Genomic DNA, 72,089 nt, shown 5'->3' on the forward strand with positions numbered 1-72,089 from the left:
ATATGAAAATGTAAAGCCCACTATTAACTAATTCCACTCCTCTGTACAGTAAAACCATTGTGCAGAACTTTGTACAAATACTTCTGATTGGTTTAAAATTTGTACCCTTTGAACAACTCATAGCAAAAGCAAAATTGGCAATATCTAAATGTTTATCCATTCCACTCCTTTTGGCACAGAAAAGAAAGGGTAAGCCTTTTCACAGGATGATTTTAGGAGCTAGAAGAAAAGGCAACTCTTCCTACAAAAGTTCAACCCTCTGACTCTCAGTTGTCAATTTTCTTGGTTGCATGTGTAGAACTCAGAAGAATTTCCTCCTTCCTTTCAATTTCTGCTTTGTAATTTTGTTATATTGGTTCAGAAATTCATACAATTAATTAGGAACTTCCCTGATAAACCAATCTTATGTAATTCACATAATTCATAGAGTCTTTAGGAGGAGGGAATAATTGGGAAAATAATAGACACAGAATCTATGATTATATTGTTACAGAAAACTCCCCTTGCCAATTTGGGTTGGCATCTTTTCTGCAACCTAAAGGTCTTAGACAGTTGCCTAGAGAACTAAGAGATTAAATGACCCACTTGGGGTGTACATAGGCACAGTATCATAGGGAGGACTTGAACCAAAATCAAAGTAGTTGCTTTCATGTTGTAGCCCCCATTAGATTATGAATTCCTTGAAAGCTGGGAATGGCTTTGACTTTTCTTTGCATCTTCAGTGTTTAGTGCAGGGCCTAGCATATAGAAGGCACTTGGTAAATGCTTAATGATTGAATGACTACTCTTGGCTTTGAGGCTAACTCTTTTATCTACTGTGCCCTTGTATTGTATCTCTACAGAATTATATTAATGTAAGATATTACTATTGTTGGTCACATAGAGATTAGAACAAAACTAGATGATTGAAAAATCCACTACTAACTTTTTTCACTTAAAATTTTTTCTATTTGAGTTTCCTTCCTCAAAAGTATTAATATGGAAAAATACTTTACATGATTATACATGTAAAAATACATGATTAGGATTTAGGATTAGAGGAAGGACAATACATGATTAGGTTTGTTTTGTCATACGTTTGCTAGGCTAATATTTCCCTTTTTAAAAACATTTGGTAGGAGGGTAAAGGCAGCATTTCTAGTTCCATAGCATGTGGTTGCTTTTAATCTTATTAGTGATGGTAAAGACAAAGAGAACACTTATTGTTAGGAGGGAAGTTACCATTACCAAAAGGGAAAAACTTGTACATAGTAGAAACTCAATTAATATTTATTGATGATTTCCAATTAGTGGTTTCCCTTTGTTTTCTTACTTAGTAGAATTTATTAGATTTGTGCTATTTATCAATACTGAAAGTAAACCTTTCACTACACAAATATTTTTGTTATAATGGATTAGATGCCCACATTCTAATCACCAAAACCACAAGTGAGCATATGTTTTGTACTTGGGGTTGACTCACTGCCCCTTCCTTCATTAGTTGGACAACTGACCAATTCTCTTGATGTTTATGCTATAGTTTCTTGATTTTTCTCTTTCCTCATCAAAAGCATTTGTAATTATATGTGAAAAAGACAACTAGAGGATAATTTTGCCTCTGGAATAATCTATACTTTTCCTAGGGCAGTAAGGTGGAGTAGTGGTCTGCCTCACTTGGAAACTCTGCTTAGTAACATAGCATCGTGGAAATTTATTGAGTCTGTTTTATGGGGGCTGTGTAATTTGTTCAGAGATCGTTAACTTCTCCTAGCCCCGACTTCTCAGTTTCATAAAATGTTCCATTATATATCTACATAATGAGTATATTTCACAGATGAAGAAATGGAAGTCATGGAATTAAAAAGACATAGCTGCAAATCAAAAGGAAATCCTAGGTACTTTTTTTTGGTCTGTCAACCAAAGGAAGGCTAAACCAAAGGTCTTTGGTGCCCTGGGGCCTTCTAGGTTCAGTGGATAAGTTACTTTGTGCTTGAGATGGCTAGATGAAAGAAATTATTTAGATTCAAGATAAATAGTCTCAAGTTTAATTTATAAAAAAAAGACCTTATTATTTTTTTTGTAGAGGTCCAGCTTAAATCTCACACAGAGAATAGGCTAATGGGATTAGTCAAGATATTGGCAATCTATTTGCCACACCAAAAAAATGTTTCTTTTTAATAAAGAAAAAATAAGGATGATAGTGATAATAATGATGATGATAAATATTTACCTTTAAATTTAAAAGTTTGAAAGGCACATTTCATATGTAATCTTATTCAAGCCTCACAATAGTCCTAAGAGGTAAATACTACAGATATGATTCCATTTTATAGGTGAGAAAATGGAGACTCAGAGAGATGAGAGGATACCATATCTCTTATGAGCATGCAAGATATTTTCTTCTAGTTTGGAAAAATCAGGCCTTGAAAATCGCCAGACTAGTTAAGATGAGAATTGTCAGCATAGTCTCCAACTATAAGGCCATTTAAATGTATAACTTAAAGAATGACTTCTATTTGCTACATCATTTTCAGGTAAATAACTTTGTTTTATTTTTTGGAAAATAGGGACCTCTTGTGGTCATTCACAAGAGTACACTGTAGACCTCTGAAAAAAATGCAATTTTAAAAGATGGTTTTCAGGGCAGATTCTCTTTAGGAATATGCCTCTGTGTCATGGCACAGAAATAGTGTCTAGTTGTTTTTTTTTTAAAGATTTTTAATAAAAATTTATTTGTCTTAAAAATAATATCACTTTAAAGAAATAATGTTAAGATGATTGAAGTTACTTTGTTTTTCTTCATCTGTAAGACATATTACCATATTACCATTCCTGATGACCTTTCTCCCTTTCTACTAGACATTAAGAAATAAACTTCATCTAAAAGCAAAACGTGTTTTTGTAAGCAACAGTCATTCAAACCAACACCTGACCTCTTTCCATTCAGTAGTCTGGGTTGCATAGCTTGTTTCAGTCAAGAGGACACACCCTGCCATTTTTATATGAGCTTCACTACAATAAATAGCTATTGAATGAATTCACTACATGGAAGTAGCAGATGAACTTCATTATCTGAGAATAAATCCCAGGGAGTCAGTAGTTCCTTTGTTGACCTTAAATGAAAAATCCTCAAATCCCATTTTCCTACAGATCTTTCCAGGTGTGAGTGTCCACCCTGGTACCAATTCCTTCCCTTCGGCATTATCTTCCATCCGCTCAGTCTGTATGTCGTATGCACATAGTTTTTTTATGTATTTTGAGAATGTGAGCTCTAAGAAGAGAGCATTTCCAATGGAAGAGGCTGGTATCTGTTTTTGAATTTTTTTTGAGAACATAAGCATTTTTATATTGGGTTGAACCAGTCATTCTTTAAATTTAATAGTCTGTTTCTGTAGCAGTCCACCCCTAGCTATGGGCAAGGGGAACAGTTGGTATGCACAGATTGTCTTAGAAGAGAGCATTTTCAGTCTTGAGCATGCTCAGTATTGCACATGGCTGGGAAAGCCTCTGACCCTTGACCCCAGCTTCCCCCAGGTTAGGCTGGAACACAGGTTTCTTTGTGGTCACCTGGTTAAGAGAAACCACACCTATACCTTGTCATTAACCAATGAGAATCATCCCTATGTACTGTGTATATTTGCATATCAAAGATTATATATAGCCCAGCAAGCTCCGCCTCTCTCTCTCTCTCTCTCTCTCTCTCTCTCTCTCTCTCTCTCTCTCTCTCTCTCTCTCTCTCTCTCTTTCAGGCTAGCTGATGGCTATCCTGGCAGGAGCTTGGTCTCTGGCCAAGCTCCATCTTTAAACCTTCTCTATCTCTCTTTCATCTCTCTGACCTGTGTGGTATTAAATGTGGATCTCTGGACTGGTAAAAGCCTTTGGAAGGGTCCTTTGATCAGAGCTTAGCTGTGGCTCATGGAAAATTAATAAAGACTCATACAAGTCTTTCTATATTTTATTTATTTATTTATTTATTATTTCATACAAGTCTTTCTATATTTTTCTAATATCAACCTGCTCATTTTATTATAGCATATTAGTATTCCATCACAGTCATGCCACAAATTATTTAGCTATTTCCCAATTGATGGATATTCCTTTAATTTCCAGTTCTTTGTCATTAGACAGAGAACTTCTATCCATATTTTAGAATGTATAGTTCATCCCACTCCCACCTGTTTTCCCTGATCACCTTGGGAAATAGGTCTAATAGTGATATTCCTGGTTCCTTGGGCATAATCCCAGATTGCCCTCCAAAACAGTTGGATCAGGTCACAGTTTCAACAATAGTATATTAGTACCCCATTTTTTCCACATCCCTTCCATCATTTGTGATTTCTCCTTCTATCAATTAAACCAGTCTTATGAGTATGAGATGATATTTTAGAGTTGTTTAAGTTTTCACTTCTCCAATCAACAGTGATTTAGAGCATTTCTTCATCAATTGGGGAATGACTCATATTCTTATAAATTTGATGAAGTTCTCTACATATTTTAGAAATCAGTCCTTTATCTGAGAAATTGTCTATGAAATTCCCCTCCCGTTATTTTTCTCCTTTCCTTCTAATCTTGGCTAAATTGGTTTTTTTTTAAACATTATTTTATTTGGTCATTTCTAAACATTATTCATTGGAAACAAAGATCATTTTCTTTTCTTCCCTCCCCCCCTTCCCACCACCTCTCCCATAGCTGGTGTGTGATTCCACTGGGTATCACACGTGTTCTTGATTCGAACCCATTTCCATGTTGTTGGTATTTGCAGTAGAGTGTTCATTTAGAGTCTCTCCTCAGTCATATCCCCTCCACCCCTGCAGTCAAGCAGTTGCTTTTCATCAGTGTTTTTTACTCCCACAGTTTATCCTCTGCTTGTGGATAGTGTTTTTTAGATCCCTGCAGATTGTTAAGGGACATTGCATTGACACCAATGGAGAAGTCCATTACCTTCGATTGTACCACAGTGTATCAGTCTCTGTGTACAATGCTTTCCTGGTTCTGCTCCTTTCACTCTGCATCACTTCCTGGAGATTGTTCCAGTCTCCATGGAATTCCTCCACTTTATTCTTCCTTTTAGCACAATAGTATTCCATCACCAACATATACCGCAATTTGTTCAGTCATTCCCCAATTGAAGGGCATCCCCCCATTTTCCAATTTTTGTCCACCACAAAGAGCGCAGCTATGAATATTCTTGTACAAGTCTTTTTCCTTATTATCTCTTTGGGGTACAAACCCAGCAGTGCTATGGCTGGATCAAAGGGCAGACAGTCTTTTATCGCCCTTTGGGCATAGTTCCAAATTGCCCTCCAGAATGGTTGGATCAATTCACAACTCCACCAGCAATGAATTAGTGTCCCTACTTTGCCACATCCCCTCCAGCATTCATTACTTTCCATAGTTGTCATGTTAGCCAATCTGCTAGGTGTGAGGTGATATCTCAGAGTTGTTTTGATTTGCATCTCTCTGATTATAAGAGATGTAGAACATTTTTTCATGTGCTTATTAATAGTTTTAATTTCTTTGGCTGAGAACTACCTGTTCATGACCCTTGCCCATTTATCAATTGGAGAATGGCTTGGTTTTTTGTACAATTGATTTAGCTCTTTGTAAATTTGAGTAATTAAACCTTTGTCAGAGGTTTTTATGAAGATTGTTTCCCAGTTTGTTGCTTCCCTTCTGATTTTAGTTACATTGGTTTTGTTTGTACTAAAACTTTTTAGGTTGATGTAGTCAAAATTATTTATTTTACATTTTGTGACTCTTTCTAAGTCTTGCTTGGTTTTAAAATATTTCCCTTCCCAAAGGTCTGACATGTATAACTATTCTGTGTTCACCTAATTTACTTATAGTTTCCTTCTTTATGTTCAAATCATTCACCCATTCTGAATTTATCTTGGTGTAGAGTGTGAGGTGTTGATCAAACCTACTCTCTCCCACACTGTCTTCCAATTTTCCCAGCAGTTTTTTTTATCAAATAATGGATTTTTGTCCCAAAAGCTGGGGTCTTTGGGTTTCTCATAAACTGTCTTGCTGAGATCATTTATGCCAAGTCTATTCCACCGATCTTCCTTTCTGTCTCTTAGCCAGTACCAAATTGTTTTCATAACCACTGCTTTATAGTATAGTTTGAGATCTGGGACTGCAAGTCCTCCTTCCTTTGCATTTTTTTCATGATTTCTCTAAATATCCTTGATCTTTTGTTCTTCCAAATGAACTTAGTTATGTTTTTTTCTAATTCAGTAAAGAAGTGTTTTGGTAGTTCAATGGGTATGGCACTAAATAAGTAAATTAATTTGGGTAGGATTGTCATTTTTATTATGGTAGCTCGTCCCACCCATGAGCAATCAATGTTTTTCCAATTGTTTAGATCTAGTTTTAACTGTGTAGAAAGTGTTTTGTAGTTGTGTTCATATAGTTCCTGTGTTTGTCTCAGCAGATAGATTCCTAAGTATTTTATATTATCTAGGGTGACTAAATTGGTTTTATTTTGTACAAACTTTAAAATGATTTTAATGCAATTGAAATGACTCATTTTATATCTCACAATGCTCTCCCTTATTTATAAATGAATTTTTCATTTTTCCATAAATCTGATGGGTAATATGTTTCATGTTCTTCTAATTTGATTGATATTTCTCTTTATGTCTAGAACAAGTATCCATTTTGACCCTATCTTGGTAAATAATATAACATATTGGTTTATACCTAGTTTCTGCCAGACTACTTTCCAGTTTTCCCAATTATTTTCACCTAGTAGTGAATTATTATTGCCAAAGCTTGAATCTTTACATTTATCAAAGATTACTATATATATGCTAAAATATATACTAAATTTACATTGATCAAGGTTACTATAAGCACTTACTACTGTGTATTATATATCCACTCTGTTCCACTGATCCACCTTTCTATTTCTTAGCCAGTATCAATTAATTTTGATAATTATCACCTTTATAATACAGTTCAAAATCTGGCACTTTTAGACCTCTTTCTTTTACCTTTTAAAAAATTAATTCCTTTGTTATTCTTGACCCTATTTCTTCCAAATGAATTTTGCTATTATTTTTTTTAGCCCCATAAAATAGTTTTTTTTTTTTTGGGAAAATTTAATTGGGATGACATAGAATAAGTATATCCATTTAGGTAGAATTGTCAATTTTTTAATCATGTTTTTGCCCACATGAACAATGAATATTTGTCTATTTAAAATTTTTTGAATTTATTTCCTTTAAAAGTTTTATAAATATGTTCATTTTATTCCTTGGTTTTTCTGGGTAGGTATACTCCCTGGTATTTTGTGTTGCCAATGGTTATTTTAAACAGGGCATATCTTACTATCTCTTCTTATTGGGCTTTTGTTGGTGATACATAGAAATGTTGATGATTTATGTTGATTCTCTTTCTTGATTCTTTTCAAAAATGATTGTTTTTACTGACTTTTTAGTTGAATATTATTTTTCAAGTATACTATCATATTGTTCACAAAAGAGATAGTTTTATTACCTCATTTCCCATTTTGATTCCTTCAATTTTTTTGTCTTTTCTTATTGCTACTGCTAACATTTCTAATACAATAATGAACAATGTTGGTGGTAATGGGCATTCTTGTTTCACTTCTTACAAATAATGCTTGCTGATAGTTTGGGGTAGATACTTCTTATTTTAAGGAAAAATCCACTTAAGCCTATACTTTCAAATGTTTTAAAGAGGAATGATTGTTGTATTTTGTCAAACTTATTTCTGAATCTGTTGATATGTGTTTTTATTGTTTTGGTTATTGATAAAATTAATTATGCTAATCATTTCCCTTATATTAAACCTTTACTGCATTGCTGATATAAATCTCATTTGGTCGCAATGTACAGTTTTTGTGATATATTGTTGTAGTTTCCTAGCTGCTATTTAATTTAGGATTTTTAAATCCATATTTATTAGTGAAATTGGTCTATAATTTTCTTTCTCTGTTTTTGTTCTTCCTGGTTTAGGTATCAATACCATATTTGTTTTATAAAAATAGTTTATTATTTCATTATTACATGTAACTTATTTAACATTAGAATTAGTTATCTTTAAATGTTTGTTAGCATTCACTTGTAAATCCATTTAGTCCTGATGCTTTTTTCTTAGGAAGCTTATTTTTTCCAATTTCATTTTCTAAAATAGATGCATTTAAATATTTGTTTTCTCTTCTCTTAATCTAGGTAGTTTATGCTTTTATAAGTATTCTTCCATTCCACTTAAACTGTTAAATTTGTTGTCATATAATTGGGCAAAATAATCCCTAATACTTGCTTTGAATTCATTTTTGATACTAATAGTTTGATTTTATTCTCTTTTTCAAAAATCACATTAACCAATGGTTTATCTTTTTTCACCACAAAACCAATTCCTAGTTTTATTGATTAATCCATTTTCTTATACTCAATTTTATTAGTCTCACCTTTAATTTTTAGGATTTCCAATTTGGTGTTTGAGGATTTAAAATTTGTTATTTTCCTAGTTTTTAAAAAACTGAATTCCCAGTTCAGTGATCTGTTCTTTCTCTTAATTGATAAAAGCATTGAGAGAAATAAATTTTCCTCTAACTACTGCTTCAGTATTTAATATGTTCTTAGAAACATAGAATTGTAAGTGATCTGATAAAAATATATCCAAACTCATGACACCTTGTATTATTTAATAAATATTTGTTGAATGAATGAGTAAACTATTAAACAATTCTAAAAAGGAAACTAATGGTAAAATATAAGATACTGGCAATAGCAAATGAAATGGTATGAAGCCATTAAGCAACATGCTAAAAATGATTTTTCTTTTTGCATCAGATTTGTTGTTTCAAAGCAAAGATCGCATAATGGTTAGAGCATTGGACTTGGAGTCAGGAAGATTGGAGTTCAAATTTTGTCTTTATCACTTGTAACTTTGAATGAGTCACTCAGCCTCATTTTTCTTATTTTTAATGGGAATAATAGCATCTATCTCACAGTTTTGAGAATCAATTGAAATAATGTGTAAAATGCTTTTCAAACCATAAAATGATATATAAGTACTAGTTATCATTATTCACTGGTGTAGGGAATTTCCAGTGAGGAAACTCCTTGTCTAACACAAAAGGAGAGGTGCTTTGCAACTTGTTGTCTTAGAGAAATTATTTTGGGACAGTAAAAAGTCATTATGTGAATTTGCCCAGAGTAACAAAGTCAATGAGTCTCAGAGTCAGGACTTGAACTCATGTTTTCCTGACCTGAAGCTAATTCTTTGTTGATTAGGCTATGTTCTCTTTAATGCCTTTCATTTCATAAGAAAAGCATAATAACACTAAAATTTATTACACTATTGGAGGACATTCTAAAAAGAGTTTGATAAGGAAACATTTAGAGAGTAGAAATTAAAGTTTAATAGCAATTTATTATCATGGAGCTATTAATGTCTATGAGTTTTAATAGTCATATTATGGATGGAGAAATGAAGAGTAGGTGAAAAAGAAATATTACAATTATAAATATTACAAAGTCAATTTTATTTTTGGATACATATATAACAGATTATGGGTTGTTGTATATATAAACCAGATACCAAATACTGTTTGTATTTCTCTTAAGTAAAATACCAATACTGTAAAATGTTTCTATAAAAATGTTATGTTCATTTGTAAGGTCTAAAGAAACATAATCTATAACACGGTTTTGAAAACTATGAAACATCAGTTGTAAAAAAATTCCAAAACAACAAAGTGATATTTCAGGCAAAATGGTACTTTCCTATTGCTTCAATAACATATTTTTCTTAATTAAAATTTATTTATTTGTTTGTTGCATTAAAATACCCAGGTAGCTCCCTCCCTATGTCCCCTCTTCCCATTAGAGAAGACATTATTTGGCAAAAAAGCATATATATATATTTTCATATATATATATATAACACAATGTCTTGCTTATTTCTATTTATCAGTTCTTTCTCTGGAGGTACAAGTCATTCTTCAAATCATATTTCTGTTGCCCTATATAATGTTCTCTTGACTCTGCTGATTTCATCAGTAATAATTTCAAGTTGGTCTTTCCATGTTGTAAAAAAAAATATCTGGTTATAATTTCTTATAGTTCAGTAATATTCCATCACAGTCAAAAGCCACAATTTGTTTAGCCATCCCCAATTGATGGACACCCCTCCAATTTCCAGTTCTTTGCCACTACAATGAGAAGTTGTAAATATTTTAGAATATAAATGTTCTTTTCCTTTTTTCCTGATCACCTTAGGAAATAAACCTAATAATGGTATTGCTGAGTGAAAGAGTATACAGTTTTATAACTCTTTGGGAGTAATTCAAGATTTCTTTCTAAAATAAGTACTAAGCTAAGAGCTTTTCCATAAGCAATATTTTCTCAAATGAGGGAGAAATTTACAATTAGTGTTATTAATTATTATGTTATTAATTCTGCCTTTTAATCTTCACACATATTTGGAAAACTACAAATTCACCTAAACTAGGCAAAACATTTGGTAGCAGTATTGTCAGCTCCTAAGCCATCTAGGTAGTAAGTACCAGGCTTCTCTAGGTTTACAGGAACAGGTAGCCTTTGCATATCCACAGGCAAAAACTACAGCTCCCAGTAGTCTGTTCGAAAGCAAGAACTCAGTTTTCTGTGCCCTGAGAGGAATCAATAAAAAAAAAAAAGGACAAACCGCGGAGCAGTGTGGGTGGAAGAGGAGAGATATACACACTCAGAAATGGCTCTGAAGAAGGATGAGCAAGAAGGGGATGTGTTGCTGACTAAAGGGGAGTCCGACTCAGAGGTTAAGCTCATTCTCTACCACTGGACTCATTCCTTTAGTTCCCAAAAGGTAAATGTTCCGGGGAGGCGCGACACGGAATATTGGGTTTCAGCACCGGGACAGCTCCCTAGGGTTATTCTTTTATGCTAGTCTGCCTTGTTTGGAAGAGGCGGCCATTATTCGCCTCTGCCACTCCAACTTGGCATTTTATTGGTCCCTGATGGAAGAGGAGACAAATCTGCCTAAGGAGTGAAGTAGATGTGCCCCATTTAGCTATACTCTGGACGCGACAGAGGCAGTACAGTTTTGTAGGCCCTGAAAGCCTAGACTTTGCAGAAGCAGCAACCATAAGATAGAGAGTTGGGAGAAGAGGGTCAAAGCAGCGTCTCACTTCTCTAATTAAGCTAATCATAGTCTTGCTCGCACACCACTAAAAGTCACCTCCCCCACTCTGCTGCTGCTTCTTATTGTCTTCCTCCTTACCCTCATACAACATTACAGTCTTAGGTTTTTGGCAATATATTAGGCCTATCTAATTGGAATCAGATGGTTTGTGGTGGGGGTTGGGGATGGTGAGGATTGTATAAGGTCTCTAAGGCTAGCAACTGGTTTTCATTTTTGTTTTGAATTCTGAGAGCCTAGACCAATGATTTGTACGTAAAAAGTATTTGATAAAAGATTCTTACATTGATTTATAGTATAAAATGGGACTTTAGAATAAGAAGACAAATTATATAAAAACCAGCCTTAGTAGGATATACCAACAATAAATGTAAACTTTGTTAGTGCTTCCCCATAGTCCTTGGAAGTATAGGCAACATTTAAAAGGACATGACTCACCAAGGGATTCAGAAGTTTTTAATAGAATCAAGAGAAATAATTTAATTTAGAATAAGTATGCTTTTTGACCTCTTTCAGGTACGCTTAGTAATTGCTGAAAAGAAACTGAAGTGTGAGGAACATGATGTAAGTCTCCCCCTGAGTGAACACAACGAACCATGGTTTATGCGTTTGAACTCTTCTGGAGAAGTACCTGTCCTCATCCATGGGGAAAACATTCTGTGTGAGGCAACTCAGATAATTGATTATCTTGAACAGACTTTCGTGGATGGTAATGTTAAGGCTATTTATAATTTCTTTAGTATTGATTTTAAGAGAAGTGGCATATTTTCCATTTCCATAAGCATACCTCAGTAGATTCAGCAACAAATACCATAAGCTTTATTTCAATCAGTATCATTCTATTTTGTTTTATTCATGTAAATTAAGCCCTTAAAAATCTTTGAACATCAATCATTCAACAAACATTTATTAAGCATCTGCTATATAATAATAGGGGGTTTTCATTTGATTTTGCTTTTTATTTACATTCATTTTGACAAAGATATCAAGTGTAAATACTTGTGAGGGAATTGAAGTTATTACATTTTCACTGTTTGATAAGATAGTATAATAAGTTAAAATTTACACTTTTACTGCTAATAAAATATATGCTGAGAGAAGAAGAATCGATCTTTTAATTTTCTGGTGAAGTGATGACTTTTCCCCCCAAATCAGTGTGTCCCAAGAAGATGTGTCATAGGAGAAGGGAAAGGCTAGACAGAGAGATCAAGTTTTAATGTAATGAGAAAGATATTAAAATTTTTAAATTTGAGGATACTGCTAATTTTGGAAAGAATGGATTTTTATCCCTTTCTTTTCAGATAACAGATTGCCATCTTTTTATGAAGTTAAGAATACTTTGAGGTGACAGACATCACCATATGTTGTCCCCACAATTTTGTAAGAGAATTGGCTAGAGGGCTTCAAGACTACTATTTTTTTCTATAAAAAAATCCCAATTACAATTTATCTTATTTTACTTGATGATTTTATATCTTTTCATTTCCAAATATAATTCCCTATACTTGCCCAGAAATCTATTCTTTTTTTATTTTTAAAAAACTCTTATCTCCCTACCATCTTAAAATCAATACTATATATTGATTCCAAGGCAGAAGAATGGTAAGGGCTAGACAGAGAGAGTTAAGTGACTTGTCCAGGGTCATGCTGCTAGGAAGTATGCCACTCCACATTTGAACCCAGGACCTCCCATCTCTAGGCCTGGCTCCCAATCCACTGAGTCATCTAACTGTCCCTGAAACCCATTCTTTGCTACAAAGATTAAAAAGAGAGAAAAAAATCAGCAAAACTAAACAACACATTGATTGTGTCTAATGGTATGTCATATTATATAGCCATATATTCCTCCCATTTTTTTAATGGAGAGAAATACGTTTTCTTTACTCTTTTCTGGGCCCAAGCCTGTAATTAGAAGGCTTGTTATGTGCAAGTTTGTGTAAATACATACATTCAATTTCATTTTGGCTCTTTTGTCCTTTCACATGGTTATGCATATATTTTCCCCTCGGTCTGCTTGCTTTATTAATGCATCATCTCATATATCTTCCTATGCTTTTATGAATCCTTCATTTATAAGTCAGTTCTTATGGTGCAATAATATTTCATTATATGCAAGTACCACAATTTTTTTGTTATTTCTTAATTGTTTTCTTTTTGCTACCACAGAAAACACTTTTTTTTTTTACTATTTTAGTGTATAAGAGACCTTTATTTCTGTGTTTTATTTGCTTTGGGTATATGTCTAACAATGGGTTCCGATGGTCAAAGGATATGAACATCTTAGTGACTTGTAAAAACATAATTCCAAACTGCTTCTCAGAATGGTTGGATTATTTCACATCTCTATCAACAGTATACTAATGCCCCTGTCTTAGCAATGGTATCTTCAATATTAATTATTTTCATATTTTGCTATCTTAGACAATTTTCTAATTTTGTTCTCCAAATGTATCATTCTTCTTTAGCTGTTTCCAAGGGTATATGCCACTGTAGTCAGAAAGAAGCCAGAGAAGTGACAAAATTATCAAAATCACCTAGAAAATTAAAAAAAAATTAGAACAGGTAAACATCTTAAACATGTAGAAAGAAGGTGCTTTTATGGGAGCTGAATGTGTATAAAGTCAAAGAGGTACATAAGAAATGGACCAGCATTCTACCTTTTCTCTAACTGCTTTAATATCATCAATTTCCATTGCTCTAATGGAAGGCTACTTTTAAAATGAACCTTCTTCCTAATGACTTAAAAAAGAGAACGTGATTATGATAGAGACACTATCCTAAACACATCACAAGGTACAGGATAAGATAAAATTCCCTTGTAAGGTGTCAAAACTATACTTGAGACTTGATTGACATAGGGGACTAAAATCTCAGAATGTTAAAATAATTTCCATGTCACCTGAGCATAAGGCATTTATGAGGAATTCCAGTAGTTCTCTGATACTTTGATGGTTGAAAACTCTGGTCAACTCAAACAAGGGAGCTTCTTTCAATTAATCAGAGGTGTTCTTGATACTTTCCTTGTAGACTATTTACCTGCCATGGGCAGGTATTTATTTATTTATTTTTTGTTAACTGTTGAACGGTTTCTAGTACCTTATTTTATTTCAATGTTAAACTTAAATTATTAGGGCACTGACTTGAGTCAAACCCAGTTTGAAACAGTGGTGAAATAAGGTATTTGAGTTAATTAATTGTTCATTAAAATATAAAGGTTGGGGATCTGAACTAGAAATGGTTTCTAGTATTCTTACTTATACAATATGATATGAAGAGAATTTCTTAATGTTTCTTTGATTCAGAAAAATTCCATTGAAGTATATTCACCTCTATGGTGCTTGTTGCTGAATAAAGCTAATCACATTGATCAATTTGAATGTTTTGAAGAGGTTACCTAGACAACAGTTATATGGATTCAGAATTTACTTAAAAAAATGATCCAAAGAGTAGTCATTAATGGGTTAACATAATTTAAATCTCTATTGAAGTGTCCCAGGTATCTGTTTTTGGTTCTGGACTATTTCAAATTTTTATCAATTATTTAAATAAAAGTATAGAGTATGCTTGTCACAATTTCAAATGATACAGAGCTAAGAGATGAAACTAACTTTTTGTATAACAGAGCAATACTGTTCCAAAAATGTCTTAAAAGGATTTTTGGACTAGATTATTGGACAAGATCTAATAAGATAAAATTTAATAGGACTAAAAGTCATTCATATGGATTTTCAAAAATAAACTTCAAATGTATAAGATAGGCAATGTATAGCTAGAGAGCAAATTTGTATTTAAAAAAAGATCTAGGGATTTTAGTGGATCACAAGCTTAATGGTTCAACAGAATGACATAGAAGCCAAGGAGACTAATTTTAAGCAATATAGTGCCACTGCATAGGTCAGACTACACCTCTAGCTTTGTGTTCCTGTCTAGGTACTACATTTTAGTGAGAACACTGATAAAAGAGAGAGTGCACAAAGGAGAGTAATGTGGATGGGAAAGGGTCTCTAATTAATACCATATGAGGATTAGCTGAATGAACTGGTGATAGTTATATTGAGGAAGAGAAAATTAAGGTAAGATATGATGGGCACCAGAGTGCTTAAAAGGTCACATGAAATAGAGATTATACTTTTTGCTTGGGCAAAGTAGTCAACTGTAGGAGTAATGATAATGTGTATAGTGCTTTTGATTTGTATAAGAAAGTTCTTCTGTCTTCTTTTTGTAGTTATTCTAGCTTCTGTTGTTATATCACTTCTTCTTTTCAATGTATCCTTCCAATATTTAATTTTCTGCCTTATTTTACATAGATGTCTGGGTGACAAACTGAGGGTGGCTTTCTCTAATGACAATAATAATTAGCATTTATATAGTATCTGCTACATGCCAGTCATTTTGCTAAGCACTTTACAAATATCTCACTTAATCTTTATAATAACCTTGTGAGGTAGATGCTGTTACTATATCCATTTTGCACATGAGGAAACTGAGACAGAGGGAGGTTAAGAGACTTGCCTAAGGTCACATAGCTAGTAAGTGTTTGGAGCTGAATTTAAAATTAGTTATAGCACTCTATTGTACCACACAGCCACCGCTGTCAAGTTTGTGGCCTTTGTGATAGTTACTTTCTTGAGAATGAAACTATATTTTCTCATTTATTTCTTAGTTCATAGTAAAGTTGTAGATTGTTGATATCGCTATACCTCTGAATTAAAATGTTACAATGCTTTGCTTCAATCCTTGTCTCTTTATCCATCTAAATTTTGAAGCTGGGTCCACTTACCTTCTACTGGAGGTTCAGCTTCACACCAAATTCTGGGAACAAGTATACATGAAAAGGATATAAAGAAGCCTATGTCAGCAGTTTTTTTGGCTAAGTATATTCATCTTTGTATACATAGATTGTTAGTTTTATGGTTGGACTGAATATTTAATTGGTCACCAGGGATTTAATTTCTAAATCTCAAAATGAATTACTAAAGTAAAATGGAATTTATTGTAGCTTATTTTACAATAGAGGGAAGATATTAAGGAAGAGAGAAAAAGGGAGAGAGATGAAGGGAGAGGTCTGGCTTCCTCTGATACCAGTTAGAAATTCTAAGGCCCCAGACAGGGGAAAGGAGTCTCAAGACAACAGGTCTTCCTAGAGGCCCATGCCTCTACAAAGGGCAAGGAAGTAAGTCAGCCTTTACACTCACTATGTTGTCGGTTCAATCAGCAGATTCTTTTATCAGCTTCAATTCCAGCAGGCTCCACTCCAAGTGTATCTTTTTCAAACTCCAAGTGTCCCTCGTCACTCCAAGTCTCTCTTCACTTCAAGTGTTTCTCTTCACTTCAAGTTTCTTCACTCCAAGTGACTCCCTTCAAGTGTGTATCTCTAATTCCACTTTTAAAGACCTTTTTCTCTCATGTCACTTCTCCTAAATATTTATATCTACCAATCACAGCCAACGCTCCACTCCAAGATTGCCCATTCATTCAAATGTGGGTCACAGACCTCCCACTCAATGTATAAAATGGGCGTTCACACCTTTTTGTGGTTAAAATCCAAAATGGGTAGATCTCCATACTCATCTTTAAGTACTATGCTTACATTTTTGGGGATTAAAATCTAAAAACAGACAGAGGATTACAATTTAATCTTTATAATCAAGGAAGAGCTAAGTACCTTCATTGTTACAATCTGGGGAGAGCCAAATCCAATCTTCACACTTCTAATAACTGATTGTGTCCCTTCATTTATTCCTTTCCTGATATCCTAATTACTATGATAATGGGGTTGCCTTGCACCTGTAGTTCTTTAATGGGCAAGAGTCATTCCTCTGAAGCTGTCTTTGTAACCATTATTTAATTCAGTAACTTCATTATGATTACTCCCCACTTTTGGTGATTCACATAGGCACAGTAAGACTGGAAAAAAGCTAGAAATCATTCATCATCAATCAAGATTATCTAGAAAGATTTTGAAACATTGGGCAAAAAACTAAAGACCCCAACTGTGCAAATAATCAGCTGTTTAAGAAGAGGACTAAGAATAGAATTTATAGTTCTGTATCATGACTTAAATACAAGAATGCCTGGTTCTTGACTTGGTATAATGTGGATCTAAGAAGGACTAGCAAAAATATTTTCCATGAGTTTTACTAATCTAATCAAGAGTTTTAAATTGAAATAAGAGATAAGGAAGAGAGCACTATATGCATATACCAAGCTAAATACCTTGGAGAAGAGTTATGATGTAGAAATAACAGTAATAATATATAAAGAATTTTATAGAAGAAAAAATACAAAAAAAGCAGACAACAATGAAAAATACATGGTCACCTATATACGAATTTATAAAGTATGTGTAACAAGCAAGTTGAACTAGATATCCTAATTTCAGGAGGCAAATTGAGCTCTTGTGTTGCTAGATATGGTCGAGTGGTTCTGAAAGCAAATATCACAAAAGAAATAATATAGGTAAAAAGAAGATTTGGCTACAGTGACATGGCATTATATAGTAAGAAGAGATACTTATATGAAGAAATTCAAAACCAGAGCTAGAAAGAATGTTGGAGAGCATTTGGGTGGAAATCAATGGAAACAAAAATAGTAGCAATATTATAATGATTTTATACTTTAGAATACATGTATAAAAATAGAAACTACATACAAAGTTTGCAAAACAGATGACCAGCTTGGCAGAGGTATGAGATAATAAAGATGAACCACTTCATTTATCTCAGGTAAGTCTAGAGTTACTTTCCTTTGAAAGGCTAATGAAAGCTGGACTTGTCTTAATGATAATTCATTTTTCAAATGGGGAAGGGAAGCAATTAAATAGGAAACAATTGATTTTGGATTTCATTTTACACTGAAGTATTGGTTGGTTATGTGAAAATTATTTGAACCTTTGAGAGAAATGACATCTGTTCTTGAATTTGGAATATATGACATGAAAGTCATGAATATCCTTACATAATATTTATGTTGTAGAAAAGACAATTTCAAAGAATTCAGAGAAATGTTAGATAGGATCTCATATACTGAAATTTTATGAGGGAAGTTTGTTCAGAAAGAAGCAGAAGATCTTAAGAATGAACTTCTTAAGAAACCAAGAAAACAAAATTAAGGAAAATTGTCTAATGATATTGATGTGAATGCACAGAGAAATCACAAGCCCCTATAGAATTATAAAGGAAAAAGATGTTCAAAATGTAGAAACAGGGGGCGGAGTCAAGATGGCAGCTTAGCAAGCAGCAAAAGTTCAGACCTCGTGGAAGACCCTTCCTTACCAATACAGACTGAATGCTCCTAGGGCACCAAAATTCAATCTGAACAACAGGACAGAAGCAGGGAACCCTCCTTCTGGACTCAAATCAAAAGGTATGCCCCCCAAAAGCCAGAATCCAGAATACTCAGGGTTAAGGGGAAGGCAGAGAGAAGGTCCCAGGACCCCTCCCCCACAACCCAGAGGGCTGAGCCCCTAGCAGCAGCGGGAACCTCTGAGTGGGCAAAGGTGCTGTTTTGCAGAGTCTACCTTGTGAGCAGCAGGGTGCTGGGCTTGGAGCATCCAGCTTGGACAGTGGGGAGGAAGCCAGGGAGAAACGGGTGGTAGCTGGGTCCCTTCATTGGGCTCCAGTCTCACCCTTGCCTCGGGCACATCCAGACCAATCCAGTTGAACTAATCCCATCAGAACTCCTCATAGTTTAGAGAGGTGGGCAAAGGCACTTCCGGACAGTGAAGAAGCAGCTGGAGAGAACTGGAGAGAGCCTGGGCGGCCCAGCCTTCCAGGAGTCTTCAGAGCCTCAGTGCTTCATACCACATACAGCCCAACCCAATTGAACTCAATCCAATCAAAAGCCTCCAGAGGACAGGGAAGCTAACATTCCTCCCCTAGAGACTGTACCAAGAGATCTGACAAAGCTCCAAGAGGGGAGACTGACAACCCCAAAACCAAAACAAAATGAGAGAAGCAAGAGCACAGCCAAATACGGGGAGCAAAGAAGGGATAAACTCGAGCAAACAACAGAAAAAGAAGAAAGAAATTACAATAGACAGCTTCTGCACAGGTAATGAGCAAAGAGCGAATGAAACAGAGGGGGAGGACCCAGCAAAGGAAAAATCAGAAATCCCAGCTAATTGGATACAGGCTTTGGAAGAACTCAAAATGCAATTCAAAACACAATTAAGAGAGGCTGAAGACAATTGGGAAAAGAATTTAAAAACTAAGATAAGTCATCTGGAAACAGAAAATAGTGTCTTGAAAGCCAAAATCAACCAGTTGGAAAATGAGGCAAAGGAGATGAAAGATGAGGCAAAGCAGATGAAAGATGAGGTGAAGAAGATGAAAGATGACCTCCAAAGAAAATCTGACCAAAAGGACGACCAAAAAACTAAGGATGAAATCCAGTCTTTAAGAACCAGAATACAACTTGAATCGAGCAACCTCACAAGGCAGCAAGATGCTATAAAACAAAACCAAAAGAATGAAAAAATTGAGGAAAATATGAAGCATCTCATTCACAAAACAGAGGATTTAGAAAATCGTTCAAGGAGAGACAATTTAAGAATTATTGACCTACCAGAAGACCATGACAAAAGAAAAAGCCTGGACATTATATTATAGGAAATTATTAAAGAAAACTGCCCCGAAATCCTTGAACAAGAGGGAAAAGTGGAGATTGATAGAATCCACAGATCACCTCCTGTGCTTAATCCCCAACTGACAACACCCAGGAATGTTATAGCCAAATTCAAGAACTATCAGACCAAAGAAAAGATATTACAAGCTGCCAAGAAGAAGTCATTCAGATACCAAGGAACCGCAGTGAGGATAACTCAGGATCTGGCTGCATCCACACTGAAAAAAAGAAAGGCATGGAATATGATATTCAAAATGTAGAAACAATGGTATGAGAGAGGAATGTGAAAGCATGACATAGTCCTCTAAGAATAGTATAGCAATAGTGAAGGGTAACTTCTGGTTCTGATGACCAAGCTAAAAGACTAGATATTTTTTACAATCCTCATACTCCCTTAAACCTTTCTACAATTGAAATTGTGCACCAAAGAAAAATAAATTTCAGTTGTCTATACAGTTTAGGATACAAAGAACTTAGTGTAAAAATTTAAGGAATATCATAGAAAACTAATTCCTAAATCTCTATCATACTCTTTCAGCACCCCTTCCAACATTGCCCATCACTTTCCTAGCAGCAGACCACACATGCTAACTTACATTTGCAACAGAACTCAAACTCTATAACCTTTTCAATATATTTCTCAAATGCCATAGAGAAACAAATAGTAGAAAATTTTCTCGGTTGCAATAAGAGTGAGGTATAAAACCAGCAGAGAGTAGTAGTTTTCTGTGCCATAAACATGTTTGGCCAAAGAACTGAGGAATAGAGGGAAGTGGGGCAAATGTGTATGTGGTGGGTATGGATGTGGAGCTCCACCAAGCTGGAGGGAAAGAACCAAGCATCTATCTGGGAACAGTTCTGTCTTCCCAGAAGTTACTTGGGCAAAGAATTGGGCTTATGAACCATAAATTGCCCAGTATGGAAGGAGAAACTGATGCTAAAGAGGAAGGTGTCACAAAGTGAACAGTAGGAGAAAATAAAGAAAAACGACTGAAATCATCAAATATCTCAGAAGGAATATGAAAAGAATACTCACTTAAAGACTTGAACATAAACTGATAAACCAACAGACAAGATATTACTAAGAGAAGGGAAAATGGCTACCAGATCAGAGAAAATTATTCAGGCACTGATAAAATCCTATTGAAGACAAAGGAAATAGATCATATTTGATGAGACTGAGGATCCTTTGTATTCTGAAGAGAGCATGAAACCACAGCAGGATGCTCTTAAGAAAAATAAGACTTGTGAATGCAGAATTTGTGTCCTACAAAGCAGAAATAATTGACAGAATAGAAAAAAAAAACTTGAACCCATGGTGACAAATCTCACCAAAGAAACAAAAGAATAATCTGGAATGCAAATATAGAAGTGAAATTTAATATGGAGGCAAAGAAAAACAATTACATTAAAATACAATGTGCTTTCTAGACAAGTGAAGTCTATTGATGCTGAGAGACAACATAAGGATGATAGCAACCTGCCCAAAAATATGTCAAAAAACCTGAACATCACAATGTAAGAAATAATATAAAAAACTGCCTAGATCTTCTGAACCCAGAAAAGAGTGGCAATCCAAAGTATCCCCAGATTGCCTCCAGAAAAATACTGTCTTCTGCAAACTCCAAGAAAAAAGAGTGGTTAAATTTAATAATTCTGCTGATAAATAACAAATTCTTCCAGTTTCCAAGAGAGAAATCTTCAAGGGAAAAGAAAGGAAATTCAGATAACATGACTATTCTGTATCCTCCAGAAACCTTGGGAGGAAGTGGAATGTGTTCTGAAAGAGCAAAGGAACTCAAGGTACAACCCAAAATGACTTGCCCTGCAAATCTGAATCTAACATTAATGAAACAGATAGATGTTTAGTATAAAAGAAGAATTCAAAACATTCTTGAAAAGAAAACCAGACCAGAAGAAATTATTTGCTTCTGAAACACCCCAGACAACAGAAATATGAGAAAGGTAAAGAAATATAGAATCATAGCACAATAAGATAAAAATGAAACCATTAAGAAAGAAGGAAAGAAAGGAAACATATGAGTAGAGATATATTTTATAAGGAAATCCAGGATTTTATAATGGGTATAACCTACAGAGGTTTGGTACTTAAAGGATCACTCATCTTGCTTCAGGGGAAGAATAATCAGAATTCCTAGGGGCAACTGACACCAGAAAATTAAAAAAAACAAACAAACAGCAAATGTCATTATGAAGAACATAATCAGGGACACTTTGGAGCAATAACTTCTGTTAAGAAGAAGGCAAAAAAGAAAAAAGAGGGCCAAGGAACAAAACCCACAAGACAATGTCATAGAAATTGTTTAGAAGAAGGAATTCCAAATATATACTTTTGAAATGATTATAGATTAAGACAGAAAGATAAGCAAAAGGAAAAAAATAGAATTGAAAAAATTGTGTAAATAGATTCAAGCTAAAATACTTACATGTTTTAAATGAGATTGCTAAAGAATTCATACATAAATGTATATTTCTTAGAACCACATGGAACTTCTACAAAAATAATTATGTATTAGAGCACACAGAGATTGACAATAAATGTAAAAAGACAAAATAAATACAGCCTTTATAGGTCATAATGCAATAAAAATAGTAATCAGTTCAAGGACCAGATCTAAATGAAGACTTAGCAATGAAATCCTAAATAATGAATGAATCAAAAATAAATAATAGAAATAATTAATAATTACATGAAAGAAAATAATACTGATGAAATAACACACTAAAATTTCTGAGATAGCTAAAGCAGTCCTCAGAGGGAAAAATCTTATCCCTATATACATACATTAATAAATTAGAAAAAAGAGAATTAATGAACTGACTTTACATTAACAATAATAAAGTCAGCAAATAAAGAAAAACAAGTATGAAAGAATATTTAAAATTGGAGGATAACCGTAAACCCCTATATACCAAAAGTTTTTATAGCAACACTTTTATGTTGCCAAAGTATTGGTAACAGATGCCCATCAGCTGGGGAATGGCTAAACAAATTTTGGTACATGAATGTAATGGATTATAACTGTGTTGTAAGAAATGATGAATGTGACAAATGTAGAGAAGTATGGGAAGTTGTACCTGAACTGGTGCAAAGTTAAGTAAGTAGAACCAAAAAAACAAACAAACAATAACACAATGACTACAATGTAAATAGAAAAAATCTATTAAAAATAAAAATTGAAGGCTACAAAATTTTGAAGAACAAATATTGCTCTAAAGAAGAGATATGAAAAGATATTCCCACTCCACCCTTTTGCAGAAGTGGGAAGCCCATGTCTGCTGTACCTTGTGTATATTTTCGGACTTTCTAAATGTATTATTCAGTTATTTCCATCCCTTTTCTTATTTTTGTCTTTGAAAAATAATATTTTCTATGTATAATGGCTCTCTGAGAGGGGGTAGGGAAGGATACTGGGAAAAACAATGGTGATTTAAAAAATAAATACATTAATAAAACTTAAAAAAAAAGTATGCCTCATTGGTGAAACTTTTCTGAGTTCAAGTGCCCAGAGGGCAAATTCAAGCTATCTGTTAGCCCCTGGATTACTGGAGAGAATTGAGGGAGAAAGTGCTTGCTCTGGGCAGCTGGACAGACAGGTGGAGCATACAAAAATGTCCTCTGGTACTGGGAAGAGGGGAAATGGAGCAGCTCCCTCAGTGCTGGTTCGGCATGTGTGCCATGTCTTTGCCAATGCTGGTGTAGGGTATGGGACTTAAAGCCTGCAAACAATTGCTTCTTGTACTTAGTTTTGTTCTAATGCTTTCCTCCCTATTATTAATTTTGATAGGATACCAGAAGAATCTTGAGAATCCTGTAGCTGAAAAACTGTTTTCCTTTACCCCCTTAAAACTCAAGCCCATAGAATCCATGACAGTTTTTTTGCAAGCATCTACACTCATGGTGGTGAACCTATGGCATGCATGCCAAAGACAGCACACAGATCTCTCTATGGGCATGCATGCTATACCATCAGAGTTAGTTACTAGAAGGCAGAAGAACTCTGGTGGAACTTCATCATTTCCCTTCTCCACTGTGCCTCCCTGCCCCTCTGCTCAGCAGCCTAATAGCTTACTCCCTCCCCTGAGTGGAGCACCTTGGTCACTCCCTCCCTTTCTCTCACCCCTTCTGAAGTAAGGTAGTGGAGATGGGGGGAAACACAATCTCTGGAGGGGGCAGGGCATAGCACCCAGTCTGAGATGGGATGGGGCACAGTAAGCATTGTCCAAAAGGTTCTAAAAGGTTTGTCATCACTGTACACTGCTATTGACTAGATTAAATTTAGTAATTGGAAATTAAGGAATAACAAGGAATTTCTAAACCTAAGCTAATGAAGCTTTTGATAAAGAGTCTGCCCTTGGTGAACATAAGTAAAAATCAAAAGAATAAATTTAAGCCTGAAGATACTAATTGGTTTTCTAACTAGATCTTCTGTGTTTCAAAGAGCTTAACTTTTGGTTCAAGAAACTACTTTCTGGAAAGAACCTCTCATTCACCTACCATTCAAGTCAAAACTCAGAGAATTGATAGACTGTCTTTCTGGGAGAAAAATCTCTAATGATGTATGTTAGGACTTTGCCTTTCTGAAAAGTTATATCTAAAGATATGATTTTAAGTTTTAAAAGGCTATGATAAAATATCTTATGATGAAGTAATAATTCATTTGAGAATTTCATCTGAAACCAGAAGCAGGAAGCAATGAAACTTCACAACATCATGTCAACTGGAACCATGCCTGGCAGCATCCATGAGATTAATTCATTACTGGCAAGCAATGACCATACACAACCATGAGAACATGTTTGGCAGAGATTATTTACAATGTATACCAGAGAATCAGCAATGATCCTATTTCTGGCAAAGACAACATGCTTGGGAAAATTGTGCATTGTATGAAACCAATAGGGAAAAAACCCAACAGCATGATAACATCACCAGAAGATATCAGTGGCACTGAAATGTTACAGGTAGAAATTGCCCCTCCATAATATAACTTGTACATCTAACTATATTCTCTCTGTGTGTGCTTTTCCACAATATTCTTTGTGAATGTCTATTCTCTCATTTTATAATTTGAATATTTCTGGAAAAACATGCTTCAGATTAATGAACAGAGAAAAGTTTATTGCTATTTTCCTTATCACACTCTTCCACTAAGTTCCTGTGGTTACCATAGTTTTTGATACATAAACATTTAGTGCTTAGTGAGTAATTGACTGTGATCTGATCTCTTTGTGTCCTCTTTCATTTATAAATGCAAATCATTTGTGGAGGTTCATAAACTCTGATTTTGACTTGATGTAGACACATAGGGAGCCTTGATCTTGGAGGAATTTTGTTTGGAGGACTCCTGTGTGAGTTGGAAAGTGCCTCCATTTACTAACATTAGCTATATTGGAGAAAAGAGGATGTGAATCTAAAAACTGCTCAGACTGTACCTTAGAAGATTTGGTTAAGCTATTCCCCATTTTTAACAATGGAGGTATTTGGTCAGGAATGTATTGAGAACTTTTAAAATTACTCCACCCTACTCAGACAGTGCCTTAGGGGAAGATAAAGTTGAAAACTCCTGATTGAACAACGAAAAGTCCCTAACTCATATCTTATAGTAAAGTTTGAATCTTAAGCTAGGTCTATTTTTAGATCTAATACAAAAGGGTGCTAAGTACCTTTAAAGGTTAAATTAGTCCCTAAAAGGTCAAGCAACTTACAAAAGGCAAGCTTAACAAAAAGAGGTATGAAGTTTTTATCTAACCAGAGAAGGTGAAAACAAAAGAAGATAAGAACTAGGAATGGGCAGTCCTGGGAAAAAAGCATCTACTATAATTGGTAGATGTGAAAATTTAGGGGAGGTGACATAAGAGAAAATTCTCTTTAAAAGGAGGTCAATTGAATTCAGTTGGGACTCTCTGAGCTCAGTTCAGGAGTTGAGGAGTTCAGTGGAGGACTGGAGCTTGCTTAAGAAGATCTTGTGGTGAGTGATAAAGACTGACTCGCTCTCCCTTAGGCTCAGGCCTAGGCCATTTCTACTATTTTCTCTTTTCTCTCTCTTTCTCTCCTTCCCTTAATTCCTTCATTTGTATTAATTAAAATCTCCATAAAACCCAGCTGACTTGGGTATTTTCATATTTGGGAATTTTCCCATGGCGACCACTTAATTTTAGATTTTAAATCAAGACACTACAAATTATCTTTACAGTTTGGCCAAAACCTTTACAGTTGTAGCAATTCACAGACTTGGCAAAACCACATTTTCACGGTTACAAGGATCAAAGTAAAGGTTGGACTGCTGTTCATAGTGAATGCCACAATGATAACTGATGATATATTAACTGATGATTTAGAGATGGTAAAGCTGTTGGCTTCAACTTTCCATGACCAAAAAAAATGGCCTTTGTTCCAGAAGCAGAAAAAAAATTACTAGTAGGCAATAAATACCCAAGATAAAAACAGAGACAGAGAACAAATAGTTTTCCTTGATGAATTCAAGTTACTTTGTCCAGATGACCAACTTGGATTCTAAAAGAACTAACAAGTTTGATTATAGATCTGTTGTCAGCAGTCTCTTAATGATTGCATAGAATTAGAGAATAACATAATATAAGAAAGAGACAACTTCTTTGAATTTTCTAATTTAAAAAATCAATATATAATTTTTACATGATTTCCATTTCTGAATATATTTCTCCCTGTGTTTCCTGTTCATCCCTTTTAACAGAATATAGAAGAAGGAGGCAAAATAATATAAAAGTCTTGAAAAACTAACCAGTTAAGTTTCTGTTGTCCTGATTTTTAGGGGGAAAAGTAGAGAATAATATTTAAACTATAGACCAGTGAACTCAACTTCCATTCCAGGTGAAATTCTAGATTGTAATATTTTAAAACATCAGTAATTAGTGTCTAGAAAAGGAATTAGTGATTGTTTAGATATAGTATGAAGAATTTATACCAGATTAAGATTAGATACTTTTTGACAGGGGTACTAAATCACTAGATCAGGAGACTTCTATAGATACACTTTACTTAGATTTTGGCAGTGTTTATTAAAGCCTCTCATGGTATTCTTGTAACAAAGATAAGCTGTAGTCTAATTAAATGTATTAGAATTGGTTGAGTAGCCACACAAAGAGTAATGGAGATTTGATGTCACTTGGGTAGGAAGACTCCAGTGGAATCATCAAGGGATCTGTGTTTAGAACTCGTGTGTATATGTGTGTTTGTAAGTATGTGTGTGTGTTTGTGCATGCGCGCGCATTATTTTCTGTCAATGATTTGGGTATTGGGATAAATAGTATACTTATTGACTCTCCAGGTGATAAAAAGTTGGGAGCAACATATAAAGTAAAGAATGACAGTATCAGGATTTAAAAAGTTCTCTATAGGCTAGAACTTTGGGCTTAATTTAAGAAGATGAAATTTAATAAAATATGAAAGGTCATAATGTAGATGGAAAAGAGGCTAGATTTGTTCTTCTTATAATGGAGTAGGATTAGGTACAATAATTTAGGCTCTTGTCATAAGATGTTTCCCAACAATAGTGGAATGGCTTGTTTTAGGAGGCATTTGAGTTGGGCATGGGGAACCAAGAAAAGCCTCTTGTAGAAGATAGTTCTTGAACTGAATCTTGACAAAAGCCAGGGATTTTTAAGAGAAGGAGATGAGAAAAAGCTCAGAATGAATGAGAATAGTTAGTACAAAGTTCACAGAGATAGGATGTAGATTATGTGTGAAACTAGCAAGGCCTGAGAGGCAGTTAGTTCAGTGTGACTGGATAATAGGGTTCATGGGTAAAATGTTTGGAAGATGAAAAAGGTTAGCTTTTTTTTTTGAAATTTTTATTTAATTAGTCAATTTAGAATAATTTTCCCTGGTTACAAGAATCATGTTCTTTCCCTCACGTTCCCCCATCCCCTACTAATTACTAATCCACCACCCCCTAAATTCGACTGAGTTTTACATGTGTCCTTGATCAAAACCTATTTCCATATTATTGATGTTTGCACTAACGTGATCATTTAGAGTCTATATCCCAATCATATCCCCATTGATCCATGTGGTTAACCAGTTATTTTTCTTTGGTGTTTCTATTCCTACAGTTTTTCCTCTGGCTGTGGATATTGTTCTTTCTCATAAACCCCTCCAAGTTGTTCAGGACCACTGCATTGTCACTAATGGAGAAGTCCATTACAATCGATTGTACCGCAGTGTATCAGTCTCTGTGTACAATGTTCTCCTGGTTCTGCTCCTCTCACTCTGAATCAATTCTTGGAGGTCATTCCAGTTCACATGGAATTCCTCCAGTTCATCATTCCTTTGAGCATAATAGTATTCCATCACCAATATAATACCACAATTTGTTTAACTATTCCCCAATTGAAGGGCATTCCCTTATTTTCCAGTTTTTTTGCCACCACAAAGAGCACAGCTATGAATATTCTTGTATAAGTCTTTCCCCTTATTATCTCTTTGGGATATGAACCCAGCAGTGCTATGGCTGGATGGAATGGCAGATAGTCTTTTAGTTTCCTTTGGGCATAGTTCCAAATTGCCCTCCAGAATGGTTGGATCAATTCACAACTCCACCAGCAATGCATTAATGTCTGGACTTTGCCACATTCCTTCCAGCATTCATTACTTACCTTTGCTGTCATGCTAGCCAATCTGCTAGGTGTGAGGTGATACCTCACAGTTGTTTTTATTTGCATCTCTCTGATTATACAAGATTTAGAACACTTTTTCATGTGCTTATTAATAGTTTTGATTTCATTATCTAAAAATTGCCTATTCATGTCCCTTGTCCATTTATCAACTTGGGAATGACTTGATTTTTTTGTACAATTGATTTAACTCCTTATAAATTTGAGTAATTAGACCTTTGTCAGAGATTTTTGTTATGAAGATTCCGCTCCCCCCCCCCAATTTGTTTCTTTCCCTTCTTATTTTGGTTGCATTGGTTTTGTTTGTACAAAAACATTTTAATTGAATGTAATAAAAATTATTTATTTTACATTTTGTAATTTTTTCTAACTCTTGATTGATCTTAAAATCTTTCCTTTCCCAAAGATCTGACAAGTATACTATTCTGTATTCACCTAATTTACTTATAGTTTCTTTCTTTATATTCAAGTCATTCTCCCATTCTGAGTTTATCTTGGTGTAGAGTGTGAGATGTTGATACAAACCCAATCTCTCCCATACTGTCTTCCAATTTTCCCAGCAATTAATGGAAAAACATTAGTTGTTCATGGGTAGAATGAGCTAGCATAATAAAAATGACAATCCTACCCAAACTCATTTACTTATTTAGTGCCATACCCATTGAACTACCAAGAAACTTTTTTTACTGAATTAGAAAAAAAAAACATAACAAAGATTATTTGGAAAGACAAAATATCAAGGATATCCAGTGAAATCATGAAAAAAATGTGAAGGAAGGTGGCCTAGCAGTACCAGATCTCAAACTATACTATAAAGCAGTGGTCATCAAAACAATATGGTACTGGCTAAGAGACAGAAAGGAGGATCAGTGGAATAGAGTTGGGGTAAGTGACCTCAGCAAGACAGTCTATGATAAATCCAAAGATACCAGCTTTTGGGAAAAAAATCCAATATTTGGACAGGTTAGGTTTTGAAGAGCTTCAAATACCAACAGAGTATTTTGTATTTAATACTACTACCTAGAGTTAGTAGGGTGCCACTTGAGTTTATTGAGGAGTGGGGGAGATGATGTGATTAGATCTGTTCTTTAATAAAGTCACTTTGACAGCTGTGTGGAGAATGTATTACAATGGGGAGAAATTAGAAGCAGAGAGATAAATTAAGCAGAGATTTCTTCATTTGATGCTAATTTTTGATTATTAAAGTGAGAAGAAACTTTTGTTCTGACTATGTGGTCAGGGAAATTGGAAGTACTGGTTAACTTGTGGAGAGACTGAAGGTCAAATATTGAAATGTTTCCATAAATTTATGCAGTTGAGTCATTGGGAGATTGAGTGCTTTGACCCTTCACCCTTCATTTGACCCTTTTCCCATAGAGTAATATCAAGAATGAAGAAATGTGTCTTACTGCATCTTATATTAAGGCTCTTTGGAGAGAGCTGTGCATTGGAAGTTTCCTTCTTGTTAAAAATTATGCTGGCAGCCAGTTTTGGATTGTATTAGAGGAGGAATTAAGCATTTTTCTAGTGTTTGTGAAGGAGCCTACATTTTTGTAGGAGGGGAAGCATAAAGGAAGAATAAAAACAGCCCCACTGCTGCCCCACTCAAAATTTTGTGTATTGACCTGACACAGTGAGACTTTGGCTGGCTGCTCGCTGGACCTTGTCTAATATTGGATTTTTGATATTTCCTGAACCAGTGTTAGGCTTTCAAAATTTCAACTAAGTAAATAATATAAGTGCTTGATACATGTTTATTGAAGTTTTGAATATTATGGACATTAGTTCACCCATAAAGAAGTGGTGAAATCAACAAGTCAATGAGGATTTATGAAGCATTTACATGTGTTAGGCACTTTGCTAAGCTTTGGGAATACAAACACCAGTCAAAAGAATAATAGTTTCTGCCCTCAAAGAATTTACATTCGAACTGAGGAAGATTAATAAAAAGAAACTGAAAAGGGGAGAAAGACTCTGATAGAGGCCTGGTAAAGAGAGTCTAGACTGTCTGAACTGCAGCCTAATGTGGAGTGAAGAACATTACCATTCATTAAACAATAAAGGAATGTATAATTTAGCTGATTAGTTTGATGACTAAGGAGATCCATACTTTTACTCTTTCTCTACTATTTTGGGAATCCTTTAGAGCAGTGGTTCTCAACCTTTCTAATGCTGTGACCCCACAATACAGTTCCTCATGTTGCAGTGACCCCAAACCAAATAATTATTTTGGTGGCTACTTCAAAACTGTAATTTTGCTACAGTTATGATTCGGAATATAAATACCTGATATGCATTATGTACTCTCATTGCTACAAATTGAGAGGTTGAGAACTGCTGCTTTAGAGACTCATTGCTAATCATGAAGTCACTTGGTTCCTCTTTCCTTCTCCTTGGATGATCTCTAGAGTTTATACCCTTTGAAAAAAAAAAAACATGTCAAAATGGGTATTGCTGTGTAGTTGAAAGAATATTGACCTAGGAATCAAGAAAGTTCTGTGTCTGTCACTGACCAGCTATGTTGCCTTAGAGAGATCCATTTGACCACTCTGAGGTTCTGTTTCTTTATAACTTGAAACAGTAAGATTCAATGATGCCTAATGTCTTAAGCACTCAAATTAAATAAACGAATGATTAATGCGTAGTTGAGGCATTATCTCATTGAAAAAGTACAGACTTGAAGTAGATTTAGCTAGCTACTGCATAAATGTTGATGACCAGACATTGATCCTATTAAGCTCTGAAGCTGTGAGTTGTGATGAGTCTGATACTCACTCTAGCAAGTGACTGATTAACCCTACAAGTCAGGAGTATTCTTCCTGGTTCTTAGAAATTTGGGTGTCTTTTGCTTTCTAGTTTTGTCTCTTTCTGAGGCAGCACCAATTTATTGTCAAAGAATGATTTGTAATCAGAAACAAATCCTGGAAACCTCTCATATAAGGAAACTTTAGCTCCTTTTTGAACTTAAACTGTTCTTTGAAGAGCTCTAGTCACATTATTTTGTCATAATTGTGATGGCTCTCAATAGAAATTGACAAGCATGCTTGGATATTGCACATAGTGGGTTTTACTCAGTAGAAGCTCTCTAAACAAATAATAGCTAGCAATCAACAATAAAATAAAAAAATCTACCAAACAATTTTTAGACCCCAACTTTCTAAAACTCTGGGAACCCTTGTGGAGCACAGAAGCTGCTTTGACATTTTTGCAGTTCTAGGACATGCACAATTTGAGTTTGGTAAAGGGTACTAAAAGACTGTTGGCCCTTTGATCCAGCCATAGCACTGCTGGGTTTATACCCCAAAGAGATAATAAGGAAAAGACCTGTACAAGAATATTCATAGCTGTGCTCTTTGTGGTGGCAAAAAATTGGGAAATGTGGGGATGCCCCCAGAGACTTCCAGGTAAACATGGCATCAGTCTCGACTCAGGACTCTTCCACTCCTCAGCACCTACCAATATAGACTACCTCAAAAGACCAAGAAACCCAAATTCATATGAACAAAGGGACTCTACAGTAGGGCGCAGCATTGAAGGTATGTGGGATTTGGGCATTTCCACACTATAAGGGGATAAAAAAGCTCCCACCAAAATGCAAGCTGATCTACCCTCCCCCATGCCACCTATGGAGCCAGAGTCAGAGCCAGCACACCCCAGGATCAGTGATTGAGTGAGGGGAACCTCTAGAATGAGTGAAAGGCACCTCTAGGTCCTTGGCAGCTGACCAAGACCACCAAAGACCTACCCCTAAGAGCATCTAGACCTGAAACCCCAGCAGGCTAAAGAGCACAAACCACAAGCATTTGCGGGAAGATAGTACAGAGAAGGGCAGCAAACAGCAGAAGCTGCAGACATTTGAGAGCTTGCCTGAGGCAAAATCATTGCTCCTTAACTCCATACACAGAGAGTCTGCCCATCTCACTCAGATTTCTGACTTAAAAGGGAAGGAAACACCTCCACAGTGATGGAAAATAATGCCCAGGAACAACAACCTCCCTCCACCAAGAAAAAGAAGAAATGTTGACCCTGGAAAATTTTTGTGCAAAAAAAAAAAAAAACAAACAAGGCCACAGAGGAAATAGAAGAGGAAATTAAAATAAATTCACCAAAACCTTCCCCCCAAAATGGAAATTGTCCACATGCTCTTGAAGAACTTAAATTGGAGGTTATAAAAAAGATAGAAGCCTTCTAGCAAGAAAAGTTGGAAATAGTTCAAAGAGAAAATAACAGTTTAAAGGACAAGAACTCCCAATTGGAAAAATAGCTGGAAGCCACAAACAGCAGGATAGAACAAACTGAAAAGGAAAATCAGTCTTTAAAATCCAGAATTAGGAAATTAGATGCCAATGATCTTGCAAAACAGAAAGAATTAATAATGCAAAGTCAAAAGACTGACAAAATAGAAGAAAACACAAAATATCTCACTGACAAGATGATAGATCAGGAAAGCAGATCAAGGGGACACAATTTGAGAATCATTGGTCTACCTGAAAAGCCAGAAATAAACAGAAATCTTGACATCATACTACAATAAATTACCCAAGAAAACTGCCCTGATGTTCTTGAACAAGGGGGCAAAATGGACATTGAAAAAGTTCATAGAACACCCTCTATACTAAATCCTCAAAAGACAACTCCCAGGAATGTAATTGCCAAATTCCAGAACTTTCAAGCTAAGGAGAAAATTCTACAAGAAGCCAAAAAATAGACAATTCAGATACCAAAGAGCACCAATCAGGATTACACAAGACCTGGCATCTTCCACACTGAAGGACTGAAAGGCTTGGAATATGATATTCAGAGAGAATTGGACCTTCAACCAAGGATCACCTATCCATCAAAACTGACTATATACTTCCAGGGGAAAGTATGGGCATTCAACAAAATAGAAGACTTCCAAGTACTTGTAAAGAAAAGACCAGAACTAAGTGGAAAGTTTGATATCTAAACACAAAGATCAAGAGAAACATGGAAATGTAAATAAGAAAGAGAGGGAAAAGGCAGAAAATGTTTGTTTATTCAAATTTTTTTCTTTAAGGACTACAATAAAACAAAATTATTTATATTAATATATGGAGAAATGTTATTTCTACCTCTCAAAAGTTATATTCACTATTATAGTAATTAGAAGAATCATTTACATGAAGAGATCAGGGTAATAAGAGCTATAAGATGATATGCAAAAAAGAAAAAGGGAGGGGGGAATTGAAGATGGCATCAAGAGATACTTAAAGAAATAAAATAAATCAGATAATCTTTATCATACAAAGATATGCATAAGAAGGAGAGGAAGAGAGTGCTAGTAGTTAATATTTAAACCTTACTCTCAGTGAAATAAATTCTGAGAGGGAAGAGCATCTAGATCCATTGGGGTCTTGAATTCTATCTTATCCTACAGGGAAAGAAGGGAAAACTAAGGGGAGTAGGGGGGAGGGAGTAAAAAAAAGGAGGAAAAGAGAGAGGGGAGGGAACTTAACAGACCCTAAAAAAGTAAGAAGGGAACAAAAAGGGAGGGGCCAGAAAGGGAAGCATATCAAGGGAGTTTGCTTTTTATTAAAAGCAAATGACTGGTTTAAAAGAATATAGCAAAAGATGAAAGGACAGAGCTAGGAGAGTATATCAAAATGCTGGGGAATACACAAGTGGCAATCATAACTTTAAATGTGAATGGGATGAACTCACCCATAAAACGAAAATAAATAGAAGAGTGGATTAGAATCCAAAATCCTACCATATGCTGTCTACAGGAAATACTCCTGAGGTGGGTAGATACTCACAAGGTTAGAATTAAAGGTTGGCACAAAACATATTGGTCCTCAACTGATAGAAAGAAGGCAGGTGTTGCAATCATGGTATCTGACAAAGCCAAAGTAAAAATAGATCTGACTAAAAGGGAAATGGAAGGTAAATAAATCCTGATAAAAGGGTGTATAGACAATGAGAAAATATCAGTATTCAACATGTATGCACCAAATGGTATAGGATCTAAATTTCTAAAGGAAAATGAGGGGATGTCCTTTGATTGGGGAATGGCTGAAGAAATGTTGGTATATGTTACTGATGGAATACTATTATGCTCAAAGGAATAATAAACTGAAGGAATTCATGTGAACTAGAAAGACCTCCAGGAATGGATTTCGAGTGAAAGGAGCAGAAGCAGGAGAATATTATACACAGAGACTGATACACTGTGATACAATCAAATGTAATGGACTTCTCCATTAGTGGCAATGCAGTGATCCTGAACAACTCGGAGGGATGTATGAGAAAGAACACTATCCACAACCAGAGGAAAAATTGTGGGAGCAGAAACACAGAAGAAAAACAACTGCTTGATTGCATGTGTTGAGGGAGTTATGATTGGGGATGTAGACTCTAAATGATAACCCTAGTGCAAACATCAACCACATGGAAATAGGTTCTGGTCAAAGACACATGCAAAACCCAGTGGAATTGTACATTTGCTATTGGAAAGGGTGGGGAAGGGGAGGGAAGGAAAGAATATGACTCTTGTAACCAAGGAATAATGGTCTAAATTGACTAAATAACATTTCCAAAATAAAATTAAAAAAAAAAACATTTTGAGTTTGGTTTCTGGTAACCATTCCCTTGCAAGTGGGCAAAAGAGTACATGGATAATTTAAACTCATGTGTCCAGCTGGGTTATTATTTTATTACAAATAGAGAACTCCCAAGGAACTCTGAATTGTGATTAATCATATGAAAAGTGAACTATAGAGCAGGGTGGTTTTAGAATTATATGGAAGCTCCCATAATGGCTAATGTTCTCAGTACTGTCTGACTTATGGTTGGCAGAGACATCAGACCTTTTCAGCCTGTTGTTTCCATTGCTTATTCTAGTATAACTGTCTGAAACGAACTTTTAGTTCAATCCTTTTTTTCATCTTGGTTGAATCTCCATAATTCCTGTTGCTACCCTTAGTCAAATATATATATATATATATATATATATATGTATATATATATATATATATACATATATATATATATATATATATATATATATATATAACACTATAAAGAGTATTAGCATGGTGGAGGGTCAGATAGATTCAAAGGAGCACTCCACAGACAAAAAAGAATTTATGATTAATCCTTTTTTTCATATCTGAATTTTTGGATAGTTCCTAGAAAGAGCAGCTACAAGTAGCCACCATCTGTTGTTACTTGTAGAGCAGAGGAGACAAGACTTTTCTTGCTCTCTGATAATCTAACATTAAGTATAATGAGGTTAAGTTTAAAAATGTAAAGGGAAAATACCTTTTGACTTATTGTATCCATATCAATGCTCTAGTGCAGCGTTGGCTAAGTATTGGCAGTTTTGCCCCAGTGGGGAGTTTCTCTGTCCCCCCCTTCCCAGTGCCCAGGGACATTTTTGCCTCTCTGTCCAGCCACCCAAAGTGATCACTTCCTCCCTCCACTTTCTGGGGTAATGTGGGGGGACTCATACAGCTTGAAGTTGCAGTTTGGGCATGCAAACTTGAAAACCTTCACCAAAGCTGCTATAATATATGATGTCACTTCACATGTTTAATTGCTTTGTTAAGAACTCATGATTTATAATTATTATTCCTACTTCCTACTACATGTTCATTGTTATTCAAATTCTGCTAAGCTAATGCTGATAATTTTGATCAAAATGGGTTTTTTGGGTCATGCTACCTAATTTTAAATTTTGTTTTCTTTATGCATAAATATATTAGAAAAGACACCCAGGTTAATACCTGAAAAAGAAAGCATGTATTACCCACGAGTCCAGCACTACCGAGAACTCCTTGACTCCTTACCCATGGATGCCTATACACATGGTTGCATTTTACACCCAGAACTAACAGTGGACTCCATGATCCCTGCTTATGCAACAACAAGGATTCGCAGTATGTAAAGAGTTTGTGGTCTTGGGATTTGTTTCACATTCATTTTGTAATATGTTTGTCTGATTTTTACCATTCCTTATGGCCACGGGTAGGACTTTTAAATTTGTTCACAGACATTCCCAAGATCAATAAATAAAATAGACATTTTGAGTTTATTAATTTGTGCCTTATGTTAAGCAAATTTTTATTTTTTAATTAGTCTTATCCCCTACTTTTATTTTCAATATCAAAGCTGTATACATCACAAAATTGGAGTACTTTATGGAAAGGTACATTAATGTGGTAGGAAAGAATTTGGATTAGTAGTATGATGACATGGGTTCTTGTCCTGGCTTTTCCACTGACTAGCTATGGGATATTAGGCACACTCTGTAGCCTGTTATTGATTTCCTGTAGTGACCTATGAGGAATGGATGCTTGAATTATTCTGTTATGCTTCAATAGACTTTGACATTGCAACAAAGGCTTATGATTGTATTAGGTAATAGCAACCTAAAGGAATTAATGGAAATCTTGTTGCCTCTAGGTTGGAAAATGAAAGGCCATTATCATTGGTGTAATCTTCAATAATAATCCATTATCTATTGATATTTATCTTTTCCAAAATACTGTGGAGGAGAATGCTAAGCCTCAGTGGTTCTCCTTTGAATATATTAATTAATTTCATGAATAGTTCTCTAGATTCATTATTTTTCCTAACTTTTTGTTCTATTTTCCCATATACTATATCTCCCCTTATTTGACTCTGCCTCATCCTTTGATTCTGTATCTCCAAGATTATAAATAAATAAATATTACTTTTCTTGGGCATGATAAGATTATAAAAAAGTTTTTCTAGTGCTTTGAAAAACAATGGGGTGTAGTGGCAAGAGAGATAGCCTTAAAGCCAGGAAGATTAAATCCTGCCTCTGATACCTATTTCTGTGAGATCCTAGGCAGTTATTTAATCTCTTAGTGCTCCATGCAGCTCTCTAAAATTATAAAACTGCATCTGTAGAGGGAATATCCTCACCTGTGAATGCTCTATACCAGTGAAATGACAGGTTCAGTCTTTATCCCTCTTGAGAGATTATTGATGTCCAGACAAAAGAGTCTGTAATGTCTCCTATGCTGCCAATAAAGGAAATACTCCTTGGCTATGTAGTTAGCAGAGTATTGGTAGATCATTTCCTTGACATCAGTCACTATGATGATATTATCCACTACACCCCTTTCTGCCTACCCTGTCCTAGTTAAGTCTATGAGTAATCACTGGTTTGATATTATTTGCCTCATATATTTATAGATAGGCAGTTATGATAATGTGATGATAATAATCTCCAGAATTACTTTACTATACCAATTTTATGGCTTACTGCCAAGAGTAGTTATGTTCTAATCATTTTTACAGTAATTTTCAGTGTTCTTTATTTCTCAGCTCTCATTGGGTTGTGAAGGCAGGAAAGAATTTCTTTCTAAGGGTGGAATAATTTCCTGGATGGAAGGCCTAGGAAGAAGGGGAAATATTGTTGGAATCATACTGCTCTGTACTGATGCCTTGTCCCAAAGCTTCCTCTTATTCTTCATTCCTGTCAGTGGAGTTTCAGGTAGTCTAAAGGCTTTAAAAGAAACCTTTACTCTCTTTTTTACATCTTTATTATTTCCAAGTGATTTATTTGTAAAGCATTTAATGGGAAACTGATTCAAAAGGAAACTATCAGTTTTACTGGATTTAACAAATTTACTTCTATTAGAAACATCATCATTCATTAACCTTTATAGGTACACTTGTGCCATGTTTTGTGTTCTGTAAGAAAACTTTGTTTTTGTTCTGTTTTTGGAAAATGTTCCCAACCTCAGGCCAGATAGGTAATACTGAGTCTGAACTGAAGAAACTTGCCCAAGAAAATCCAGACCTTCAGGATGCGTATATAGCAAAGCAGAAGCGTCTTAAGGTGAGTATAGCAGGGTTATTCCCAGTTGTCATTTAATGCTATATGGTATTAAAACACAATTTCCCCTACCTTTTTTCATTCCCTCCTGCTCTCTTTCCTTCCTTTGGAGTCTTCTAAAAAGGATCTCTTACTTCTCAAAGATCTGTCACTAATCATTAGGAAGAGGAACTCTCTGCTTCCTCCCAACAAAGTACTCTCCCTCAGCAAAGGGCCAAGTATGCATGTCCAGCTCTGCAGAAAATTTTCCAGCTCAACAAAGTTCCATCACTAGAGTCTTATCAGATGAATTTATCAACAACTCTCCCTTGCACACTGCCTTAACTCTTGCCCTCTTTCTTTTCCTTTCTCCTTTTTGATACCACTTTATTGGGAAAACAAAACCATCACCATCACCTTCCAAAATAATTTCTTATCTTCTGCCTATTTCTTCTTCCCCCACTTCCCCCCAAGAATCATTACTTTTACTCAGGTGAAAGTGATCTACCCTTTACAATTTTTTCTGAGCATTTTTTTGGGGAGGAAATTTCTCTTTTGCCTTTATCACCTATTATTTTATAGCATCCTAATTTTGTGTACATGCCATCTTTCCCCTATTAGTTTATAAGAACTTTGAGGACAGGGACTATTGTTCATTTTTGTATCTCTATAGTACCTTATAAATAGTAAGTATTCAATAAATGTTTGCTAAATTGAATCAGTGAACCTTTCCTCCCTCCCTCCAAGTCCATGTAGGCCTAACAATGTTTTGATTCCTATGTAGATTGTTCTTTAGATTGGTTATAATGGTTAGTTGGCTAGTTCTCATTCTTTTCTAGCTGTAGTCATTTAATTCTACTTGGATTAAAAAATGCCTTTTTTCTGAGTTGAAGTTTTCTCTAAGCAGTATTTTTTCCCTTTATTTAGGTTATCCTATTTCATCCTGCTACCCTCTAGAATAACGCATGTGGATTTATAAGATACAGGCTTTATGCTGAGCCCCTCACAGAAATCAATGATACTCATTGTGTTTTTTATTTGTTTAGTCAAAGCTACTGGACCATGACAATGTAAAATATTTGAAGAAAATACTTGATGAACTTGAGAAGGTTCTGGATCAAGTTGAAACTGAATTGCAAAGGAGAAATGAAGAGACCCCAGGTAAGTGCTGATTTTGGTATCCCTCCTATTCCCTCCTGCTCATGGCATTATGGCCACCTTGATAGATTTCATTAAATTTTTTTTACTATTTCCTATTCATATTTTAATTCTGATAGTGGTAACTTGAATGAACTCAGCAAAATTAGCTGCTTAGGGGTCCTGTGGGTGGTATCTGAGAGAAATAGGAGAATGGAACTTTTTTTTTTAAGTGAAAGTGATGGCAGCTGAGGATGTGTTCAGATTTCATGGTTCTCTTCAAATCAGAAGCAATGCTTTCTTTCACTCCTGGGGATTAATCTGGATCCTTGCTTGAACAATGTTTTTCATTTTGCCTGACCAGGCTTGACTTCTGCCTCCCTTCCCCCTCAAAGAACAGGCCAGAAAACAATATGCCGAAGCAGCAAGGTGGCTCAGTGGATTGAGAATCAGGCCCAGAGATGGAAGGTCCTGGGTTCAAGTCTGGATTCAGACACTTCTGAGCTGTGTGACCCTGGGCAAGTCACTTAATCCCCATTACTTATCCCTGATCACTCTTCTGCCTTGGAACCAATATACAATATTGATTCCAAGATGGAAGGTAAGGGTTTAAAAAGAAAGAAAACCACGTGGATTAGGAAGCATTCTAGGGGCAAAGGAAGGCAACTAGGTCTGTGATTTTATCAATGGGGGAGACTTCCAGTGAGGACATTCCTTTTACCAATGCAGATGAGCACCTTTTCAATAACTTTAAGTCTTAGGGTAGGAGTCAGTAGACAAATTGAGCATGCAACCTGTTTTTGTATGAGTGTCTAGCTAAGCATGTTTTTATGTTTTAAATGAAATTATATTGTATTTAAAAATGGAAAAAATGTTTTCCCTTATCTTAGGCAGTATAAAATCAGGGAGTGAACTAGTTTGTAGAGCTCTCTTTCTCTCTCAACCTGTAATAATTGTAAGAATTGAAACTAGGAATGAATCCCAAGGTAGATGAGTGGTGAAGGTGAGGCAATTGGGATTAAGTGACTTGCCCACGGTACTACAGTGAGGAAGGGTCTGAACCCATATTTGAACCCAGGTCCTCCTGACTCTAGGTATGGTATTCTGTCTACTGTGTTACCTATCTGCCCCACAGAGCCTTCTCTTAGAGTTGACTAGAGCTTGGTCCCTGTGCAAAGAGCTGCTGGGTATTAGAGGCAACACCTGCACCCATGTCTTTCTGCTGTTTAAGCTGCTCTCCTAATGACCACATTTTAAGCTGCATCTCAGATGTGTAATATAGAGAAATCCAAATTGTGGACTAGTTGTGAGCATGTGTGGGCTGGGCTTTATGAATGAAAGTTCCCATGTGGCCATCTGTGTCATCCCACCTTTGCAACAAGTCAGGGTTTCTAGATGATAGTCCTGTCCCTGAGACCTTTCTTGCACTAGATGACAGTGCCCTTCTTTAAAAGAAAAAAAATGATAGCAATGCCATTGAATAAAGTTTCATGACAAGCCTGGCCTTTTTTCCCCAGAGCACATCTGTTGTTTACTGGAATGATCAGGGAGCGTCTGGAGCTTCTTGGAGGCCCTAAGCCACTAGGGGTTTCTTATGAGCCAGCAAGCCAGTTTTAAGTACCTGGTTGCTTCAGCTTTCGCCTAGAGACCTAGGCAGCTAATAGCTGTCCCACAAAAGTCACTTTAACTTAGAATGAATCTGCCTTTGCCTTTTTTTTAAAGCATCAAATAACTTGGCCAAATGTGTTTCATTAGGAATAATGAAGGACTTCCAAATGTTGATAGCTTTGCAGCCACTCTTAAAGATGAGGGAATAATGTAGTTAGGCAGTACATCTCCTCTGGGTTCTCCCTGTATAGTGTTTGCACCTAATTCTCCATGTCTTTTTCTCTGATTAGAGGAGGGCTGCCAGCCTTGGCTCTGTGGTGAATCTTTCACATTGGCAGATGTATCGCTTGCTGTCACATTGCATCGACTGAAGTTCCTGGGGTTTGCAAGGAGAAACTGGGGAAACGGAAAGCGACCAAACTTGGAAACCTATTACGAGCGTGTCTTGAAGAGAAAAACATTTAACAAGGTTTTAGGACATGTCAACAATATATTAATCTCAGCAGTGCTGCCAACAGCATTCCGGGTGGCCAAGAAAAGGGCCCCAAAAGTTCTTGGCACCACCTTTGTGGTTGGTCTGCTTGCAGGAATGGGATATTTTGCTTTTGTGCTTTTCAGAAAGAGATTTGGCAATGTGTTTTTAGCACTGAGAGCAAGGCAAAATTATTTCTAGGCTTGTGTTGGGTTGGCCATGGCAACTGATATAGCCTTTCCAATCTACACTTGCCCACTCTCCTAGGGCTGGTAAAGAATTATCCCAAGTGAGTGGGAAAGCGTGCTGATTTAATTTCCTTTACTCTCTGGCTAGCTTATGTGGTGAGGGTAAGCTACAGGGTTTTTTTTTTGTGTGTGTACTTTGGAAAATTTTGAGAACTTGTTTGCAAGGTTGAATTAATTCATCTTTTAAAAAATGGACAAGGTGAATTATTTATATAAAAATGTTTTATAGAACTAGACTATTGTCTCAAGATTGTGATTCCTCCTTGCTACATAAATAAAAAGACATGCTGCTGAATTATTTATGGAGTTTATTATTATAAGCAGCCAGTAGTAATCTGTGCTTGCATGTATTTCTTTATCTGAGTATCTCAAAGTGCTTTCTGAATCTGATCTCAATAGTACTTGCAATATGACATTACATCAATAGACATTGTTCATACAAGCTAGAAATCCTTTCTAGTACTCTAGGCCAGTGGGCATCCACCTCCTCATTTTGGAGAGCCATCAGGGGTGCCAAGGAATACCCATCTGTACCCTTTTGTGTCACTGGTAGCCCTGAGGTAGAAATAGGAAAAGAAGGAAAAAGGAAGAGGAAGAAATAAGAGAAAAAATTAAAAAGAGAAGAAAAACATGCAAGTGCCACTCTTTGGTGTGATGAGACCAGCAGTTTTTTTTTCCCCTACTTTTATCCTTTCCAGGGCCCTAAGTTGCTTGTCTCCTTGCTAAATAACACATTTACCCAGATGTCTCACCAGAGTTCTGGGGTTTATGATAGGAAGGATGAAAGAATTTCTGAAGGTAGTGGATTGGAGAGGAGCCTAGAATTTACCTCTACACTATTTCGTTTAAACCTGATTGGTTTAAAAAAAATACATTTGAATCTCTAATAATGTCAATGGCTTTTCCAGTTGGAAATTTGGCTAAGATTATACCAAACAGAATATACTTGTCTTGCCTAGAAAAATAGCGAAGGTTATATTGCCATAAGTGATGAAGCAAAGTAATTTTACTTTCCAAACCTGACCCTAAGAGAGCCTTAAGGAAGTATTTGGTTTTTCCTATGTTGGGTACCATGCATAAATATAAGAAACCTGAACTGAAGTAAGCTTCAAAATCCAGAAGGGGGCAATTTAGTGCCTGGATTAGACTTCAGTTTTTAACTTTGTTTTGTCATTAACTTAGGAAAATCTTTTGACCATTCTGGGCCTCGGTTATCTCATCTCCAAAAAGAAAGGATGAGCTGAGATGATCCCTTTTAGTCTCATTGACCCCAAAGTTTCTGTGAAAAACTTGCCGTGTCAGCCCCAGGCTGACCATGGAGAAAATGCCAAAGAATGCATTCATTCCTCGCTCTTCCTTTTCATTAATAGGAAACAGTCATACCTAGAAAACAATAACTTGTTGTCAATGGTAAAAACAACAACACATTTCTGTAATTCCATGGCATGATCCGACAGTTTGGGAGATCTTGATGAACTGGATATGCTCCATGTACAAAAACTGAATACTATCTCCAGAGTAAACTTAATCCAACAATATTAACATGTTGGCAGCTTTGGTTATATTTGTACTTTGTATTAAAATGCATTATGCTGTGGTATATCTGCATTGATTTATCTCTGGAAAATCTCACTGCATACATTTCCAATGTAATCCATCATTGCAGGCATTAGTAAGTTGTTTGTGGTATTTTTTGGCTATTCAGATTACTGTCATATTAACATTGGGAGTTTCAGAGTGAGAAAACAGAATTGGATTTTTATAAAAATCAGGAGGAAACTTTCACCAAAAAAATATTTTTTTGGCTACGACACAGAGCAGTAGTTCAGTGCTGGCTAGTCTTCCCGTTTTCATTATTAATACAGCAAAGACAGGACCAACACAATTCATGAAAAACTTGAGGTTTTTTACGTGCAAAGATGATGCCACTGACCCCTGTCTCTGGGATGTCACATGGTACAAGTTGCGTGGTAACTTGTAAGGACGATTACCTGCTGAAGGATTAAGATAACCACAAGATGTCGCTCTTCAGCCAGTGCTACCCAACCGAGAGCAGTTCAGGATAAACCGAAGGAAGCACTGTTTTGCCAAGTGCAGGTTCAGAGGACATTTCCATGAGATCAGTCTACTGGTTGAATACAAGAGCTATTCCTTTCTAATGCTTTAGAAAGGCACTTCCACACTGGAAAGCCCAAAGTTAAACTGACCAGCTGTAGGACCCAACATGTATCATCTAGCTATACAAACTGTTATTAGAAGACCCTTGCTTGCTAGATACCCCTTTTACAAGTTCCTATTCATGTGCTTGAGCCTGGTTTAATTGTCCCTCAATATATACTACTCAGCCACCAATATTTTGTTTCTTCAATTTTAGAAAGTCCTGTAATACTTAAAAGCTGAAAAATATTGAAAGCACTAACAGGGAACTTCATCTCAGGTTGGTTGCTGAAGCCTCATCTCTGTAATCTACTTTTATTACTTTTGCAATTACATGTTTTGGTCCTGTTTTTTGAAGTTCTGGTGATTCTGGCATTGACAATGATTTATGGATTAGATACAATTCTTAGACATTTTATTTCTGTTTTCTCTTCTTGACTGAATATAACATATAAATAGAAGTAGAGATGCAAGGTAATATTTTCAATGTAACCTCTTTAAATGTAATTAGCCAATAAACATGGATCCTAAAGCAAAAATCATTGTAGCAGATTATTTTTCAGATCCGTATAGAATCCGTTATGGTTAGCAGTTAGGTGTTAGATAGAGTGTTGGATTTGGAGTCAAGAAAACTCCAATTTAAATTTGGCCTCAGATACTTACTAGTTTGTGATCCTGGATTAAGCACTTAATCTCTGCTTCTCTTTGTTTCCTCATCTGGAAAATGGGACTAATAAAATCAAAGGGTGATTGTGAGGATACAATAGAGATGATATTTGTTTAGGAACTTTGCAGGTCTCAAAGTATTACACAAATGTTATTATAATTATTAATAATATGTGGTTAGTAAGCACTTTATTTAAATTTTTTTTTAATTTGTACAAGCCCTTACCTTCTGTCTAGGAGTCAAAACTGTATATTGATTCCAAGTCAGAAGAGTGGTAAGGGCTAGGCAATGGGGGTCAAGTGACTTGCCCAGGGTCACACAGCTAGGAAGTGTCTGAAGTTAGATTTGAACCCAGGACCTCCCATCTCTGGGCTTGGCTCTCAATCCACTGAGCCACCCAGCTGCCCCCAGTAAGTACTTTAAATGCTTCATTACATCTGATAATTACAAGAACCCCAAAAGGTGGTAAAATATTCTTACTCTCTTTAACAGGGAAGGAAGCTGAGGCTTAGAGAAGTGACTTATCCAAGGTCACAAAATTAATAAGTAGTAAGTTGAGGACTTTAGGTTTTCTGACTCTAATTCCATTGTTTTTAGAATTATGCCATGCTACCTCCATAAAAGTTATATTCATGGATTTATTATAAATGAAGGCATATTGAAATAGAGGAATTAAAGCAATTAGGTATTTGGTTCAATTAATATAGTTATTGAGTTAAGTTTCTGTGTGAAAGGTACTGTGATGGGAATGAGACTGTTATTTGGGATTTGCATTGTGGACTATATGTTTTTTAATATAAAATTGAATGAAATACAATTCACAAAAGTAATATAGATTCAGGATAAGCATGAATTGTAGGCTATTAACGTTCAAATGTTTACATTAATGTTAAGTAGTCAGTCAACAAGCATTTTATTAAGCACTATATAAAGTAGGGGATAAAAGCGAAAAGCAAAGTCATCTTGCCCACAAGGGCAAGATTATGTTCTATCAGAGGATATATATATATATATATATGTATTATACAAATATCTATATATATTTAAAATATATATGTTAATATAAATGACACAAAGTAGATGCAAGATCGTTTTGGGAAAAAAAGGCACTGGCAACTGAGGAAGACCATCTCTGAGAAGTGCTACTTGACTTGAAACTTGAAGGAAGTCAAGGACTCCAAAAGATGAAGATGAAGAAGGAAATTTTTCCAAACATTGGAGCAGTTGGTATGAAGATGGGAGAAGGAATGCTGTGGGTGGGGAACAACAAGTAGACATTTTGATTGCCTGCGGAGTTTGTGAAGAGGAGTAACATTTAATGATTCTCAAAGGGGTAGTATGAATACCAACTGGAGAAGTTTACGTTTTCTCCTAGAGGCAATAGGGAGCCACTGGAGTTATTTTGAACTGAGGAGGAAGTAACATGGTCAAATCTATGCTTTAGAAAAATCACTTTGGGAATATGGATTAGAATGGGAAGAAACAAAGGAAAGAAATCAATGAAGGCTTTATTTTAAGAGACCAGATGAGAGGTCATGAGGTGGCAGTCCTCAGACCTGGGTCTTACCATGAACTACAGAATACAATGTACTTTTTTAGATTGGGGGGGGGAGGGGAGAGCATAGGTCCTGCCATCTGCTTGGGAATGATGCACTAGCCACACTCAACTTGACTAGGAGAGGTCTAGAGAGGAGAGCCAGAGGCCAGGGTACCAGGGAACATCCTAGATACAGAAGAAGAAATTAAATCAAAAATGGTACTTATAATTTTTTTAAACCCTTACCTTCCATTTTAGATGTGTATTGGTACACATCTTACTGTGTATTGGTTTCAAGGCAGAAGAGCAGTAACAGCTAGGTAATGGGGTTAAGTGACTTGCCCAGGGTCACACAGACAGATAATGTTGGAGGTCAGATTTAAACCCAGGATGTCCTATCTCTGTGCCTGGCTCTCAATCTACTGAGCTCCCTAACTGTTCCACTTACATACATTTCTAAATGTCCTGTGTTCAACCAGGGAAAGGGATACTAACTACTGATGAAATTCCTGCTCACAAGGGTTTTCTAAAAAATGAGAGAGCAAACCTTTGGAAGTAGTTGACTAGAAATGAAGAGGGGAGCAGAGAGAATATACCTTAGCAGCCATGGGCTACTGCAGGAGGTGGGAGTTGTTCAGGTTCAGAAAAGCATATTGTTTGTACAAGAGCTGAGTCCTGACCTCACTTTGATCCAGGGACTGACAGTTGAAGAGATTCTGGAGTCCAGAGTGTTGGCAAAGGAGCAAGCAGGGCCTGAGGTACAGAACAAACCAGTCTTCGTATCTGGTTCCCAAAGGGTCTTAATTTCATGCAAGTATACGATCTGACTTGACACTTTACTTTAAAGCCCTTTCATAGAATTAAACCAAAGGATGGTACTCTGATTCTATTCTTTTGTCTTTATTTTTTTGTTAAAACATTTATATACTAGCAGTAATCACTACTATAGTTTTCTTCTGCAAAATTCCTCTTAACAGAAAAATATTCTAAATTAATTAATTAAATAATTGAATTAAAAGAAAAGCAGAAACAAAAACAAATGAAAGAAAGGTTTTAATAGTGCCAAAGCTTCCCCACTGCAGCAGCTAAGACTAGGAGATAAAGTGCCACTTGCCTGGGGTCAGAGGCACAGAAATTCTTGTGGGAGATTAATATTCTGCCTTTTTTTGAGGATGGGAATTTCAGTGTTAGAGGAGGTTTAAAGGATCAAGGAGAAAAAAACACTATCCAAAAGCAGAGGACAAACTGAGGGAATAGAAACACCAAGGAAAAGCAACTGCCTGACTACAATGGCTGAGGGGACATGACAGAGGAAAGACTCTGAGCGAACACTCTGATGCAAATACTAACAACATGGCAATGGGTTCAAGTCAAGAACACGTATGATACCAGTGGAATCACACGTCAGCCACGGGGGGTGGGAGGGAGGAAAAGAAAATGATCTTTGTCTTTAATGAAAAATGCATGGAAATGATCAAATAAAATACTATAAAATTAAAAAAAAAAAAGAAATGCCAGATCTACAGGCATGGAAATCTGGCATGAATTGAGTTGGATGGACTGAAACATCAAGAGAAGCAGTCTAAACTGGACAGGACAATGAGAATTATCTGTAAAGAAGAGCAAGGAACTGGGAAGGACAAAGTAGATAAAAATCAATCTTAGAAATTAGTTGTTTTCTGACTCATTGATTAAATGACTTGCCTAAGGTCACAAAGGTACTAAGAACTGGAGTCAGAATTTGAACTAAGGTCCTCTGGATCCAAAGCTAGTGTTTTTCCACCATGTGGAAAAAGTTGCTGTATTAGGCAACTAATAACTAAATCACTAAAAAATTTAAAGTTTTGCTTTATTCCTTCTTTGTTTCAGGCATTATTTTGGGGGGATGGAGGCTGGTATTTAGGGAAGCACGGGAAAGATAGTGTATTTGAAGTGGATATTAATGTTCTGCATTTTGGAATACAAGAAGAAAATAAAGAATCCAAGTGATGTATTTTATCTTCAAAATGAAGATTTAACCTTGGATAAATTAAATTTTGTCAGTTGAGGATTTATAAGTCCACAAAGTCATAGTATATTTGCTCCAGTTTGTTCATGCCTTCAAATACAGATGATGTGATCAGAGCCAAATCCTTGGATTAAAAAATGGACTTCCAAACAGTCTGGAGAATACTGGCTTTAAGATTTTTTTCCAAAAGCAAATAAGAGTTTTTCATTCTTTGGGATCAAGACAGAACAGAAAGTCTTCAGATTACCTTAGTTTTTGTTAGGTTCCTAATGACACAAGACATTAGAAATTGTTCAGAAATATAGGAATGATTTTTCTTCAAGTGTCTTCAAGTTGGTGTCTTAGAATGCAATTCCAGATGAGACCCAGATGCTTGTACTCATAAATAGTTAAAGCAAATAAGATGTATGTTCTGTTTTAAGAAATTTATCAGCATGGTGATCATACATTGACTCTGGAAAGCCATTTTCTTTCTTATTGAATGATACACTTTTGATAGACTTTGCGAGTCTCTTTTGATATAACTACTTTAGTTATTTCCCAAAGTCATAATCCTGTTTTGGATTGCTTTTCTCAGCTAATGCACCATAATGCATTCTCAAGTGACATGCAACATAATTCTAGTGATCATTCATTTAAAAATGCTTATTTATCTCAGCCTCGCTTTCCTTTATTATAATTCCTTTCTCAGAATTATTGTGAATCTTCAGAGCTTTCATCTTTCATCCTATATTATACATCTTGATATTTTAATAATGAGTTTATAGGCTAGTTCAAGCTATGGGAGTTTACTTTTGTATATGTATCCACAGTGGTTAGAATAGTATCTGGTATATGATCAGTAATTAATCAATTTTTTTCATTTATTCATTTATTCTATACCTACCAAGGTTGCAAATTATAAGGGTTTAAGCCTACTGTCTGAGGGGAACCTACGTGTATACAAATGGATAGTTACAAAATACATAAAGAATAAATGAAACATAGTCTAAGAAAGGAAGCCTGTAGCAGCTGGGGAGACCAGGAAAAATTTGTAGTAGGTGGTGTTCAATCTGAGTCTTGAAGGCAGACAAGTCCTTTCCTGGTTTACTGGACTGCTAGAGACTTCCTCTTAGGTTATCTTTCATTTATTCTTTTTGTATTTATCTCTTTATATACATGTAGCCTCCTCTCTTAGAATGTATACTGCTTGAAGGCAAGGACTGTTTTTGTCTTTCTTTGAATACCCAGGATCTAGCCCAGAGTCTGATACATAGTAAGTGATAAAGATATGCTTATTGATTGATTGATTTTAATGTCCCAGGTTACCTACTTGGAGTCACTCTCTGCTCTTGACTTTTACCTTCCCTATCCAATTAGTTGCCATATGTTATCAGAGCCACCTCCATAACATCTCTGGAACTCCCTTTTGCTCAACTCACACTGCATTCTCTCCTAGTGTAGGTCCTTATTCTCTCTCTGAAATGGAATGAGCATTTTAATTTATTTTTATTTTTTCTTTCCCCCTTATAAAATTGAGAATATTTATCCATGGTTACATGATTCATGATTCTCCTCATTCCCATTCTTTCCTCCCCCCTTCTGGAGCTGACAAACAATTCCACTGGGTTTTATATATATATATATATATATATATATATATATATATATATATATATATATATACACACACAATTATTCAAAACCTTGTTATTTCTATTTGCAGTAGAATGATCTTATAACATCAAAACCCTAATCACACCCCTATCGCACTATGTGATCAATCATATGTTTTTCTTCTGTGTTTCTGCTCCCACAGTTCTTTCTCTGGATGTGGATAATACTCTCATAAGTTCCTCTGAATTGTCCTGGGTCATTGCATTGCTGCTGGTAGAAAAGTCAATTACATTTGATTGTACCATAATGTATTCGTCTCTGCCAATAAGGTTCTCCTGATTCGGATCCTTTCATTCTGAATCAATTCCTGAAGGTCATTCCAGTTCACATGGAATTCCTCCAATTCTTTATTCCTTTCAGCACAATAATATTCCATCACCAACATATACCACAATTTATTGATATATTCCCCAATTGATAGGCACCCCTTCATTTTTCAATTTTTTGCTACTACAAAAAGCATAGCTATAAATATTCTTTACAAGTCATTTTCCTTATTATCTCTTTGGGATACAAACCCAGCAGTGGTAGGGCTGGATCAAAGGACAGGCAGTCTTTTAAAGCCTTTTGGGCATAGTTCCAAATTGCCTTCCAGAATGGTTGGATCAATTCACAACTCCACTAGTAGTGTATTAGTGTCCCAGTTTTGTCACATCCCCTCCAACATTCACTATTTTCCTTTACTGTCATATTGGCCAATCTGTTTAGTGTGGGGTGGTACCTCAGAGTTGTTTTAATTTGCATTTCTCTAATCAAGAAGGCTCATTGTCTTTCAGTTACACTATTATAATAATCTCTTAACTGGTCTTCCTGCTTCTAGCCTTTTCCCGTTTCATCATATATTCCTCATTGTTAGCTGCCATATTGATATTCTCAAAGCATGAAACTGAACATGTTATCCTCCTGTTAGGGAAGCCGTATGGCCCTATGGTACAACTTAGAAGTCTCCTATCTACACTGACATATTCTTTGGAGTAATGAAGACTTTAGAATTTGTCCTAACTAAAATCCCATTTTTAAAATTGGAAATCTTCCCTAAAGTCTCTTAATTTTGAGTCCTTCCCTCTCTCTTAATTTATTTCCTAATTATTCTAGATATAGTTTGCTTTGAATAAATTTGTTTGCATGTTGTCTCCCCATTAGATTATAAACTCCTTGAGGTCAAGGATTATTTATTTTGCCTCTTTTTTTATCCCTAACACTTAGGCCAGTGTCTGGAAGAGTCTTATCTTAATTAAACATAATAATAGGTATTGATTATCAGTCCTTGAGCTAGAAGGATATATGTGTGTGTGTGTGTGTGTGGTGTTTTAGAATATACAAATGGAAGCACAGTAGATGTTTCTGGACCTACCTAACTAGTCAAGGTAGGGGTTCATTGTGTCCTGGGTCCTGGGTAGTGATAGAGCCTTAGTTTATATTTATCTTGGATTTCAGACTTTTTTCCCCCTCTGGTTGAGAATTTCCTTTCTTCTCCTAGCTCCTTGGTTGCTCATACAAAGGATGTTTAATTTTACAGGCATTTTTTCTATATCAGGACTTTCGCCAACACAGTTTCAATATATTGCTGGTGGGCATAAGAAATTAAAAGGGAATTTTGTAGGAGTTTTGTGGAAGCTGCAGAAGACATGTGAAAGCCAAGAGTCAACACAAAAAATTAGAAACTCAGAAATTCATAAAACATATGTATGACATTGTATAATATGTTGTATCTTTTAATATCATAGATATATACAATTTATTTTTTAGGTTAAAATAAGTAAAAAGTTCAAGTTTGTGTAAAGAGCATAAAAACCAGCAGATGACATACAAAGGCTAGAAATACAGAAATATCTTAAAAAGTTTAGTAACTCATAAATGCATATAAGAGATTATAACCACCCCATAAAAGAAAAAATAAAAAATTTAGACTTTTTCTCTAGTATGAAGACAAGGTCAAATTATTGTGTGTGTGTATTTCCATTTCCTTCTTTATGTGGAATGGATACTTTTATATAGTTTAAATTGAATGTTTTCTCTTTTCTTATAACCTCTATCCCTTAATGGATATTTTTTTTGCCTTAGCCATAATTGTGATATATTTCAACTCTATTTTTAAAAATACAATTAAAATAGTTTATATATCAAACTAGAACCTATTGTGATTTTTGATAGAAGATGATCATATAAACCTTTATGGCATATTTTCTAGTTTTCCCAGGAATTTTGGTCCATTAGGAAATCCTTCCTTTAGAAGTAGTTTATGTTCTTTGGGTTATCAACAATTAGATTATTTATTTTGATTATTTGTAATTCTTGCTTGTCTATTTTGTTTCACGAATCTATTCTTCCATTTTAAAAATCACTATCAAATAGTTTTGATGATTACTGCTTCATAATATAATTTGGTATCTGAGGTGTTATACTTCCTTCATTCTACCTTTTTGCTGAGCCTTTTCCTTTCTACTAGAAATGTTAATTCCTGAAGCAGATAATAGAGCATGAAAGGAATGACTTTGTATCATGAATTTTGAGGTTCTATCTCATTCCTTGCCCTTACTATTACCATTTACCCTTCTAAGGCCAATTTATCCTATTTCTATATCCCTTTTATGCCTATGGGCAAATATAACCCTCTCTCCTGGGGTGAGATATACTGCTGAACAGTTCTACTTTCTCTTTAGGACACTTTAGGTATCTACCTTCCCCACAAAAAGGTGAGGTCTCTATCATTCCTCCACTATTCTGAGTGCAGTTTTTGAAGTTTTTTCAATGTCTAATTGTTTTTCCTCCAAGGAGAAAACATGTTCTCATTCCTAGTCTTTCCCCAAATTGTCCTTATCACTCTCTCCCACAGACCCTATTTTCCTTTTCCTTTTCTGTCATATTAGTCAATCTGAGAGGTGTGGGATTATACCTCAGAGTTGTTTTAATTTATATTTCTCTGATCAATAGTGATTTAGATTATTTTTCATAGTTCTATAAATATCTTTAGTTATTTATGAAACTGCTTGTTCATTTCCTATTTATAGATTGAAAAATCATAAATTCTTATAAATTTGACTCAGTTCCCTAAGAAATTTCTTCTTTTATTCAAATTCTTGCCAGACAGGAGTATTCTCCATTTATATTTCCCTTTGTTCTCTTGCTTCCCTCTTTCCAACCAACATAATTACTTTCCATGTTACTTCTGCCCTCCTTGTTCAATCAGATAAAAGAAAGCAAAAGAACTGAATATTCCATGAACTAATACCCAAGTTCTTCTATATAAGTAAATCAATATTCAGTTCTTTTGCTTTCCTTTATTTGAATCTTGAAGTTTACTTTAAATATTTTGTCCTATAGATATTTTTTTGTAATTTTAATAAGGTGTATTTGTTATTTATTAAGCATATAACATGTACCTAGAAATGTGTTGGGAGCTCTGGATGGATCCCTGATTCACAAGAAGCTTATGGGATAAATGTAACTAAAAAAATTCAACCTAATAATAAGACATATTGATAATTACACTTTATTTCTCTGTTTACATCTGAATACTAACCTTGCTGTCAGTGATGAGAACTTTAATTTGATCCTCTGCATGTGTTTTTTGCCTCTGATCACAGGGAGATAGTATGCTTGGGATCTAAAGTGAATGAATGAGGATTAAAAAAATGGGTCTCATTCATAATGCCTGGCACCTAAGGAATAACAGCAAATTGTGACATGTTTTCATCCTCCAAAATTCTTATCCTTCCAAACACACATTATAAATGTGTTAATTTGTCAGGGTAATAGGTTGAACCACATATATCTTCTTCCTCTTCCATCATCATCATACACTTGTTATTTTTCTGATTAAAGTTTATTAATTTTTTTATTTTTTTATTGAAATTACTTTTCATCAAGGATAAGGAATCTTCACCTGATACTTGTGCGTTTAATTTTTAAAAAGGATTCTAATCCTTGCATTTCCCTCATAATCCTAAATATTTTATTTATGCATTTAAAAACATCATTTTGAGAAGGTGCCCAAAAGATTTACTAGAAGGCAAATTAAGTCTATAACACAAAAATGATTAAGAATTCCTGATCTAGGACCTCTCTCTACATTTTCTAACAAACTTCCAAATATTTCTTTTTTTAATTTAATTTAAAAATTTTTTCCATGATTACATTATTTGGGTTGTCTCCCTCCTCTCTTCCCTCCTACTCCCGAGCTGACAAGCAATTTCACTGGGTTATACATATAGTATCACTAAAATCCAATTTCCATATTATTCATTTTTGTAATAGAATAATCTTTTAAAACCAAAACCCCAAATCGTATATTCATAGAAACAAATGATAAATCAGATATTTTCTTCTGGATTTCTATTCTCACAGTTTTTTCTCTAGATGTGGATAGCATTCAGAATTGTACTGGATCACTGCTTTTTGTAGCAAAGTCAAGTACATTTGACTGTCCCACAAAGTTTCATTTTCTCTGTATAGTATTCGCGCCTGGTTCTGCTTATTTCACTCTGTATCATCAGTTCATATAGGTCTTTCCACTTCTTATAGAAATGAAGCAGTTCATCATTCCTTATAACACAATAGTATTCCATCACCATCATATACCACAATTTGTTCAGCCATTCCCCAATTGAGGGAATGGCTGAACAAATTGTTCATTTTCCATTTTTTTCCCCTCCCAAAAGGGCAGCTATAAATATTTTTGTACAAAAGAATCTTTTCCCATTTTAAAAATCTCTTTGGGATACAAACCCAGTAGAGGTTATTATTGGATCAAAAGATATGCATTTTTTAAAAGCCCTTTGGACATAATTCCCATTTGTAGGGCTACTATATTATTGAAGGAAATCGGCTTGAAACATGCACGTTCAACTTCCTTGTCAATGAATGCATCTTGAGAAGATTGGTAGAATTTGTCAATTAGTTTGATAAATCTAAAATCAACTTTAGTCTCTTCACAATACTATTTGCAAATTAATCTGAACACTGCTACCTACATACATTATTTTGTTTCCCTGGGAGTTCACAAACTTTTTTTAAACACCCCCAATGTAATACCTTAGTTAGTACCTTCTGAATATAGTTTGCCTAAATGCAGGGGATCAATTTCAATAAATACCAACTGCTGAATTTCACCTGTTGGCAGGTTTTTTTGTGGTTTTCATTTCAATCCTTAACTCAGTTCAGGTTTATTAAAAAACCAGACTACATTGGCTTAGTGATGACCTGGGCTCATTCCAGATGCATCCCATTCAAAATGCAATTCAGGTTAGTCCAAAACTCATCTCTAGAAATCTCATTTTCTCTCTTGGGAGAGAGGAATCTGGTTGTACTTTGAATAGGTTTGATTTCAAAAGGCTTGGGTTTAATAAACTGTTTTTGAGTTTTATATAAATTTTCCATCCTTAATTAAAAAAATTAATAGCAAAAATCTTATGCAAGCAATGAAAAGAATCATCCCTTTTATCCCCATTGCTAATTCTCCCCTGTCACCTTGCCCAGCTCTGGATCTTAATCAGTTCATTTACTACCTCATTGTGACATGCCTATCTATGTCTATTTTCTACTCTGATTGGAAAAGTTTCTTTTGTTCTTTTTGTGCCAGTCCAGCAGTTGCTCTCCTCTTAGCAATCCTTCCTGAAGACTCACTTCTTCCATGAAGTCTTCCAATGACAACCTTCACAACCCCAAAAGAAAAAAACACAATCCCACAAATAAAAATGTCAGTTCACTCAGAGCTGTTCTATTCCTCCTCCAAGATCTCAAAATTGACCCCTCAGACCACAACTTCCTATCCTTCCATAACTCCCATACTTTCTAACTCCTACTGAACCTGATCTTTGTCCTCATGGAGACCTTTGGTTCCTGGAACCATCTTTTCCCAGTCTATTAGGTCTTTTCTAGTTTCATTTTGCTCCCCAGGTATCCTGGACCTGACAACTCAGTGATGCCCTCTATTGAGACCTATTATCTCCTCCTTGACTATTGGTCACTCAGTAGTAATGTTACAATTGCTAAAGAAATATATTTCAAAGTACTGGCTTGTTCTGACTTAAAAACAATCTCATTTCTATTGACACCTTTTGTTTTGACACCAGGTTCATTTCCAAATATATAGATCATGCCACCTTATCAAATTTTGCATAGTAGCGGTCTCAAATCTTTTCCACTGTCAAGCCTCCCAACTCCATTCCTTCCGTACTTACTTTCAGGTGATGGCCTTGTCTCCTACTTGACCAAAATAACTGGTGACTTCATTATGTCATAATTTCTATTTTTAATTTTGATTAATTATTTTTTACTTCATATCTCAGAGAATTTATGTCAAAAATATAGAGACTGTGTCCTTGATCCTGTTCTTTTCCAGTTACTCCTAAACTTTCTCCTCTCTGACTCATCTTTAAATCTCACATTGGATCTACTGCTATATTGAAGGAATTTATTTATTTATTTTTAAAACCTTACCATCTGTCTTAGAATCAATACTGTGTACTGGTTCAAAGGCAGAAAAGCAGTGAAGGATAGACAATAGAGGTTAAGTGACTTGCCCAGGGTTACATATCTAACAAGTGTCTGAGTCCAGATTTAAACCCAGAACCTTCTATCTCTAGGCCTGGCTCTCAATCCACTGAGCCACCCAGGTGCCTCCTATCCTATCAATTCTAAGATGGAACATTAGGGTTAAAAAAAAAACCAATTGTCTTCTGTCTTTCATATGTTTCTTTTTCATTCCTATTGCCTATTAGAGTTCCATTTTTATCCCTTGTTGGACTACTCTAATACTTCCTAGTTTTTTTCCCTTTCTGTAATACCTACTTCCTTTAATTCACCCTACACAAAACACAGTCATCATTTCAAAGTTAATATGATTACACTTAAATGTTAAAAAACCCACTGTTTGTTAAGCACTTTTCTCATTTCAGAACTTTACTAAAGTTGATTTTTCTTTTTCAAACTTCTCATTTTCCATTTTATATGTTCTCTTACTTTTCTATCCACCATTAGTGACTATTTTTTCCTTCTACGTTCCATTCTCTACTTTCCAAATTTTGACATTCTTTCCTCCTTCATCTTCATATGAACTGAACTAAAAAATACTTAAATATTTAATTTGCATAAGGCAATGTGCTCAATTATTCAAATGTGAAGATACAGAACAAAACACGAGGTCTCTGATCTCAAAAAGCTTACATTCTACTCCTTATTTCCTATTCATTCTCAAGTATTTGATCTTCTTTACCCAACCTTTACTACTTTTCTCAGCCAGAATTTATCTTCTGTGCTTGTCACTTCTGATGGATTATAATCTCTTTGAGGGAACATCTCATCTCAGTTGTCTTTGTACATCCTACAGTGCTTGGTACAGTTTCTTGTACAAATAGGCATTCTGTAAACATTAATTGAAGTGGATTAGATTTGTTTAACTGATTGCTTAGCCAAGTTCTTAGTCGAATCTGAGGTATGAATTGTCCTTCTTAGGGTGCAAAACTGGAAAACTGGGCTTTAATTGTAGCATATTTGACAATATAGCATTAAGTTCCTATTTTCAGCTCTTTGAAATGAAGATAATAATGACACTTATCTCCCACCTAATAGAAATTAGTTATTTTGAAAAGTATCCATTGTATTCAGTCAAACAATTGGTTACTAAGTATTGCTTTCATATAATTTTGTTTGTTGAATTCAATGGGTGGGTGTCAAAATAGCCAATTGTTTGATTGAAGTAAATCAGTTTCTCTTTTTCAAATCAGATTATATATTAGTAGTAGTCTCTGGGTAACTGAGGATGACGATTGTCTTTGTGCGTTTTTGTGCACAAAGACACTTGTGCGTGAAGGAGATTTAAGTGGAAAAGTCGATGCACAGAGACAGTCCCACTCTCTCGGCGTTGGAAGCCTGGGACCAGTGTCACGAAAAGTCGTCACACCTGGAGGCTTCCTCAGCTGCATTGGATGGCCCTGTTGTCCTTTGTGCTCCAACACGCCCTGAGCACTCCACAGTGCTTTGCTGCATCGCCCTCTCAGCCGTTGAACCTTCTTATTGGTTTCTTCCTCCTGTTCAGCCGAAGCAGTCTTCACATGCTGGGTGAGCAAAGCCCTGGCTCACCAGGGGTCGACAACCCGATGGCTACCCTCACAAGGTTTAGCTGGCCTGTCAAAGCCCTTGCCCTGGGTGTGGCCGCTGCCACATGCTAGCAGCTACTGGGAGCCACAAGTGAGAGCTGGGTGTCAGGTGAGGGTCAGTTGCTGGAGAGCTGCCCTAGGAGGGCACGACAAGCCCTCCATACCAAAGATATTACTCCTCCCTGAGCACCCCATACACCCCATATATATATATATGTATATATATATGTATATATATACACATGTATGTATATATATATATATATACACACTCTTCTAAGAATGCTCATTAATGAGCATGACATCAGCTAATGGTAAAATATCACATTATATACTGTTTTTAAATTTCCATAAATTCCATTTCTAGCATCCCTCTATTGACTCAAGAACCTACACAGAACAATTTTTATAGTTTTCCAAAGTGGAAGTTGCTTCCTTCTGGCCTTTTCTTTCTATCAAGAAGTCATGTTTTTCCCAGGCAAATGGAAATTAAATCCCAATTGTTCAAGCCTAAACTCAAAACCACAAAATTTGGACTAGAGTAAATAAAACACATTCATTCTTATGTCTCTTACTGTTGGAAATTCAAACTAGGTTTTCCAAAAGTTGACTAAGCTTTACCAATATTTTCTGTGAACCACACAGGGGCTTCGAGTTCACAGCATAACCCCAGCCCTTTAGAAATAAACCCTGCATCAGGAAGGCTTCACTTAGTTTCCAATTTTACTACAAAAACTCAATACAACTTTAGAAATATCTAAGTGACAATGGACAGATAGGTAATCTGTCTCAGATTAAATATTTGTTTAGATACTACTGCAATGAATTTATCTATGCCTGACCCTTCAAATAGACTGAATAAAGACTATGCCATATTTTGTATTTTCATTCCATATATTTTAAATATTGTCAACATGGAATCTAGGAATCCCAAACTTGTGGCCTAGTAGGATCTGATTAATCCCAAATTTCAGGACTAGTTTATAGGTTGGAGACCTCAAAGTTTGTACTTGTTCTCTGTTCCCAAGGGAATCTACCCTGAAGGGAATCCCAGGCTAGCAGTTTCAGACTGAGTGGGGGACCCTCAGGGGAATGACAATCCTAGTTGAGTAGGACTAATCATATGCTTAGGACCCTTTAGTATCCATTGTAAGTAGCCCCTTTCCTTACACCCCAGCCTCTAGCTAGGATTCCTTCCCAAAGATTGATTGTATCCTGTCATTGTAGTTTGAACACTTCCATTTTCTTTGTAGCTATAGTGATGTCAATAATCTTTCCTTGTCCCTGGATTCCCCAAATGGTATATAGGTTTCCCAAATTCTTTTGTTCCTTGAAGTCATCTTCTAGGTCTTCTAGCATTGTGGCACTCCCAGGGATAACATCCCCAGTGTCCAGGGTTTATACCCTGAAAAAGTTGTGGCACCAGACCCTGAGTAAAGAATTAAATACTGGATTTATCTCTATCCTGATTAAAGACTTGGTTTTTCTGACTATTTAATAGTTCTGTGTTATTAATGCTCTGTGTTTTTAATGTTCTATTTGGTTCTGGTTCAGATTCCAAGGAGGAGACACACATGGTAATGCAATACATAAGAGTACTTTATTCAAGCTATAGCCTGGGCCTCCACAAAAAGTGGAAGATCTTGAGCCTTTCCTAGACCTGGCTTATATAGAGGGGATAGGAAAGGGGGGTTGCCTGAAACCCAGAAACCAAAAGGGAAGACACATCAATCTTAGTCTCTCCTACCCAGATGTTTCACTTTAACATATGGTTCTGGTGACCTAGGTCAGGTCAGTGAAACCTGAAGTTCTGAGATAACATATCATTTTGGTACTACATAAATAAGGACATGTCAATCTTAGTTCTTGGGATAAGGGATCCATTAGGGGGTCATCTGGAGGGCAAGTTCCCATGATATCAGCCTGTTTCTTCATTTCCAAGTTAACAAAACAGATCTTATTTGTCAATTACATTGTCCTAATTACATCAAGTTCTAGAATATTATAGGATCAAGATTCCAGAAGAGAGATCAGATTTACAATCCATCCTGGAAAACCCAAATGGATGAAAAATTGTCTAAACTGTGATGTGTATTTGGATGGTCAGTCCATTCATTTAAGTATATCAATATGTTAATCTGGAACAACAACTACAGATGGAGAAATAGCTGAGTATAGAATTAAATATGTTGGATTCCATATAGAAAATTATGAATGATTTCAGTGGTTTTTAACTGTGGTTAATCACTTCCCTCCTCTCCCATTTTTACCTTTGGATTAGGAATCTTGGATCATCACTGTTATTGGTTCAAAGGATAGGATACCCTTGGGGTTCGGGAAGGATACCTTTTGCAAGAATGCAAGACTCCAAAACTTAGGTTAAAAACAAAAAAGAGATTTATTAATTTAGAAGATAATGTTGAGAGTGGCCAGGAGGATAGCAAGGTAGCAAGATGGGGAGCAGTTCCTTGGGAGGACAGCATGAAAGGAGAGGCTGTTCCCCCAAACGACATCAGTTCTGAGGTTTTTATGTCTTTTCACAATAGATTCTATGCCCTGGTGGGGACTGACTTAGAATGGTAAGCCTTCAGGCATTTGGTGGGGTGAGGTGGTCATCTGACTGGGGTCTGCCATCTTAAATCTAGAGGACAAAAGAAGATAAACATCCCAGGACCCTAGGTGGGGTCATTGGGTGTTTCTAAGTTCAGAGTCTGGAGGAGGCAAAGCAAGGGAGTTTCCCTGATAATAGTTCGCCTGGGTTTCTGGGGTACAGTGCTCATGTCAATCACTCCCTCAATCTCTGTAGGAAAAAAAAATCTATGAATGAACCAAAGGCAATGGAAAGATACATAGTGATCTCCCTAGAACCATTTTGGCAAAGGTGTGGCATGGGTGCCCTCATGTGCCAGAGGGGACTGCTCTGTTCTCCCTCTCTGTAGCACCCAAGGACATTTTCTACATGCCCTGGCCCTCTGTCCAGCAGCCAAATGCAAGTGCTTCCTCCCTCTGCTGTCTGAGGTATTATGGGCATGGGCGCACTGCACGCTTGTGTGTGTGTGTGTGTGTGTGTGTGTGTGTGTGTGTGTGTGTGTGTGTGTTTTTGTCACAGGTAGCTTGAAAGTGCAGTTTGGGCACATGATCTGGAAAATATTCACCAACTCTGCCATAGAGCATATTCCTAGTTATAGCCTATATCCAAGAAGTGATGTAAAGCAGTAGAGTCAAACTCAAATAGAAATAGATCCCTGTCATCAACATGTTGACATAGAAAACCACAAACAAATATCATCTAAGTTGTGTTTTAGTTTTATTTACCTTATTAAACATCTACCCAAAAGGGTGTTTTGGTCTTATTGGGAAGTTTTGCTAGCACAAACCCACAGGATGGATGAGTTTGACACTTATAGTATAAAGGCTAACAAAATTCATGATTTTTTTCCAAAATCAAACGTTGTGTGTAATGTAACAATAGTGAGAATGGACAGTACATAAATACTCTAAAACACATAAAGATCTATGAGACAGGTAGATGGTTCACTGGTTTTGAGAGCCAGGCCTGAAGATGGGAGGTCCTATGTTCAAATCTGACCTCTGAAGTTTCCTGGCTGTATGACCCTGGGCAAGTCTCCATTGCCTAGCCTTTACTGCTCTTCTCCCTAGGAACCAATACACAGTAATAATTCCAAGACTGAAGGTTTAAAAAAAATGTAAAGACTTAGAGGAAAGTCTCCTATTAATTGGATGATTCTTTTTTGGAGGATAGGAAAATACAGGACAAAATAGACAGGAATCCCATAGAGTGAGTGGATGGGTTTGGGTTATACTCTGTACTAAATACTTATGTTGATGGGATCTCATATCTATTGATGCTTTGCATTATTAAATATTATGCATGTACATATAGATGTTAAGTGCACATATATTCTGAATATTATTTTAATATTATATAATGAACAAAACAGTTAAATAATAAAAAGGACAAGGGTAATAATAGATTTATTTCAAACATTATTTGAATGGCAAATATTTAGTGTAAATAATAGCTAGCTAAGGATATAATCAACAAGCTTTGAAATACATTGGACATTAACCATTACATGTAGCTAATACTAGTATTAATTTCTTTAAGTCATAATTGAATTAAATAGGAGAAAGAGGATGGGTTGGACTGCCTTTAGGACATTGTAAACCTCTTTTAATGACCTTGAACTCCTCTTAGAATCAAAGGCTTGTCTTTTTAATAACAATATTCTAACGATATTGATATAAGGATATAATTAAAGAAATATGAGTCTCTGAGTATCACACTATTGAGAATGAAAGGGTCCATGGTGGATATGAGCACTTATATAACATATAAGAACAAGAAACTTTAAAAATAGAGATAAAGATATCATAAGCGAAATGTGTCAAAAGGAAATATGGGATAGGGCTTAATGGATAGACTACCCAAAGTGTTCCAGTGGTATTTTCACAAGTCAGGAGGAATCAAGGATGGCTATCAGAACAGTGGTTGGGATCCCTGTGGTGAACTTGTTGGGGGACACAGACCAAAGTTACACCAGAGGAGCAGGCACTAATGTCTCACAATTTATATTGTTGGAGACAGACTCCAAATAGATTTTACAGATCCCATCTGAATATTAATGGACCAATTCTGGCATTTTGGGCTTTTGGCTTATGCCTGAACTATCACATACAAAATATTTATGCTCTGGTCTTCTTTCCTAGGGCCAGGCAAGCTATATAATCCCACATGGTTCCAGTGTATCCCTCCTTGATGGGCTAGGAATGTGTTTTTCTCTACCCTCATTGACTTGGCACCATCCCCCCCAGTAGCTGTATTTCCCCCATTTGAGGAAGCCAGTTATTATGAATAACTTGTACAAAAGGATACTTACTTCAAAGGTATAGCAAGAAAAAAAACATTCAAACATCTCCTCTGACACCTTGGTGCATAATTATTATCCACTATATAATCTCAGTCTTTGGGGGTAAGGAGAAGAGAATTAAGTTCACAATTTAGTTCAGTTTCTGTTGGCATTTGGTCCCAACAATTTCATGACCCAAAGCAGCATTACTTCCAGATTAGTTCTGCAGTTGGCTTTTTAAGGTCACTCCCAAGGGTCCACTTTGCTCCCAAGAGTATTAATGCACTGCCTGTAAACCTTAAATTTGGAAAGACAAGATGTTTAGGAGCCCTCTGAATATTTTTAAGTCACAAATATGGATTTCACCTCATTCCCTAGTCATTGACTTCCCCCAAGGGTACCAAGACAAAGATTCTGCAGGAAACTGATAGACCTTTACTGAATGACACTGCACCCAATGAAAAAAACTCTGCCACAAGGTTAGCTGATTCTGGAACATTTGTGTGTGCTCCAGTCTCTCAGAAGTACCTGCACTGACAAGCATCCCAAGAATCTCCACCTATATACTATACTAATCCACATATATACTCCCCTACAGTCCCTGCCTCCCCCCCAACCTATCTCCTTATAGAATATGGATAGCATTAAAAGCACACACAGTATTCTCTCCCTCTTTTAGAAAGTAAGTTCCTTGAGGACAGGGGCCATCTTTCTTTTGTATTTGGATCCTCAGAACCAAGGACAGTGTCTAGTACATAATAAGAACTAAATAAAAGATTTTTATTTATTCAGTTATTTGTTAGTTCCCAGTCAGTCCATTTCTTTCTCTCTCATTTTCAAAATAAACCAAAAAACATAATCTAAAGGAAAAAATTTGAATATGACAAGTCTTTGGGTGGGAGTAGATGACAATCTACATTTCTTTTCCCAGTATTTGATTTCTTTTGTGGGTTTTAAAATTAATAATCAATAACTCAATATTATATATTTTAATGTTTTATTAATAATAACTAAAACAAAAGAACTGTCTGTCTTCAGCTCAGTTGCAGGTCCAACAGAGGAAGAGGGAGGAGTTACAGTCACTTAAATACAATCAAGCAAAATGCTGGGACACAGGAAAAGGGAATTTTGGGAAATACTAAGGGACTTAGGGGGATGAAGTCCAAAGCCTCAAAATGTCCAAAATGTCCATTTATACATATTTTCACTGTGATCTACTAGGAAACCAGTTTCCCCAAAAGGATCATGGAAACATAATGAACTTAAAGATTGCAATAATTTTTGAATAAAAGGAAAAGAGAACAAAACCAATGATTACTAGGTTGACAAAGAGTCAATTGGGGGCAGTCCCCTTTGGGATAAGAGTATACATTAAAAACAAAGGCATTTCAACCCCCTTCCCCCAGTTCAATTCACATCCCAAAGTTCACTCTGGATCTTCTGGTGCAGCATGTGGTCTCTGTAGGCATCTATCTTCATGGCACATTCTGGAATCTGGGAGGTAGCAAGTTTCATATCCTAAAATTGCTCAAATTTAAATCAAAGTTCACAACAATAACTTGGCCTCCCTGAGGTGAATAATAACAAACACAGGGATCACTCAGGAATGAATGGCTGAGTTATGAGATATCTGAATCAATTTGCAAAAGAAAATAAAAAACATGAAAAAATCCAAATAGAAGAGAAAAATAACTTGTGGATATAATACAAAAATGTAAAAGTTGTATGTCTAAAATAATCTAAGTAAAGGAAAAACAAATCTATAACAGGTCCTTGAATCAGGGCCCAATTAAAATGATTTAAGCAATTATGCATTTACCCAATCAGTAGCCAAGACTACAGAAAATTTTCCACATCATGAAAGACAGAAAAGGGACTAGATTATAGGAGCCAGGTAGGAGCCAAATTTGAGATACTTGGTAGAATGTGGGACAAGGAAGACCTGCCTTTAACATACATTAAACAGCTACAACCTTGAACCCCAAACAAGTTTAAGTTCTGTTGTCTTGGCTCAAAATTGCATCAATCCTACTGGGATCTAGTCTAAAGAGATTTTGTTCTCCATAGGCACTATGCAGGTGCTCTGTGCTTATTTAGCACTGTACAGTGGCTCTTGCATATATTCCCTTCTTCTGGAATCAGACAAAATCATGAAGCAAAGTCCCATGATTCTTTTAAACAATCAAGGGCATCATTTTTATAGTCTAAAGCTTTTAGGTGTGCATTAATATTAGAACAAATGTATTTAAAACATATTACTTTGAAATAAAAAAAATTAAAGAAAAATCTTTTCAATACTGTTGACATGTGCTTAAAATACAAAAAGAAGAGAAAAAATAAAACTCATATACTATATTACACATGCAAGGAAAAACAACAATAAAAAAGTTTTAAAAATCAAAAATATATAGCTTAAAATCAGTGACACATTGTATCAGCCATATGTGAGTACAAAAGATTTTCAGAATAAAATAGTAACACAGTAGATAATGCACATTCAAAGAAGTACCAAAGTCCCCCAAATTCACAAAAGCCCAGTTAATCATAATAGCAAACAAACCCATAATCATATTACATATAAGTTGCTGTATGCCATAAAAAACTAATGAACTGATGGATATTTGTCACAATTTTTACAGATGTAGCAAATCTTTCAACCTTAGCAAACATATTTTTAAACAAAGTAAAACTTATTTGGGTCTAGAACATCATCAAGAAATCTAGATTGTTCTACTGGAAGTGAATTCAAATGAAGAGTTTTGGAGGAACTCTTTTTTTGGCTTCCTGATTCATAGAAATACGTTGGTAGGAACATTTCTTTGTTTCTCTACCTTTAATATAACATTCTTTATATATATATATAAATATATATATATATATAATCATCCATTCAGAAACTACTAGTTACTAAAATTATTTCTGAAGACCCCTTAGAATTACCATTTAAATTAATAGCTCATTAAATTCTCCAAAGGTTGCACACAATTTAACCAGTTTTGTTGAAATCCATCCACTATCATATATGTGACAATTAACAAAGGCAACATGTGATCTTCAATGGATTTAGTGACAAGGGTTTTAGGCAAGATGTTCATGGGCTTATATAGTGATATTTTTTTTCTTCAGCAAAGGTAAAGGTACAAATTAAAAATCAATATAGGCAAAACATAGTAGTTTAAAATGATTCAGTATTACAGAAAGATATTGACTAGATTAAAACAGATAAACTTAAAAAGAATTTAAACCTTAAAGCAATCAGTAAATACAATAATATAAACTAATGAGAAGGTGCAGACAGTCAGTGCAGTCAAAATCCTTTTCACCAATCCCAATAGACTTGTTCACTATTATAGGAGGAGAATAAACTCAAAATAGTTAGCAAGAAACTTCCAGATCTCTTTTAAAGTTTCCTTCCCCTCCCCTATATTTATTATCCATTTAGATGTCATTTCCTCATAGAAGCACAGGGCAGAACCTCTTCTCAGCATGTTGAGAGCATTTAAGACTTTTAGAACTTTGTCAAAATATTTCAGGTTGGTTTGTAGCATAAGCAAGGTAGCTTGTGGCATATTCTTGAGGAGAAGGCAATAAAGTGGGAAATAGCCAATGAAAATAAAAGTCCCAGGATAGAATTAAGCACATCCAAACTGCACTTTTTTGTTGTACCAACTCAAACTGTTGTTTCAGAGTTTCAAGCATGCTTTTCAATAGCATTTTTCCTGAAAGAGGCTGAATGGGTTTTGTTTGAAGAGTAAACATAAAGAAGCAAAACTTTGAGGGAAAACAATAGCATATTTGCACATGAGAGAAAAAATACTTCTTGGTGTTTTGGATCAAGAGAAAGAAGGGAAAAAACAGCTTTATTCCCCAAAACTGACTTTAAATCTACTGATTTGGAACTAACTGTCCTCCCTGTGAAAAATCTTTGGTAACAGTCTTCTAAACAAGGAGTCCAGGATCAGCTTAAAAAAATCTGCTTGAAAATTAGAAGGTATGGGGTCCTTTTCTCCAAATTAAAAAATGACTCTGGAAGGCTAGAAACACACACGTGGAGTGTGGAAAGGGATTGGGGCAGAAATATATTTATACATCATCCTCTCTGGAAAAAAAATGACTCGGATTGGCAGGCTTTTGTGGCTGGTCTGGTCTTGGCAAGAGGAGGCTCCAAGCTGGCTGGAGAGCAGTGAGGAATGCTGGCCAAGCACATGGACAGGAGAAATAGCAGGCAGCGGCAATCGGCAGGGTGGGACAGGAGCATAGGCACACTGCAGCATGGACTTGGGGTGGGCAGCAACCCAGCAAACTTACTATCTTTACTATAAGGCTAATTGCTCAAACATTTTTGAGAATTCATAATCCCTTTGTGGTAAGACAAAATGTGGGTTTTAAAATTAATAATCAATAACTCAATATTATATATTTTAATGTTTTATTAATAATAACTAAAACAAAAGAACTGCCTGTCTTCAGCTTGGTTGCAGGTCCAAGAGAGGAAGAGAGAGGAGTTAAAGCCACTTAAATACAATTACACAAAATGCGGGGATGCAGGAAAAGAGAATTTTGGGAAATACTAAGGGACTTCTGGGGGATAAAGTCCAAAGGCTCAAAATCTCCATTTATCCACTTTGAAGATATTTTTATATTGCTTCCCTTGAAATTTTAATCATTGTTAATGTGTCTCTCCATTGACCTCTTGGTGATGTTGTAATATTTTATAGGGAAAATGGGTGAATTGAATACAGGGGATACAGAAGGTTTTGTAGCAGGGAAAGGAGGAGTTTGCCTACTCCTTGCCTGTTTGCCTACTCCTTGCCCTTCTGTCCTAGAGTGTTAATGAGACAGAAGGTAAGGGTTTAAAAAATACATGTAGATATTAGCAGTTACCTCCCAAGATTGTTGTGAGAATCAAATGAGATAATACTTGTGAAGCATTTAGTGCAGTGCCTGGCACATAGTAAGTACTTAAATGCTTATTTCCTTCCATCCTTCCCAGTTCTATGGGTCATCCATTCAAATGCACATTAAATTAGAATATTGGGTACTCTTCATGTATTATGCACATAATAGGTATTTATGAGTGTGTCTCAGTGTGAATGTGTTGCAAACATGCAAATTATCACATGAGCACAGAGAGCTACTTGTTCCACACTTCCCTACTGAATCCTTACCCTGGTAGTCTAACACTAAACAGCTAAAATTTAGAACTGGAAGCAAATGATTTGGAGAATTCAATGTGTATTCCACTCCCCCCCCCATTTATTCAGTACCTGTAGTGTGCAAAATACTGTCTTAGGTAATGAGAATAATTCCCTTTTTTGAGGGAGAGGACAGTCCAGACATGAGATTTCACTGGAATGGAGAAAGCCCAGAGCAGAAAATTCTTTCACTGATGAAAAGTTGTAATTGTTCTGAAAATTATGTTTTAGAGAGTGGTCAGGTGTCACAGGTAGGAAATGCCAGAGGTAAGACTTGATTCTAGGGTAATCTTGACCCCAAGGCTAGTCTACTATCCCTGCTGATTCCACTGCTGTGAGAAATGGAAAGATTAGTTGAATTCTAATCTTAGAACACTTTGTTCTTGATCTCAAGGAGCATATTTGTTGGTTGAGAAATGATGAAAAGTTGAAATCAAATTCTAAATCAATCAATTGAAAAGCATTTATTAAATGTTTTCTATGTGCTAAATTGGGTAGGTAAATGGCACAGTGGATAGAATGCCAGGCCTGGAGTCAGGGAAACTCATCTGAACTCTGACACTTACAAGCTGGGTGACCCTAGGCAAGTCTTTTAACTTTGGTTGCCTTAGTTTTCTCATTTATAAAATGAGTTGGAGAAGGAAGTCTCTTTGCCAAGAAAACCTCAAAGAGGGTCCATAAAGAGTCAGAGACAACTGAAAACAATTGAATGACAACAATATATGCTGGATTTTGTGCTAAGTGATTGGGATGCAAGAGCACAAGTCAAAATAACTCATGCCCTGTGGAGTTTACAGGCTAGTTTGGGGAGACAACATGCACACGTAAATATATACAGTATAAATATAAATTAGATGCAAGGTGGTTTTCAGGGTAAGGGACTGACAATTGGGTAGGAATGATTATGAAAAAGCCTCGTGTGGAAGATAGTACTTGAGCTGAACTTAGAAGCAAACTAGGCATTTGTAGTGTGAAGAAGAGTGAAGATAATACTAAAACTGCCAACTTAGGTGACTGGAAGGATGGTGGTGGTTTCGCTGACAGACATAACTAAGTTCAGAATGGAAGTTAGTTTTGAGGGAAAGATAATGAGGTCAATTTAAATTGTTTACTTTGAGAAGTCTTGGACTTCCACCTCTAAATATCCAGCAGGCAGTGGTGATGTTTAAGTGGTGCTTTGGAGAAAAACTAGAGATGGATATATAGATCTGAGAGTCAAGAACATATAGAGGACAATTAAATCCACATGAGTTAATGTATAGGAATAAGAAGGCAAAGATCCCTAACAGGGCCTGGAGGCATACTTACAGTGAATAGACTTAAAAGGGATGATGATCTATCAGTGAAAGTAGACTCAGAAGGAGTACCCAGAGAGCTAGGAGGAGAACTAAAAGAGGGTAATGCCTTGCAAATCCCGAAATGAGGCAGTTAGGGGGCACCGTGGATGTGGTGCTGGATGCGGAGTCAGGAAGACTGTGACAAGGAAATCACTTTAAAAGACTGATATATATTAATTTAAGGTCGCCAAGTAATTCAGCTATGTAATTCCTAAATGAAAACTCAAGTCAGCCGTCAACCTTTTATAGAGTTTAATTACAAACAGGAGGAAGAAAGGAATTAGAGATATAGAGAGAGAGGGGGAGAGAAAGGGGAGAGAAGGGAATAGGGCTTAAATACCCCTTCTGTTTAGGCTGGGCCAAAAGGCCCAAGCCCTTAGATAGCTGAGGCAAAGAAAAGAGATCAGTCCCTATTACTCACGTGACCAAAATGGAGAAACAGTCTCAGCGGCCTCCACCTCCAGCTTCCTTCAGAGCAGCACAACCTCTCAGAGCCAAAAAACTCTCCCACCAACCACACCCATCCTCAGACCCCTCTATCTTTAAGGAAACCATCCAAGTTCCCTCCCCTCAGTTCTCACATCTACCAATCACTGTCCATGTCTTCCCTGTGCCAATGGTGGCTCTAGCTTAACCCAGGACCACCCAGAGGTCTGTGGCTTTGCACATGTCTGTTGAAGGTCATATTCTCAAATAATTAAATCTTGATCTTTTGCTACAGCCCTTCCTAAATCCTGTTACCCTGAGTAGGGTAGAGATTGGAATAATTAAATTTTGATCTTTCCTGCAGCCCTTCCTAAATCCTGTTAGGACTGAGTAGGGTGGAGATTGCAATTTCCAAGACCTGGTTCTGTCATTCCAAGTATCTCCATTGTATCAATTCTAAAATCAATCATGACTCAAAGAAATTCCTGTTCTATGCTTAAGCATAGGTCAAAGTCCTTTCCATTGTTCAGCAAAAGGTTTCTGTCCTAAAGTAATCTTAAGAAGGGAGGAGGAGGAACTTCCCATGCCAATGGGGTTCACATTCCAATAGAGTTCCCACTCTCAATAGGAAATTTTTCAAGTATGAAATTTCCCAATGGTGAAATTTCCAACATTTATAAGTCTAAGAAATTTTAAGGTTTACAAGACCTGGGTTTGAATCCAGCCTCAGACAGCTATGTGACCCTGGGAAATACTTATCTCTTTTCAGTCTTAGTTTCTTCACCTGCAAAATGGCATAATAATAATACCTATTTCACAAGATTGTTGTGAGGATCAAATGAGAGACTATATATGTGTAAAGCAAGGTGTCTGACACATAATATACCTTTAACAAATGCTTATTCCCTTCTATTTTATACGTAAAGTGCTTTGCAAACCTTAATACACTATAGAAATGTTAGCTATTTTAAAAATCATTGTCCAGGAAGAGAAAATGATCAACAGTGTCCATTAATGCACAGAGGCCAAAGAAGATGATGATTGATGAAAGACCATCAGATTTAGTAGGAAAAAGATCATTGGCAACTCTGGAAACTTCTGTTTTATGAGACCATAAGCCATAATGTATAATGTGTATAAGAGACTGAGATGAAAGACATAAAGAAAACAAATATAGAGGGCTTTTCAAGGACTTTGCATAAATAGGAAAGGGGAAATATAGCATGATAACTACTGGGATCTTAGGGACTAGCAAAGGTTTTTATGGACAGAGAAACTTGGATATGTTTGTAAACAGTAGGGAAGGAGCCAATAGAAGGGAGAGATTAAAGATTAGAAACAGAGAGGAGAGATAATGGAAGCAATCTGCTGGATGAAACTGGAGGAGATAGGATAAATGGTAACCAGATAGGAATTGACTTTGGCAAGAAGAGTGATATCTTATTAACTATGAGGGGTTAACATTTCAGAAGTTGGCAAAGGAAATCAGGGCAAAAATGTGCTTTGTTGATGGAATATGAAAAACTTAGGTATGTGAAGATGACTAGCTGTATTTTTATCATTTAAAATGTGTGAAGTTAAAGCCTTGTTCATGTGACCTGATTTACTCATGTCTGAGTGTGTTATTTTTAATCCAAATTTAGATATTAAGAACATTCCAGATTGGTAAGGAACCATTTGAATGTGTGCAGCAATGTCTTGGAATCTTGACAACTTGTGTACAGTTAGGGACAAGAATGTAAAAAAAAGTAAAAACAATATTGTAATCTAAAAACTTTCCTAATAGTGTCTTCCATTAGGCTGAATGTTTTCTTTCTATTAAATAAATGGCTACATCTCAGAATATCATTGTATTCAATATCCATATCCATTTTTGGAATGTTTCCAAATAACACAAAGCTTTAGGATAATTTTCATTTAATTGACAACATGGAAGATCCTCCACACCTTTTTCTTTTCTTTTCTTCTTCTTTTGGTGGGGTTTGCTGGAATAATTTAGATGAGTTTGGACAATATAAGGTCAAGTGATCCCTCTGGAAGTTTCAAAATGTTGAAAATTAGTTCAAGAAGTTGATATCATCTGCATAATTTACATATACTCAACAAAACAATGGTAAATTATATAGAAAGAAGATAACCATTTTAGGTCTCTCCAATAGAAAACAATTTGGCAGAAATTAACAAATTTTCCATTGATTTTTGACTATTCAAGTATCTGTTGTTGATCTAGAATGATAAAATCTACTTTATGTTGGATAAAAATCCTAAACTTCTCACCCCCTCAAAGATCCCCAACTGGTTATAGAATTCCAAAATTTAAAAGAATTGTCCTTATAATCTTAAAGCTTTTGGATTGATGGGGCAAGGTACCCAATATTATCTGGATATATGTTATTTATTCAGACTTAATG

The 72,089-nt window shown here is 35.7% G+C and overlaps 1 protein-coding gene across 1 annotated transcript; it reads left to right on the forward strand.

Annotated features, from left to right (window-relative positions):
• Positions 1-10,580: 10,580 nt before the first annotated feature.
• On the forward strand, positions 10,581-44,421 carry GDAP1 (ganglioside induced differentiation associated protein 1). The gene is made up of 6 exons (XM_001367663.4): positions 10,581-10,818; positions 11,668-11,860; positions 36,177-36,350; positions 38,190-38,284; positions 39,307-39,421; positions 41,296-44,421. Exons 1-6 carry the CDS (start codon positions 10,705-10,707, stop codon positions 41,676-41,678), a joined length of 1,074 nt encoding a protein of 357 aa, XP_001367700.1. The 5' UTR covers positions 10,581-10,704; the 3' UTR covers positions 41,679-44,421.
• The last annotated feature ends 27,668 nt before the right edge of the window (positions 44,422-72,089 follow it).

This window comes from Monodelphis domestica, chromosome 3 (assembly GCF_027887165.1).
Source record: "Monodelphis domestica isolate mMonDom1 chromosome 3, mMonDom1.pri, whole genome shotgun sequence".
NCBI lineage: Eukaryota > Metazoa > Chordata > Mammalia > Didelphimorphia > Didelphidae > Monodelphis > Monodelphis domestica.

Excerpts from the sequence above, each read along its gene's own strand:
- GDAP1 (XM_001367663.4), top strand. The coding sequence starts at position 10,705 with ATGGCTCTGAAGAAGGATGAGCAAGAAGGGGATGTGTTGCTGACTAAA. Across the intron at positions 10,819-11,667 it reads ATTCCTTTAGTTCCCAAAAG|GTACGCTTAGTAATTGCTGA; the intron begins GTAAATGTTCCG and ends GACCTCTTTCAG. Across the intron at positions 11,861-36,176 it reads TGAACAGACTTTCGTGGATG|AAAAGACACCCAGGTTAATA; the intron begins GTAATGTTAAGG and ends TAAATATATTAG.